The 60,948-nt window shown below is 36.6% G+C and overlaps 2 protein-coding genes across 3 annotated transcripts; one reads left to right on the top strand and one right to left on the bottom strand.

Annotated features, from left to right (window-relative positions):
* Window positions 1–4,888: 4,888 nt before the first annotated feature.
* On the top strand, window positions 4,889–38,707 carry LOC100888673. Of its 2 annotated transcripts, none has more exons than XM_011663378.2 (14): window positions 4,889–5,285; window positions 7,010–7,119; window positions 7,698–7,815; window positions 10,154–10,254; window positions 11,899–11,990; window positions 14,519–14,651; window positions 15,353–15,425; window positions 18,960–19,232; window positions 20,955–21,018; window positions 21,597–21,789; window positions 23,550–23,679; window positions 24,865–25,009; window positions 33,032–33,115; window positions 33,578–38,707. In XM_011663378.2, the coding sequence occupies exons 1-14, from the start codon at window positions 5,182–5,184 to the stop codon at window positions 33,827–33,829; spliced, it is 1,872 nt and encodes a 623-aa protein (XP_011661680.2). In that variant the 5' UTR covers window positions 4,889–5,181; the 3' UTR covers window positions 33,830–38,707. The 2 variants fall into 2 exon arrangements, with proteins under 2 accessions (XP_011661680.2, XP_003724053.2); XM_003724005.3 differs by having other exon boundaries at window positions 4,892–5,285; window positions 19,029–19,232.
* Window positions 38,708–40,914: 2,207 nt separating this feature from the next.
* Window positions 40,915–51,743, bottom strand: LOC105437120 (oncoprotein-induced transcript 3 protein-like). Its single transcript, XM_030998173.1, has 5 exons — window positions 51,568–51,743; window positions 50,189–50,374; window positions 49,015–49,232; window positions 48,421–48,520; window positions 40,915–43,147 (listed from the first exon to the last, which is right to left on the bottom strand). Exons 1-5 carry the CDS (start codon window positions 51,715–51,717, stop codon window positions 42,947–42,949), a joined length of 855 nt encoding a protein of 284 aa, XP_030854033.1. The 5' UTR covers window positions 51,718–51,743; the 3' UTR covers window positions 40,915–42,946.
* Between the last annotated feature and the right edge of the window lie 9,205 nt (window positions 51,744–60,948).

The raw sequence follows: 60,948 nt of genomic DNA, 5'->3' as shown, positions 1-60,948 counted from the left end.
CGTATTTCTTCCCTGAAAATACTAGTTTCTTCCAATCTAATTTCTGAGAGGAAGTGAATCGTCTATTTTCTTGGAGCTCAGCTAGCAACGATTTGGAAATTGATTAAAATAAATAGAATACATTCATTGATCGGAAATATGTATTTGTGGCATCCTCATGCCACATGAATTATTTGAAATGAATATGCGAAATTATTATAAAATAGTACTAGCAGCCCATCGAGAGAAACAAGGAAGTAGTTCTTACAACGTAAAAATTAATGTTCTTCTTCAATAACACACTTAAACTGAGAGATGGCGCTCTTCGTTGTTCTCTCGTAGAGTTTCTATTATCTCGCGAACAAGAATTGCGCTAATAGGAAAAGTTCACCTTATAGCCAAATCTAAACAACAATATCCTGTCTTCTGGCAAAAAGAGGTCAGGGGAGGGTAGGGAGAGGGGGGGGGGGGGGGGGTAGGGGCGCTGCCCCTATATATTTTTGAATGCTCACCTTATATATCTTGGCAGCGATGTGTTTACTTTTATTTTCTAATATAGAGATCATATTGACTTATGATGACTACACATTTTTTTTAAATTATAAGTTATGATTTTCATGTCAGAATATTAAAAACTGGAAAGCCGATGTGAATTGATGATACAAGTATCTCGAATATATATTATTATGTTTGTAACATTCTTCTAATTTCAATACAATTTTTAAATATATATATATATATATATATATATAATTCATCATTCATAAATTATCATTTTATATAAGAGGACACTTTTTTTTTTTGGTCATGAAATGTTTAAATTTGACATTTTGCTCCATGGGGGGGGGGGGGGGGGTAAGGTCATCATTTTAGGTCAGCCATTGGTATATATTTTTTTGGGGGGGGCAGGGGGGCACGCCCTTGTTTTTCAGTACATTTTAGGCGCATTTTTGGCGAATTTAGGGCTGATTTCAACATTTTTTTTTGGCGGGGGTGGGGGGGGGGGGGGGCACGTGCCTCCTGTGCCCCCTGGATCCGCCAATGAATACACCGAATGGAATAACATACCATGATATTTCAGACCATTTACCCATATTATGTCCGAATAATGAACACTTATTAAAAATCCCCAATAAAGAACATACAACACGACGTAAAGAAACAAAACGAATCTTTAAAGTTAGAGTCGAGTCAAGAAGATTGGTATGATATTTATTTTGAAAGAGATGTGAACAGGTCATATAACAAATTTATGAACAAATTTCTTTGTCATTATGATAAAATGAAGTGAATCAAATAAAAATCAAATAAAACGACCATGGATTACTCAAGGTATACTTAAACCAATATCTACTAAAATACAAAAAAAAAACTACAAATGAAAATCAAAATAAATATAAAAAGTACGCAAATTACACTATTGTAATAAAATTAAAAATAGTAAAGATAATAATCAATCACTATGACAAACAATTAATGACATCTTAGGGAATAAAAACGGTACTCCACATAATATTTAATCTAATGACAGTGGGGATCACATTCAGGACCCAAATGATGTTGCTGAGGCATTCAATAAATAGGCCTGCTACTTTATTAATATTGAACCGGATTTAGCATTCCAAAATAATCAATAAAAAGAATGATATTTTGAAATACTTAAATGATAACGTTAATCAATCCTAATTATTTTAATCTAACAAATGTTCAAGATATTTTAGAAATTGTTCGTTCATTAATTAAAATGCAATAAATCTGGAGGCTATGATGAATTATTTGTATAGTTTCCAGAAAAAATGAATTAGCCTATGTATGAACAAAAAAGGTAATATCTTTTTGTTGGAAATGAAATAAATATGAATATGAATATGAATTAAGTGTATCTTTTAGCTTCCAAAATAATCACTAAAAAGAATGATTTTTTTGTTGTAAATGCTTAAATGATAACGTTAATCAATCCTTATTTTTCAATCCAACAAATATTCAAGAGATTTTAGAAATTGTTCGTTCTTTAAAATGCAATAAATCTAGCGGCTATGATGAATTAAGTGTATCTTGATTAAAACAAATAATTCACTTTATAGCTTCCCCATTATCACATAGGCCTATCTTTAATTTATCTCTTTCCCAAGGAATTTTTTCCGACCCACTTTTTTTTTTTTTATAGATATATAGAAAGGATGATCAATCTAAAATTACAAACTACCGACCAATATGTTATTTTTATATCTAAAACATCAAATATTTCTATCGTAAAGTGCGGAGTACCACATGGCTCTATCTTAGGTCCCTTACTGTTTTTAGTATAGGCCTATGAATGATATTATTAATGCATCACCACTCCTAACATACGTTTTTTCGCAGACGATACTAACGTATTTTATTCACATAAAGACTTAAACATTCTTATTACAACCCTCAATTTAGAATTAAATAAATTATCATCTTGGTTCAAATCCAATAAAATCTCTTTAAATATCAATAAGACCAATTGCATTTATCTCAAAAACATACACTCTAAACATGAACTTCATTATAATATTTTTAAAGATGACATGCCCATGATTTAAAAAGAAGTTACATAATTCTTAAGTAGTGGTGTTTATTTTACCTGACTGCTAATAAAGCATAAATGCTTGTTAGTAAGCAACCAGAGGACCGACGGCTTTATGTCCTCTCCGAGAGACCTGGTAATAAGGATTAATGCCCTACCAAAGGGCACTAGCTCAGATGTAAACAGTGCGTCCCAGAAAAAAACGAAACCGAGAATTATCGATGTCATATCATAACTTAATCACAATTATAATTATATTATAATATTTTGTAAAACTTAGATCCTCCTCTTTCATTTGTTGCAACTCATATGATGCATATTTCACACATTAGTGAATATAAACAATTTGAAGAGAGGAAACCAAAAAGTCATTTGTACGGCGGTATCTGAATTTCAAGGAAAAAAGAAAAATAACATTTTTAAATAGTTCAATTTCTGCCGTTTCATAAATTATGAGACCTCAATCAGGAAAAATGAGCCTGGAATAAACAAGGTATGTTTGTTTAAAGTAATGCTTGCATTTCCATATTTTGATTAAACGAGTGCGTTTTCACTGGCTGTCTGCCGTAGCAACACACAGAGTTGACAAAAGACTTAACTCCGTTTCGCTGACGATGAGACGATCAGTCATGCACAAAGAAGACGAAAGACTTTTTTGGTGAATTTCAATTGTCACTCTTTATGTAAATCATTATGTCATATACTATTATTGTTATTTGAATATTTTGCATTTGATTTATCAATACATGCAGAAAGTTCTGCTAAAAAAGAAGGGAAAAGAGAGAGAGAGAGAGAGAGAAGATGGCGAATGGGTAGGGAGAGGGGAGAAGAGATAGAGAGATAGAGAGAGAGAGAGAGAGAGAGAGGGGGGGGGGGGGGCGTACAAAGTAAACGATAGGACCCTCTTCCACATTCTTCCAATTGTCGATGGTCTTGTAATTCGTATTTCATCCCTCAATAAGACGGGTGCCCCAGTGTTGGTACTGCCCCACCACGGTTTTACCAATGCTATTGTCCACTAGACTTATCTATACTGGTATCAACAGTTGGTTTTGTTACGCGGTAATTTTTTTTAAAATACGCGATCTGTTCTTTAATGTGCTGAGCAGTTGAAGATACTGTAAAGCAAACTCCCATGCACATCCCCATCATTTAATTGAGTTAGAAATCATCTCTATTTCTCTCTTCAAGATAGTTTCATAGAACTGCTTTTTTCGTGCGGACATTTCTTCTTTCGCTCTCTTTCCACCCTATTTTTTCGTGCTGACGTTTCTTATGTCGTTCTCTTTCTCAAAGGGGGAGGCGGGCGATTCGCCGCCCCCTGAATCCGGTATTGGATTAGAGCGAGAGTGAGACAGACATAGAGAGAGAAATGAGAGAGAGAGAGAGAGAGAGAGAGAGAGAGAGAGAGAGAGAGAGAGAGAGAGATGTTTTTTTTTTTGGGGGGGGGGGGGGGGGGGTTTACATCATATATCAAAAATATATCATTACCGGTATATTACACAAACTTCTATTTTTCTTGTATTATATTAGTTAGACAAGTTCAGCCGGAGCTTTCGTTTTCTTGTTTTTCGACAAATTAAGTGGGCGAAGGGATCGGAAGTCGCCGGAAGGATGACAAGCAGGCCATTTACAGGCCATCTTTCATCGTAGGCGGTCTAGTCTCTAGTCTATTTTATTTCGCTTTAGAGTGAGAAATATTCTAACTAATGCAGATGATGGAATGATTGGCCAATATGTTTAAAACTTCATAGCAGGCCTGATTACTAGGCATAATTTGCTATCGTTATAACAAAATATGTAAATTAACATTTTTGTTTAATTGCAAGCATTATTTAGGCATTTATTTAGTCTATTTGCTATGAACTATTTTACAAAATCATCTTAGTGAGCTTTTTCCCGGGCTTTTTCATATTCCAATTTTGCCATCCGATGCCACCTTCCCAACTTTGGGATAACTTCTTGTCAAAGCTCATTATTTCATGTTTAGGTGGGAGGTTGTCTTTATAGTGGCGTATTATTTTTCAAACGTTCAAACATTATGAGGCAATCAGAAACAAAATGCCAGAAAATTGTCATAAAAATTATGTCTTTCTGTGAACTGACATCTGACAGGCCTGGCTTAATGAATTTGTCAAATTATACGTTTTTATTTCTATTTAGCTTTATATTATCTCCCACAGATCACGGCCCGTGATGTGGCGCGCAGAACAATGATAGAGTTAAATTTTTTAAAAAGAAACTTTTTTTAATATACTGTATCTCTAAAGTCTAGGGCGTAGAGTCATCATCGTCAGCAAACATAATCATGGCGTAATACAAACAATTTACTTCATACGCTAAAAAGAATAAGATGACTGGATTTCCTGCCCGGCGGCCAAGATCCGTGTAATTATGAATATGACTACTGTAGTCGTCTCATTTCGACGATAGATGACAAGTTTCAGCGACTGTCAAATATAGCGCTGAAAGCTGAGCAGAGACACCACAGATTTTGACGAGGTCGAGAGAGCTAGAGCGCAAACGCGCTTGCTTGCTTTTCCACCCAGCGCCTTCCGCAATTCTGAGCCAAGTCGCTGTTCAAAAATGTATATAATTAGGAAATGAGTTCATATTTTACAGCATTTTGAGTTTAAGTGTTTAGGAGCATGTCTTCGTTTCGGAAATTTACCCAGTGGTTTCAACCTGAACCTGAAAATGTCGTTCTTAACTGGATTAGAGGAGCAAATGTCGTCTTCGGACCAGTTACGAGGTAGGCAGTCCCGTGCACGCGATTATATGTTTGTCGTAGAATATTCGGATATAAGGTTACGATTTTTCACAGTTATGTGCTATAATGAGGTTGTTTTGGACAGACGTTCGTCTTGAATTTCTCATAAAGTTTATTTAGTAAAGATATACCATTCCATGAAGAGCGTACGTAAGGTTTTGATGCTACAAATCGTTATTTTCTTTCTCAATACAACATAGATATTTTTAGATGATGATGTCATTTATATTCACTCAAACGCATACAAAGCTAGTCTCCGCACCAGGCTGTTGTAGGATCACTTTGTAACTAGAAAAGTGGTTTAATTTTATAAGTTGTTGACAATTTATCTTTCATAAAGCCTAGCTTATAGCATGGAGTAATGAAATAGATTTTGTATAAGTATACCTTTAGTTAAAGTGTTATTTGATGATGAGAGTGGTCAGTTGGTCACATATTTTCTCTTGGTACTAGTATGGTAGACTCCATCTAGACTAGATCTAGACTACATGTAGATCTAGATACTACAGAAAATTGCTAGTTGTAGACTCAAATTTGATCTGGTATTTTGAAATATCTGAATTTCAAATGCTTTGATTTGATTTTAACAAAGAAATAGCAACAAATTATGGTAACTAAGAATTTCTACGTAAAGTGAGGTTATCGCAAAATAGATGAATCTCTAGTATAGGATCTCCATGTATTCTGTAAAAATATCAATTCATCAAATCATAGTTTAGTTTGATATTATATTTTGATATTAGGTCTGAATAATCAGACCATCATGTATGCTGTACAAAGTTTAATGATCATATAGTTTCCTCTTAGAGTCTTAGCTGTTCAAAGTTTGTGCAATAAACTTCCCTAGATTATATCCAAAGTAGTGCTTACCGTAATCTACTTTGATATTAGAGGACTATATACAATGGACTATTATAATGGGGCAGATATAAACTTTGCCCTGAAACATGTAGGCCTTTGTGAAGTCATGGACTTTATCCAGTATTGTTATTAATAAAGGAACTATTTAACATTAAACAGTCAATGGAAACAGAAAAAGTGGCTACTATATACAGGTGACCTTTATAGAGAGGGGGTCCCTATTAAAGACAGGTTTGACTGTATCTGCTAAATATCCATCTAAACTGCTTGGGACATTAAAATATCCAATGACAATTAACAAAGTTTGGATTAAATATTCCTTTAGAGAATAAAATTTGTTCCGAATTTGTTCAGGATTTTCTTCCAGGTGTACTTGTGTTTACAAAATGAACATTTATTGTGTTCTCATATAAAACCCAAACGGGCAATTTTAGTTTTTTGATATTTGTTTCCCTGAATCTTTTTTACATTCAAAACTTTCCCATGAAGCAGTTTAATGATGATTTAATTGGCTGGACTACTTTCCAAAAAGATTTTATTATTCAAAGTGTTACAAATAATATATTATATTATACTTTCAATACATACAATATTTGGACTCTTTTGAGTGTTACAAATAATATATTATATTATACTTTCAATACATACGATATTTGGACTCTTTTGAGTGTTACAAATAATATATTATATATTATATATACTTTCCAATACAGGCAATATTTGGACTCTTTTGAGTGTTACAAATAATATGTTATATATTATACTTTCCAATACAGGCGATATTTGGACTCTTTTGAGTGTTACAAATAATATATTATATATTTATATTATACTTTCCTATACAGGCGATATTTGGACTCTTTTGAGAGGCACAGTGAAGGCGCCAAGCGGATAACAGATAGACAACTGGTAAAAGCTTTGAATGAACTGGGCTTCTTTCCTACAAAATCACAAGGTAATTATATCAAACTTTGTAATTTGATAGATCACTTAATTAAGAAAAAACAAACAAAACAAAAAACAAATAGACAAAAAAAAACAACAAAACATACATGTATGTAAACAGTGTAAGGGCAAGTCCAAGCCTTTTTGTCTTAACAAACATCTAAGACATACTTTATCAGATATGATGCTAGTAATAGCCATGCTGGGTCTTATCTAACATCAGACATAATATGAAGTGAAGTAACAGATTTGAACATATTTTCATCTTGAGTTCCAAAAGTTAGAGAATATCCTCTGTTTAGAACCCGAAGGGTTTTTACTCGCATACTTTAACAAAGAGTTAAGACCTAATACGGCCCTGCCCCCGACAGACGATAATGGTCAATGATGTAAAATTTGAAGCTCATGATTTGAATACACGTGTAGTATTATGACATGGAGCTATTAATTTATGAAGCAAAGTATTTGTTGGAGATCAGTATACACCATAATATCTTTTATGGAATCAATAGTTTATTTATTGAAAGTAAATTGAAATGTCAGTTTATAACCCCCATATAAATGATATGCATTTTTTGTTTGTTACAGTGTATTGTATGCTGCACACTGCTGCTGACTGTTGTCCAAGGGAAACTACAGACCGTATCACCTTTGGAGAGTTTTGTATATTTGCCTCAGAATTAGAACAACAATATGTAAAACCTAGGTAAGAAATATGAGATGAAATTCACATAATTAATACTCTTTGGTCTAAATTCACGAAAGAGGTTTAATTCAATGACCCCCAATTATTATTTTCTTATTTCTAGGGAGCCTGCTGATGAGAGAAGATTTAAAATACCAAATACCAAAACCTGTTTTGCTCTTGATGTGAGGGGTTCCATGTTGCATTCAAAATATAAGCTTAAAATATTACTTCTACAAAGAATTAGTGAATTTAAATACACTCTCAGGGAACATTAAAATGTCTTGTTGCGTAGACTAGCTTTAACTAATTGGTACACATGCAACACACTCATATAGGGCGCGGATGGAACCCAAGTAAGAATATTTTTTTCAGCTGAAAAGTGGTGGTTTTTATTTTACCTGACTGCTAAGAAAGCATACAATAAATATAATACAATAAAGTCATTTCTATAGCGCTCTTACGAACTAACTGTTGTTTCACAGCGCTTTACATAAAAAGTTATCAAAGAATCTATTGTGTTGATCATGGTCAAAGAGGAGAGTTTTTAGACATTTTCGGAAGACATCCAGCATAAATGCTTGTAAGTAAAAAAAACAGACGGCCAACGGCTTTAGGTCCTCTCCGAGGGACCTGGTAATGAGGATTAATGCCTTACCAAAGAGCACTAGCGCGTTGACTTGGTTTCGAACCCGGGTCACCGGATCACAAGACCACTGGTTTACCGACTGAGCTATCGCGCCTCATCCTCCTTCCCTTTAATCCATGTTCTAAATCATAATTTAAAGGGAGATAGTCGTCAGTTTCCAAGTGCAGAAGGTTATGAATAATTTGCTGACAACAGACTTGGTGGAAATTCCATTAATGGATGTACAAGCCTCACACACAGCAAACCCGTAGTCCCAAGAAAATACCTCTACTTTCCTCAGACTGTCTTCGGGCTAGGGAAATGTAAGATAATGACTTTAAAGGGGGATGGGCGGAAATGCAGACCATAGGCCCATTTACACATCCCAATCACCATTTTGATAAATCTTCAATTAAAAAAAAAAAATGTTTACACTACTGCAAAGTTAGCTCATACTGATTTTTTTGGTAAGTAGTGCGAATGGCCAACTTGTCGGTGCTCTGCATGCATTAGCACGGAAGCGAGGAGAGTCTTGTAAGCGAAATAAATATTTAGAGTGCAAAAATTGGGGGTTTCTATTTCAATTTTTGTCCTGTTTGCCGGCGAAACACTGGAATGTGAGAAAAATCTATGAATTTCAGTTGCAGTGTAAATGCAGCTCATTATATGTTTGTCATAAAACTAAAGGCTAATTCTGGTGATTGACAATACCTGTTATTGGGTGAACACCAGAAAGGTTTCAAATTCCCCATGAGAGCTCTCTACTATGCGTCTCTAAAGTTCAAACCTCCACCATGGACTAGAAGCATTAAAGGCATCGTTTAACAATGTTAAATCTGAGCCGCACGGCCCTACATGTTATCCGTGTCTGTGATATGGTGTAATATTGAAGCCCTAAAAAAATTGCGCTTCGAAATGAACAAGAAGTGCCTCAAAAAAGTAAAAATATCGTAGTGACCGGTTTTACCGTACTCGTTTTCCCCAACAAATTGCAGTGTTATGAACACCATTTCCTCCATCTGTTGATACCCTCAAGGAAATCCTATTTAATATCTTACTTCCACTCGTTTCCCTTATCTCTGAAAGTTATACTCTCATTTTGCATCGTCATTGGGCCTGTCTTCATCAGCTTAGGTTTGCCAAGTAACCCGCTATTTTAACTATCCCTTTGCATCTTCATCAGCCCGCAGTTGCAGTCTTGTTTCCAGAATTTGCGCCCGTCCGAGCTAGTTTGTGAGGAGCTTTAAAACCTGGTATGGGTCTGGTGAAGATGCAATTTTGAGCTTTGGGATAATACCCGAGTCTGATTTAAGTTATGCATTTTTAAAGCTTTAGGGTAGGCCTAAAACTAAGACTAGGACTGAAATTCGGTTGAGAGTTTTGATGCGACAGGCCAACTCAACCTCTAGGTTACATATCAACCGGCCGTCAGAGCACAAATCGACCGGCCCCTAAGGCATCATATCGAGCGGCCGGTAGAGGGAAACTCCCCAGACCCCCCATAGTCAGTCTTCCCCTTAGGAATGGCACAGTGTGTGTCCATTCATGAGAGGACGTGCACTGCTCTTACTTGGTGGATGAAATGCAAGTGTCTGCGAATTCAAGAAAACGGTAGATGGTAATGGTGATTGTTCTGTTGTGCCCCTTCATATTACGTTTTGGGTCAGTGTTAACATTGCAGCTTGTGTTATTTCTCATGTGTTTCAAACATTTATTCCCCCTTGTCTGCAGCGTCCTTCCTCGTTTTACCTCGCCCTCACATTCCAGATACAGACCTATCCCTCCTAGTCCTTCAAAGAAACACAGATCATCGGTTATTGCCAATTTTAATGGTAAGTTTTCCCAGTAAATGAAATTTGTGTTATTCCTGCTGATTGCTAGGAATGTGTAGTTATAATATGGACTGGCCTTGAGGGAGATACCACATAATATTTCCCAAACTAGATTCATATTGCTCCGAGTCAAAGACAATGGCAATATGGGTCTTGTGAGGGCAATATACATGTATGTGGTATCTCCTGAAAGTTAAGCCAGTCAATATTGTTATTATTATCTAAATCAGACATCTAGAGCAAATACACAACAATCTCAAAGAACTGAAAAAACTTTGTCAAACCAGCTAGCACTGTGCATCCAATGCTTGACGAAATTTTCGATACACTGCAAACAGTGTGTGCCTTACATTAATACGTCACAATAGAGTGTGCGCAAAGTGCGCAGGTTCTTGTACGCATAATAGATGCGCAATGAACATGACAAAATATGGCGCGGTGAATATGAGACTATATTTCCTGCTTTTTTAACACGTAAAGTCCATAGGCTTTTTCATGAAAGGGTAATAATGGTGTCATATTTACTGATTAGCCCTTTTAGGATTACAAACAAGTGTTATATGATTTTTTAAAACCACTGCTCAGATGTCTGACACGGGTAATAGTACACGATGGCCTGCATGTAGATCATTTTAATTCTTCCTTTTTTTGATATTCCACTCACAGGAGAAAAAATTGACAGCAGTGGATAAGAGTTATTAGTGTCTTGCGGCTTCAGTTTTCAGCTTTAGCTTCAGTTTCAGTTTATTGATTTCCATATATATACCGTAACAATATCAAACAGTTCTTTGAAAATTATAATCACACAAAAGGAAATTAGATACATTTTACAAATTTAGTCATTGATCAAGTTATTTATCAGCTTTTACAAGAAGACAAATATATTCATTTAATAGTGATATATGATGAAACCTAATAAAAAAAAGAGCTTGTAAACAATATGTTCCGTACAAAATATGATAAAGAAGATGATCAATAATTTGCCATATCATTTGAATTAAACATATAAGACTGACTAATGAAATGTAGAAAAGTGGTAGTAATTTTTGGGGTCTGATGGACTATTCTCTGGGTTGTAGGTCAGGAGGTACAGGATTTCAGTACGTACCACATAACTAATGTCCTAATAGGCTTTAATCTTTATTATGCGGCCCTCAACCCAGGAAAGTCAACATGGATACCGATAGGAAGGAAAATATTGAATGCCACAGTGCTTCATCAGAGGGCAGGGCTAGAACCTGGGCCGGTATTCAATTCAATACTTATCATAAGTAAGAAATTTACTAAGTAAAATACTTACTTATAAGCATTGTGATGTCACACGGTCAATCAAAAGTAATGCGCAATTGATGCATTGCAATAAATGCGCGCTGATATAATTGTGCACAGGTTATAATACTGCGTAAGAAAACCATATGCCTGCCAATCAAGGCCTCCAAATAATTGACTTAAGTCTGGTATGGAGTTGGCTTAGATTTAGAGTTAAATACTTTTAGTTAAGTACATTTTGTACTTAAGTATTGAATTGAATACGGGCCCAGGTTCTTATTTCCAAGCACTGAGAGCTTAATGTATTACAATGTGACATGTGCAATTTATAAGAACAGATCATCACAATTGCTTTTGTTCTTCTTTCTGATATAGTGTTCTTAGGTGGCTCATGTAACCCGACCACATGGAGAAGAGATGTAGCTATCCCACTTCTCAAACAATACAGCCTTACCTTCTACAATCCAGTAAGTATTGGTATTCCTTAGGCCATTCAAAAAAATATACATGTTTAGCGTCCCCGCCCGCTTTCTTTTTGGGGGCAGCCTCCTATTTTTTATTTTTTTATATTTTTTTGAAGAAAAAAAATGTTTAAAGAAAAAAAACATGAAAAACCGTGACTGCTAAAATGGATCTATTTCTGATCAAAAAAAAAAAAAAAATGTCGGCGGCCATCTTAAAAATAGTCTGACTGTCAGGAAAAATGTACTGAGCGGCCATTTTGAAAGAAAAAAAGAAGAAAAAAAAAGGGCCTCCTCCTTCCTATTTTTCGAAAAAACAGGACGCTAAACATGTTTTTTTTTTTATTTGGCCTTACCTCATTTTTTTGGAAAAACTATTCTTCAAATTGGCAACACCTGTATTTTTCTTTATATACTGGTATAAAAAGTTGTAATAAATAGTATTGTATCTGAAGAGAGATTGCATGGACAAAAGCTCTGTAGAAATTCATTATTTCCAGTTTTGGAAAAACATTGATATAAAACACATGTAACAGTAAATATATAATGCTGAATATATTACTCATTGCGGATGTAGTATCGAAATAATATCGCTAGTGATATTCGTTTGACTCGCAATGTGGTCAATAAGGAATATATGCTGGTTCGGCCGCTGGTTCGGCTAATGCACCAGGCCTATTGGCCGATGCATACGGTACTCAACCAATCAACGGGCCGCTGGCTCGGACCGTCTGCTGAATGGAATCGACCGTTGTTGGCTGGCAGGACGGCGAGTGTCATGGCGGCGTATTGTCCGCATCCAAAATTCGGGAATATCAATCCCGTTGTTTCTGTTGAAATTATTAGGATTGAGACGAATATTGATAGCTTCTTTCACCCTCCGTGTATACCAATGCCGTTCCTGGGAAAGGCACTGAACCCCGTCCTGCCAGCCAACAACGGGCGATTCCATTCAGCAGACGGTCCGAGCCAGTTGATTGGTTGAGTACCGTATGCGTCGGCCAATAGGCCTGGTGCATTAGCCGAACCAGCGGCCGAACCAGCGGCCTGGTGATTGGTCGATCACCGTGTGCGTCGACCAATAGGCATTGTGCATTATTGTTCCAATTATCGATCGAATTATGGACCGCTCCGCCGGTCCTCCCGTAGAGTATAAAAGACCCTTGCTTACAGTAGTTATTATCACCAGACGAAGTAAATATATTTCAAGTATTTTAGTCCACAGACTTACTGAAGAGCTCTTTAGGGTGAAGTGAATTTTATTGAGATAAAATGGATGAATGGATGATTTAAAACTTTTGAAAGATGCTAATTTAAAGGCCCACTGCACTACTTGTAGCTACTTGTGCCCTCTATATAACAAACAATGCCTAATCGGTGACCATTGGTCCCCCATGATCCTCTTTTTCTTATGTTAACTGAGAGCTGAGTTGATGAGATAACTACCTGTCCAGTGACCTTGCATGGAGGTCTAATCCCTCCTGTAAACTACGGCAGATAAGCTTTAAAGAATTTGAAAGCATGTATATCCTTTGTGAACATTTTAGGCGAAAGGAAACATTTTCTATTGCCCAAAAATGGATCTACAGTAGGTCCTGTTTCATACTGAAAACTTGTTACACTGTATCAATAACATGTGCCAAAGGTCTGTTGCAAATCTGCCAGTAGCCAACATATGCAAGGATTTCTGTAGCTTACATGTATAACAATTATCGTGTTAAATTGATAAGAAGTTTCATGAAACAGAGTGAAATGAGTCTGAATTACACAGCTATATCAAGTACACACCCATGTTGAACTAGTGCATTGAGGTCAAATGTGACCTCATTTCCTCTAGCTGTCTGACGAGTAATCTAGATGGATCTATCTATGGCACAATATGTATGCAGATTTTTAGTAGCACACTCTAGCTAGAACAATGGTTATGATCTAATTACATGTTTCATCTTCCCATTATCTTTATAGTGCTTTTTGAATCTGTTATGGTTGTGTCCATTATGTGTCATGTGTCATGCATCTATTCTGGTCAGAAATTGCATTAGATTCGTAGAGTTTGCATTTGGGTCATTCTGTGTAGTTGGAGAAATTTTTGTGACATACCAGAAGTGAGAAACCAGGCTATGTGTCCTTTATGTGTCCTTTGAACCAAATGTTTGCACAAATTGAGGTTGGATAAAAAGCATAACTAACTGTCTTTAGTTTAATAGTACGGTACTCTAGTTTCAAGGTGAATCAATATTATACACCCCAAGTTTATGTAACGGTATATGAACTTAAGCTTGAAATTATTTACCCGGTGTCCAATAATAGACACATAACAAGAGGTATAAACAGTTTTATACAATAACATAGAAGGGTAAATGGATCCAGAAAATAGCATAAATGCTAATCAACCCTGGTTTCTCTGATTGATTCCTACAAAATCTTTCAGTATGAGTAATTTTCAGCCAATTAATCTTAAAAATCAATATGCATATGGGATGAGGGCAATTCGATCATTGTGAAACTTGTTTTACTTTTATTACCTGTTACAGCAAGTAGAGAGTTGGAGTCCAGATCTGATCGAGATTGAAGATCAAGCGAAGAGGCTTGCTGATCTACTCTTGTTTGTCATTGACAACTCTACAAGAAGTATAGCATCTATGGTCGAAGCTTCGTTCCTTGCAGGTACATGGATGTTTTATCAACCCTTTCGCAAGAGTAGACATCCACAAAGAAACAGTGATTGGGGCTAATTCACTCAAACCATTGTGTATTTTCAAAGTTAAGGAAGCAATATGTAATTGTTCTTTTCAATGAAATTACTCTGTAAAAATGGTAGTATTAGTAACGATTAGAATAAACATTGAAGATGAAGCCAAAAGGTTGGATGACCTACTCCTGTCTGTTATTGACAACTCTGGTAGAAGCATGGTTTCTTGCATTTATATTTTTGAATAGTGAGCCCTTTAAAACAATAGGAAATTTATATAAGATATGCAGAAAACTGTCATTAAGCCAATTCTCCCAAGTCAGTGTATATTTCCATTGCAAAGAAGCAATGTATACTCATACTTTTTGATTAAAATGCTCCGTAAAGAATGATAATAATGATCAAAGCAGATGATCAAGCAAAGAGGCTTGCGGATCTACTCCTGTTTGTTATTGGAAACTCTGGTAGAAGCATTTAGTTTTGCCACATTTTGCCCAACTCAAACCTAATCTCTTAATCAATATCTCTGATTTTTATAAAACAATGGCTCCTTCACAGAGCTGACGGTCAGACACGCGCTTTCCATCAAGGAAGAGATGCCATTTGTCGCCATGACATCTGTCTTTAAAGCTAAAATGTAATTCAAATAAACTTTTTCTTTGTACTTTTTGTTTAGGTGCTCAGAGGCCTCTCATTTTGGTGCTAAGAGGATTGCCTTCAGTTGTTGAGAATGAGAACATATCGAAAAAGTAAGCTTGTGAAATTGATTTGTTACTGTTTTACTATTTACACCTGTCCATATGGCACTAAATTTATATAAAAAAAATGTGGTTGTAAAAGGCAAGTAGTAATAATAATAATAATTGTTCAATTTTGTATAGCGCATAATACGTTATGAAATAACATCTCTATGCGCTTCCAAAGAGCTTTGAAATTTATTACCCTAGCTTTACAGTATTTGAAATAGATCATATCAAGAAATAGTATTGTATTGCTTGAAACTTTCTAGGAAATATTTTTTAATTCAAGAGAGATCGTAAATGCACAATTCAGCTAGGGGAGCTCAAATTGAAAATGTGCGAATGTACCTTTACATGCATTAATCGCATTCATCGTGGAAAAAGCTAAGATTTGATGTTTTTCCAAATATTCTTTCAATAGTCCTTCAAAATTTATCCTCCATGCATACATCATGTATGGAGAGTCAGAAGGGTGTTACATCTATACTTTAGTACGGAGTTAACTCCTTCTGGTGCTTAACTGTATGACTTGTAGATGTTCTTATACACAATTATTCACATGCGGTTAGTGTTATTGTAAACCAATGCTACATGTATGTCACCTTGCTAAGTCCTCATTTCTTTAGTCTTATCATAATTGTGAATTTGTGATCATTGGTAAATTCTGTGGGCTATAAAAGGTAATTGGGCATGGTATTCTGAAAATCATTTTATTTTCATTTTTATTGAAATTATTTTTTAACAGAGCTTAAATTCTTTTCATTAGTGTTTTTGCAGACGTGTTTTGGGTATTCCATCGCCTCTTTGCAGTTACTAAATATTGGGGGAAGGGGCTATAAGTTTAGATTTGTTAGAACCGTTGAAATGTCTGACCCTTATGCCTCAGTCACACCTTTGCGTATTTGGCTTGCGTATCGCTGCGTATTTATGGCAAGCCGTTCTAACATTTATTTCTATATCTTGATATCAAGAAATGTTTTGCTGTTGTAAAGCACTGGTAATTCTTGATATCAAGAATTGAATGCTTGATTTAAAGAATTCAATTTCTTGATATCAAGAAGTCAATTCTTGATATCAAGAAATAGGAATAAATGTTAAAACAGCTTGACATTAATACGCAGCAATACGCAAGCCAAATACGCAAAAGTGTGACTGAGGCATAATACAGGCAGTGGAGAGCAGTGCAATAAACTCATGATTTTGTTTTTAATTGACCTTGCTTTTATGTTGAATAAACGCGTTGTTTACGTGTCGCAGCAAACCTTCCATAACTTTGGCATATGACAATGAATCTTAATGATCTTTACATTTTTGAAGAGTGGAATAATCGGTGTTATCATCAGTGTTATCAGCGAGATAATTGCACCGGACCGCACCACCTGTATATACATGTACATGTAGAGATTAAATCATATATAGAATACAGAAGCTGGGAGTCTGGATTAAAAAAAAATTAAAGAAAATGGCAATTTATAAATCATTTTGTCATGCGAATAGGTTGTGTAGGAAAATATAAATATATATATATATAGGGTGTACGCATAAGAGAAATTTTGTGAAATAAAGGGGCCATTTTCAGGGATGCCCCCAAATTGTAACAGAAAGGTTTTTTGTAACAAAGAAAGAAATCTTTTGCAAAATTGTCATACCTTTAAAAGAGGAACCTGCAACTTATATAACACAAGGCAAATTCCACAAAAATATGATACTTTTTGTGAGTTTGTAATCTATTTAAGCATTGGAATATGAATCTGTCTGCCTGAAAGGGGAATTCCAGCCTGATATTAAATTGGTTTTAATAAAAGCAGAATAATGAGAGATTACAAATTAGTGAAAGTTTTAACAATATCCGATTAAAAATGGGAAAGTTGTGAATTTTTTAAGTTGTCATCCGTGAAACACAAATTGGTAACACTGTGACGTATCTGGTACACAACATTTCATTCATTTTCATATTCTTAATTATTGGTGACGAAATAGATTTAGGACATTTTCTAAAGGGAAAATATAATTTTTTGAAGTTGTTTAGTACAGTGGAAATGGAAAGGGACCTTGCAAGATACGTCACAGAGTTGCCAATTTGTGTTTGATTGATTGCACCTAAACAAACTCATAACTTTCTTATTTTTAATCTTTTTTTTTCTCTCATTTTTCTGCTTCTATTAAAACCAAGTAAGTATTAGGGTGGACTTCCCCTTAATATCAATTGAATATTATGTAAACAGTGAAAACCATTCCTGCTAGTGAAGAAAATACCACCTTCCTGACTTAATCCATGTACATTTAAACAATTGCTCTCTTACTATTCTTTAAAAGATCTTTCCTTTGTGAAATATTTTTGTACACACCCAGTTCACTTGAACCTTTTATCACTAAACACTACTTAAATCCTAACCAATTTTATATTCTGAACTAATTAACCCTTTTTTCTAACAAGATTAAAAACAACCTTTTCTATAAATTTCCAAAACTTTATTTTGGACCATTTTTTTTAGATCCTCATATTTTTTGTTTGTATTAATAACTTAATCTGTGAACAACATTGACCTCCTAACAAATTTTCTTATCCAAACTAATTTTCCATTCTTCTACACAACCTCAATTAACACGTTAAATAAAGTTAACCTTTACCTATAAATGTCCTAACCGGGTTTTCACACAATTGAGATGTTCATATTTTGTTGGACTAAGGATATAAGATTTTAAGAAAAGTTTAAACAGCAATTTCATAGTGAAATCTTTCAAAAACACTTGGTTATAAATCAATCTTTCTTAGCTTATAGTTCTAAGGAGAACTATAGCGCCGGTTGGAGAGGATGGGTGGTAGAAGTGGCTCCAATCCTCCCCCTCTCTCACATGGTGCAACCGCAAACCTATTGTATATCTACATCACCATGCAAGCCGATACTTATAATAATAATAATAATAATAGTGGGTTCTTGTATAGCGCTCATGTCAGTCAGATTTGACCCTCCTGGTGCTCCCAGGCAGCATCTAAACAAAAATTGTCTTTAAAATAGAGTTGAGTTTCTAGAAAAAAAAGAAGAGATTGTTACTATTAATTTTCCCTGCGTGGCAGGTTATGCACAAGCAGTTGAATTTCCTTTTGTACATGTATAATTTGTTTGTATGTGCTGCACCCAGTACAAAATGTCCACAAAATCATTCTTATTATAGGATGCTTCCTTTAGGTTGAAAACGTTGTACCAAATTTGAGGTGGTTTGGACCATTGTAGCCCTTTTACGCTCTCCATCTGGAAAATAGCAGCAAATGGTCTTCTTTTTAAACCATGCAAATTCTTAGCATTAGCTTAGCTGTCATTATGTCTCTACATTTCATTAGTTTTGATCGATGTTTTTTGCTAACATGTTTTCCTTTCCCATTTCCATACTTTGATCTAATTTCTTTCAATATATCTGTTTCTTACGTTCTTTGTCACGGTGCATGGTAACTGAGTATTATTTGCTTTGCTTTTTATCCGTCGCCATGGTTACTAGAGTAGAAACACAGCACCCAAACTAACTTTCATGCCTTCACCACAGCACTACTTCCTCCTCTGCTGCCTTAACCTTTGACCCACATAATGACGATGACCCCTATGACCCCGACAGGGAACTAGCCGACATGGGGACGGCCCATGCCTTCCTCTGCGACCTAGTGGAGAGACAGTGCCTACCAATCTTTGACGATCTGGATGCCGCACTCCATTGCACAGCCAAGGTGCTGAATCAGGGAGTGCCGATATCGGACCTGGGGCTGAGCGATGGAGCTCAACCTGTGAAGTATCCAGACGTCAGGATTGGACTGAGACTAATGTAAGTGCCTCATGATAAGTGGCTGAAAAGGGGGAAGAATGTGGCGGACCTGGAAGGGGGAGGGGGAGGGGGAGGAACCAAAAGTTTATAACTAAACCAAGGGGTTCCCATCTTAGAGTTGGGATGAGCAATGGAGCTCAACCTGTGAAGTATCCAGACGTCACGATCGGACTGAGACTAATGTCAGTGACTCATGATATGTGACTGAAGAAATGGAGAAAAAAAAATGGGGTTTGAGGGGGGGGGGGGAAACAAAAGTCAAAATTGATCTTTTTGGGTTTCCTTTACTACTGATGGATTTCCTTTTCTTTTGTGCTGAGAAGAGCATTTTGTTTTTGTTAGTACCTGTAGGCGAGCAGGGACTCCTATGAGTAATGTATGATTCATGCCTTGCAATGGTGCCCTGACCTATGTTTGAACTCTGGATTTTTCCAGTTCCACACTTACTACTGGAGTGCCCTTTAAAAATCTCAAAGATATTTACATGTGTCAATTACTTGTTGACAGGAAACAGCTCAGTGAAATCAACTTTCAAGTGTTGATTACATTCTTGTAGTCTTGTAGAATGCATTCCTAATGAGTCAATTACACCCTGAAACCAACAAGAGAAATATGTTGCACCTGTTGTTATTAGATATGTAGTCAACAATGTGCACCTGTCAAAAAAATACTTTGTCTCAGTCCAAGTAAATAAAATTCTTTAGCAAGTTAATATCATTGCTTTCCAGCATTCGCTTTTTATCCTTAAAGTACAAGTCCACTCCAAATATAACTCAATTTTAATAGAAGCAGAAAAATCAGACAAACTAATCATAATAAGTTTGAGCGAAATTGGATAACTAATAAAAAAGTTATGAATTTTTGAAAAAGTATGTAAAACTAAAGATTAAAGAACAATGGAAATCACTTCACAAATTGCCAATTTAATTATCAGTTTGTGACATCATGTCCTCACTATTTATCAATTGCTTAGTTTATCAAAAGTCACATTTTTCATGATTTAACTTATAAAAAATTACTCTGTATTAGTGCATCCATACAAAAACATATTTCTATCAATCTAACTTGGATGCTGGTGTGGAAAAATAAGATGCTTAGGGGGAAAATAGGAAATTTATATTATCAATATAAAGAAAACAATTAGTGGATAGTGAGGACATGACGTCACAGACTCGTGAGTAAATTTCCAATTTGTCTTGTGAATTTTATTGTTCCATAGTTTTACAGACTTGAACAAAAATTCATAACTTTCTTATTAGATATTCGATTTTGCTCAAACGTTTTTTTGATTGGTTTGTCTGATTTGTCTGCTTCTATTGAAAGTAAGTTATTTTTGGAGTGGCCTTTAATATAGTGTCCATCCCCATTTCCATTAAAAAAAGGCATAAAGGGAGAGAAGCAATGTTTAATCAGTTTTTTTTCTTTCAGTGTAAAAAAACATACATCAAATCTAATTCAAGCACAATATGAATTATTTATTGGGGGGGGGGGGGGGGGGGAGTATATATAACGAGGATTAAAGTGCATTATCATGGATACATTTCAGAACTTTTTCCAGTGCCATAGGTTAATACTTCTGTACTTCTTTGCTAATTGTTATGCATATAATTTCCCAATGTCCATGTAAGTATTATTTCAAAGCTGAATTACCGACCAACATGTTAATTACCTGTGTCATCCATGCTTTTTTTTTAAATGTGTGGATTTTGTTTTTGTTTTCAGAAACCTGAAGGAAACTTTCAGGACATACGATCCCCAAAAGACTGGCTTCATAGCATTAACAGACGTAAGTAGGAATGTCAACTTAAAGATAAACTGCAGTTCTGGTAAAAAAAAGACAATGAATTCTTACAGAATCAAACAAAATTTACACTGAATGTTCAAGATTACAAATAAATGTCATTTGCCAAATAATTTTGGTAGAAAATGTATACTGGCTGAGTAATTAGCATAGAAAGATAAGGAAATCAGGGTAGTACCAGCCCCGACACCACGTGTGTTGTCCCATATACATCTTTCCGTGTACAGTGCTTGTTACTTTACCAAGAAAAGCCCCTAATGTGTCAGACATGAGCGCTATACAAGACTCCACTATTAGTAACCTGGAGATATTCAGGAAACAAATTGCTTTTAATCTCTGTGTAGTAAAAATAGAGTGAAATTTAATTCAACTTCGGTATTCAAAGCATTGATATCATCTCTCATTCATATATTTCTCAATTTCTGTTTTCCAGGCAGTGCTAGCTATGACGTCATTGACCCAGATTTTACTTTTCAAAGCATTTATTTATTAATTAATATAATCTTACTTATACATCTTGCAGTTTTTGAAGAAAAAAACTTCTCTAAATTTCTGTTTTGCAGGCGCTGCTAGCTATGAGGTCGTTGACCCAGAGAGACCTGTCTTTCCCAGCTTACGATCAGATCATGAGGAGTTGCAGCAAATCAGGGGACAAGCCCGAGTTTGACTACAACGAGTTCTGTTGCCTTGTGACGGAGTATCTTTTCTACCAACCTGCCCGTACTGGCCTTTCAAAGATCTTCCAATCTACATACAGTGAGTTTTTGAATAGGTTACAGCTATTAACTCATATCCTGCCATATAAGGCTGCATGCACGCTACCGTTATTATACAAATAATGAATGGTTATGAGTTCAATAGTGCGAATATTTTCATGAGTTGAAAGATTAACATTTAACTCAACGAGGCATCAGCCGAGTTGAATAGAATTAACGTTAATCGTTCAACGAATGAAAATATTCGCACTATTGAACGAATGAAAAACATTCATAATTTGTTTTATACAAAATCGAAGAAGATCTAATAGAACGTTAATCAACAAATTATGCTTTACTCCTTATATTAAAGATAAATTAAAGTTAGAGTCAAGCCTTCTCGATTACATTCAGATTGCCTTCGCGTCAGATACACGCAGGGATCGCGCACGGCAGAGAGGTACGCATATAACCAAAAATTCACGGCGCATTTAACCAAAAATGCACGCCCATACAATATAACATCTATTGAATATCATGTGACCAACAATCCTCCAATCAAATGACAAGGATCCACGTAGGTGTTGTATAAAGTGCTTTATTCACGCGAGCCAGCTACCGCTTCGCTGTTTCATGCATGTTTGCTCGCATTCGCAATAGCAGTTATTGTTCATGCCCATTGTACTGTGCTGAGTGCTTCCCACGCGCTATAGATCGTATCATCAGATTATCAGATTATCTCAAAATAAACTTGGCAAGGGGGGATTTGTTGCTTGGCACAATGGGGATTAGCCCTGTGGCTCTGGGCTGTATTTATTATGGCACGATAAGAGTTAAGGAGACGTGATGCCTCAGTTGTAGAGCAGTGGTCATGTAATCAGGATTTCCCGGGTTCGAAACCAAGTCGATGTGCTAGTGCCCTTTGGTAAGGCATTAAATCCTCATTACCAAGTCCCTTGGAGAGGACTTAAAGCCGTTGGTCCCCTGGTTGCTTACTAACAGGCATACACATGCTTTCATAGCAGTAGGTTAAAACAACCCACCATCAACTCAATGGTTTTTTGTTGCGGATCGTATAGGATAACAGCTTGGAATATGGTGGGGTTTTAGGCTTACATGTATGTCTGGAATAATGGTATAGCGTTAAGATTATGGTTAGAGCTATAGTGTAATGGGTTCAGATTGAAATTTAACTCAATGAGTTAAATTTCAATCTGAAACAACATTGACTGCATTTAGTTCTGCTTTCTTGTGTTGGAGTATATATTAATCCAACCTGCACACAGTAGCCTTTTAAAGTTCTTCCAATGTACACAAATTCTGTGGCCCGTATTATGAAGTCGGGTTTAAGTCTAGTCTAAGTCTCGCCTAACTCTCAGATTTAAACCTAGGTTTAACATTACGTTTCTGAAGTGAGGTTTAACTTAAACCTAGGTTTAAGTCTGGTCTAACTTTGTAGAAATTGTACAGATATTTAGACCAGGGGTACACCTAGTTTAAGTTGGGTCTAATTATTTTTTGAAATGGCTTATTTATTAGATATCGAGAGAAGAAGAAACCGTCAAGACCAATAACTGCAAATAATTAGATTATATTTTTTTGTACACAACAATTATATGATAGAATTGTCCATGACTACCTTAAATCCGCTGATCAAATTGCCAATTTGAGATACACAAAGATTAAGTGATCTCATATTTTGATCATTTGTAACTCTTGGGCCATTTTATTTAACGTTTTCGCCATGCTGCTTCTCGTATTTTGCTCCTTTTTTCAATAGTTTGATTGCCTTTTCACTTTAATCCCTTCATCAACCTGTAGGGTTCTTCCGTCAGTTTGGGCGGAGCGATCTCGACGATGAGGAGGAGGTGGAGATCCAACGAGATGTCTTCCTTGGGGGATCATGCAGGGATAGTCATTGGAGAGAAGAGATTGTCATCCCAATCCTCAGGTTTGTTTGAATACCATTTATTTAGTTTTTAGTTTCATTGTAATTCTCCTTACAATTTATTCATTACTACAATGTAAGTGGTGACCTTTTATCAAATGTTGTCTCTTTGCGTCAAGAGATTGACATGGACAATTTGGGGGCTTAAGTGCTCATTTGTACTGAACAGTAGACTAGAGCAAGGAACTAAATTGAGCTCATTATTCATCAATCCTTATACCGGTAGATGTAATTAAAATAAAATAGCAAATTTGGTTAAGATTCAAATCAAGTAAATAGTAGAAAATACAGGCACTTGAAGTTAACACCTTTTTGTGGTTTCAAGTTTCAAGTATATTTATTTCCACTTTATCAAAGATAACATTATTGAACATAATGAACATGGTAATAATTATAGCTAAACATACAATATAGAAACAATAGTTATAACAAAAGATACAATTATAAGTATGATATTATTGCATAAAAAACTAAATAAAGTGGGGGATCTACTGAAAAGCAAAACCTGTATTATGCAGGTCCCAGTTAATAGGTTTGTATATACATTTTTGTGATAATGTATCACATCGCAAGTTTTTGTACAATTTTGCAAGCCATGGCGCTTTCTCCATGACTCTCATGAAATATCAAAATTTGATTTTTTAGCACATGAATGTTTAAATAAGAATTCATGCTCTATTGGCTACCAGGGTAAATATGTTGATAAAAGATCAGAGATATTTGATTGGAGTGATTTTAGCCAAGGCAAAGCACCTTATGGAAGTTACAATTGGGTACCTGATACGATGCAAACATCATTGTGGTTTGGATGAAAATGGCTGGAATGCTCCCTGTGAAGCGGAGAATGTGTATTTTAGATTTAAAATTGTAAGTTTCATACAGTGAAAAGTGCAATATGTATCATTCTTTGAATCGTTACTTTAACTTAAAAGGCTCTGAAATTATATCAATTCTAAAAAATGTAAAATTCTCCCAATAAAGTGGAGAGTATGTAGTTTAAATTTAGAATTGTAAGTGTCATCCAGGTGACCGGTTTAATACACTGTATCATGCTTTGAATAGTTAGAAAGGCTCTGAAATAGATTACACACACAAAAAGGCACACTAAGAATTGGAGCAGACTTTGCCTTTTGAATGATGTTTGAGTTTATGCAAATTCTAGTTTATTTTGTTCTTTCCATCTTCCAGGAAGAATGGCTTGACCTACTTTGACCCCGTGGTGCCCAACTGGAATCTTAGATACCTCCCTCTAGAGGCCCAAGCCAAGGATAACTGTAACTACCTCTTATACGTCATCAACAATCTATCCAGGTCAGCTGCTTCCATGGTGGAGGTAAGATAGTATAGATATAATGACTGCTATGATAGGCATAGCTGTTTCTATAGGCTCACAGGGACGTTACATCCTGCCATGACCCAAAGGCCTGCTGCGGCAGGTGGTGGGCTGAGGGGTCACGGCAGGATGTAACGTCCCCTAGAGCCAGTATAGAAACAGCTATGCCTCGAATATTAAAGCAGTCGATATATCTTTTGTATACCGAATTCACAAACAAATCTAAAAAGAATTCTTACCTTTTTCTTTTATTTTTTAAAATTTTATTCATTTATTCTCCACTCATGGGATGGAATGCCCTTGTCAGCTATTAGCTGTTTTTCAAAGGGGTCCAAGCCAAGATAAAAACATAAAATCAGAATAATCAATACATGTATATAAGTATTTACATAATATAAAACTAAAATATACTAAAAGTATACTATCTACAACAACAACAATAACATCACTATGGGGGAAAGCATCTACAAAACGAGGAATGTGTCTGTTCATGGTAAAAACGGATAAGGGAATAACGAAAAAAAATTATGAATAAGAAGAAAAGAAAGAAAACAAGGGTTCTTGTATTTTTAGCTTAATATGTTAAATATAGGGTGTTAAGTCTGTCTGCTAAGAATGGTCAGGATGATGGGGTTACTATTTATGTGACGCTTACAGGCTTCAATTGATACAGTGGTGGAATTAGGGTAATTCAGCTCATTCCAAATCTTGGCCCCCGATAAGAGAGTGATCTTTTCCCGTAATTGGTCTTCGGTTGAGTGAGTCTTAATTTATGCGGACCGGACCTTGTACAATATACTGATTCATGAATACAAAGATACTGCTAAGATAAGGTGCACAAATGTTATGAACAGAGCAATACATGCTAATAGTTTGGACCATTGTATATATAAGCGATTTAATTTCAAGGTATCATATAAATTATTTGAAGGATACATATAATCAACATTCATAACGATACAAAGTGGTCTATTTTGTAATACTTGCAATTGACTTAGGTGAGTCTTTAAAGCATTTGCCCAGACTGCGCTACAATAATAAAAATGGCATTGAATAATTGATTCATAAAAAGTCAAAGCAGTGATCTGATTAATGTATGGACGCAATCTTTTCAAGAGACATATACATTTAATTACTTGTTTCTGTACATGATCAACTTAATTTTTCCATAACATATTTTGATCAATGACAACACCTAGATATTTACATGATTGGACCCTTTTAATTTCCTTATTATCTATATACATATAACAATCATCAATAATATCGTGTAATCTTTTCAAATGCTGCTGAGTGCCTATAAACATTACTTCACATTTGTTTGGGTTAACCATTAATTTATTATCTTTTAATCAGCATGATAAACTTGAAAGATCTTCATTTAGTTTGTTACAAACTTTGACTGGGTTTTTTGATGACGTAAAAATACATGTGTCGTTGGCATATAATGCTATATCACATAAGTGCACATTATGGGGCATATCATTAACAAATATTAAGAATAATAGAGGGCCCAACAACGAGCCTTGAGGTACCCCGCATGTAATTTCAATTTCAATGGTCGATACATCATTAAATACAAATGAAGTTACATTAGGAGTGGCAGTCATTGGATTTGCATTATTCCCATTATTTACAAAAGTATCATGTAAAGATACTTATACCAATTGTTGAAAATAATCATTAAAAGAGTTAGATAATTCTTGTCCACAAATAAAGCGATCATTTACTTTTATGGAAGAAACTCAGGATTCAGTTTCTTTTCGGGTATTAAATATCGCAATGTTTTCCAAATCATTTTCACATCTCGTACAGCCGATTCAATTTTGTTGAAATAAATTACGCTTCGCTCTACAAATATCAGCTGTAACACTATTGCGAGCTTGTTTATAATTATTCCAATCATCCGTTTCTTTCGATCTTTTGGCCTTTCTTTTCGAGCGTTCTCTGCAACAAATTAATTGTAAGATATTGGGTGTCATCCAAGGGGATTCTTTTTGTTTATTTCTAGTTTTTCTGAGTGGTGCATGTTTATCAACCACCTTCATTATTAATGAGAGGAAAACTGAGCAAGCTACTTCTGGATTATGCATTTCGTACATGGGATCAAAGTCAATATTATTTATATCTCTTCTAAATGCTCCGTTATCAAATATCTTCAAATTTCCCCCTGTTATATACTTATGAGTATTACTATTAAAGCACCAGGGTTTTCCAATAACACAATATATCATAAAACGATCACTTACAGATACTTCAATAACACCACTCTCACTTATTTTTTGTTCATTGTTACAAAATATAAGATCGATTGTAGTAGAGGATGCTGCAGTTACTCGTGTATGTTTATCAATAAATTGTGCACAATTGTAAGATTCCATGATATCTAGAAGCTTTCTAGTATTTCATGATACAATGTTATTTGTCACATCACAATCACTATGAACATGACAGACAATGAAAGCGGACAAAATATACAGTTCCTCAGGTAGACAAAGGGACAGCCCTTCACTGCTATTATGTAAAAATGTGTAGAACAGGTGTCACATGCATATTCACCTGTTCTACACATTTTTACATAATAGCAGTGAAGGGATGTTCCTTTGTTTTCCTGAGGAACTGTATATTTTGTCCGCTTTCATTGTCTGTCATGTTCATAGTGAATTCATGTCCCCAAGAACAAGATATGGAACCCTCATATCATCAACTGTTTGAATTACTCTCTCAAACACGTTAAACACTTCAAGATTCGAATTTGGAGTTCTATACCAACAAATGGTTTTTTGTTTCCAAATTCAATTTCAGTGACAATTAGTTCCAAATTATTACATGTATCTTTAAACAGTTCATCTTTAATGTACATCGCAACTCCACCTCCGAATCTATTCCTATCGCGTCGTATGATTGTATATCCAGGAATACAAATTTCACCTTCATCAATCTTTTCACATAAATGAGTTTCACTGAGAGTCATTATATCTTAGCATAATAACCATACACCTTATTTCGTCAGTATGTTTGATTATCGATAAACAATTTAAATGAGCTATTTTAAGTCCCTTCAGTGACTTCTATAAACTGAATCATCGTCCCCATCCATAAAGTTAAGCATTTGATTATTTCTGACCGGCATAGAAATGAAAAGTACAAAACATAAGTTAAAAACAACAAACAACTACAAAGATGAAAATCACATGTTACGAAAATGCACTAATAAATAGGGCTTTCAAAACTTTTCCAGGGAAAGGGAACGTGGCAAACAAAACAGCTCATTGTTCAGCTTCAGTCACTTTCGGTTATTGTCAGCATTTCATAATGCATTTACATCATTCTCACTTCGAATAACTTTGAAAATGGTTTGTCCATTAGTAGCAGCCACTTTGGCGATTACTCTCCCATCACTTGACCATGCTGTCTCCACATTCTTCTTCTTCTTGGCAATGTTGAGGAGACACAGATTGGCCTTTGTCAGTTGTTCCTGTATCACAATCGAAGATCCTTTGAGAACCCGCCGACGGGAAATTACCGAGTGACGAGTTCGGTACGAGACGAATTTCACGTCAATGGGGGGTGGTTGCTGCGGTGGAGGTCTTCCATCTTACGCGATTGGCCCCTTGTTCAGGTTGCCCATGCGATGCGAGCGATCTATATCATCTTCAGTGATGCTCAGCCCAAGTTGGCCCAATCAGCCCAATCAGGTCATCTGTGGATTCATTCTTCTCCTCTCGGACCCCGAAGAATTGCAGATAATTTCTTCGGGAGTATTGCTCTAGGTCGGCAGATTATCCATCATTCTGCGTTGACTGTCGTCAATGGACGAGAGGCGAGCGATCATCTTTGGCTTGGGATCTATTTTCCACCTCAACGTCCATCAAGCTACTCTCCTGCTCATCCAAGCAGTCGTATAATCTGGCGAACTCCTTTTGCACAGCCTCATGAATAGTAATGTGAATCAACTTAAACAGCTTTTTGTTTTCGTCTTGGAAGCCCGAAAACATGTCATTCATGAGCTTGTGTGTGGCGTCATCTATCCCAGGCTCCGGCTCACACGCGGCCATGTTGAAATCAGAATCAAATTATCAACTATGAGTTTAAAGTTGGTGTATAAATAAATAAATGTGTATCATATATGTCTATATTTCACAATCAGATATGTTCACGAATATGTCAACATATATGAGACACAATACAAGAAGCAGTTCATATGCAGGATAATGTGCAATTATAAGCAGTGAAGGGATATGTATCTCTCACATACTATCAAAGTCATTAATCAGAAGAATAAAGATTGGTTAAAACATCACAGAAAATCTGAGACACTGTCTGTTAATCTCCGCTGGAAAGTTGCCTGAATGTTATGATCATTCAGGAATCGCACACACTAAGCAACCAAATCACACACACACTGTATGGTATCTGCGCTCGCGCAAAGAAACTGTTTATACGTGAACCCATCGGGATCTCAGCACATTTTAAAGGGAAATCCAACCTTGATAGCAAACTTATCTAGAATAAAGCAGAAAAATCAGAGAAGCATACTGACGAAAGTTTGAATGAAATCGAACAAAAAATTAGAAAGTTACGATTTTTGGAAAGTTGCAATTACTATAGGTATGGGCTCTTCAAATTGGCTGAATTGACGATGTCTATGTGATGTAGTGACGTACATGTACAGCTTTTCCATTTGCTCCAATACACAAAAGGACTAAAATTTGAACTTTTCATAAATGAATGACTCAGGATGGTCTGTTCTTTTTAGAGGACCTGTACTCTCCATGATATATATTGAGTAGTGCCCCGAGGGTGAAGGCACTTATGAGAAAAACAGAAATAAGTAAGATTTTTGTTGGCGACAAACGGGAGAGCCAATCCTGCACTACAGTGTACGTCACAATCAACTAACGAAATTGCCGATTTGAGATTCGAACAGCCGTAATGATCTCATATTTCAAACACTCATAACTTTCTTAATATTGGTCTGATTTATTTCAAACTTTCACCATTCTGTTTCTCTAATTTTTATGTTTTCATTCAAATGAACTTATTGGAGGGGTTGGATTGCCCTTAACTATTCGTCCCGTTAACCGGGGCAATGGGCATCTTTCTCATGAACTATTGACCGTTACCCGGGGCAACTGGCATTGTTCATTTCTTTGCGGGAATAGCTAAAATCACGATTCCAATTTCGACCGATCAGATAATAATAATAATACTCAGTTCTTTTATAGCCCATAACACATTACAGGATAGCATGTCCCTATGCGCTTTAAATAGAAAGGAAAGAATTACAAGAAAAAGTCATACAAATTAGAAAATCCACTTAGAAGCAAAGAAGTACATGTAGTGTTGGACGCTGAGTTCATGGGTGTACACTTTTAACCTTGAATAAATATGTTTTAAGAGAAACCTTAAACTTGTTTAAATTATTGTGATTTCTCATGAAATCTGGAAGTGAATTCCATAAAAATGAGGAGGCGTGTGTAAAAGAATGTTCACCGTATGTTTTTGTTGAGGTGGGAGGGACAATGAATAATGATTTTGAGCTTGATCTTAAAGTACGAGTAGGCCGATATAATGATAAAAGTTCACATAAATAAGAAGTGGCAATGTCATGAAAGCATTCGTATGCAAAAACTAATAGTTTAAACAAAATACGGGAGTGGACAGGAAGCCAATGTAGATTTCGTGGTACAGGAGTAATTGATTCGTATTTCCGAGTTTGGGTCACTAATCTTGCTGCTGAATTTTGAATAGTTTGCAATTTTTGATTTGTCGCTGAGGAAGACCGAAAAGAAGACTGTTACAAAAATCAATGTGGCATAAAACAAATGCATACATGCCAACTGTTCAGATTAAAGAGGAACATTCCTCTTTTTGGGAGAAGATAATTATCATTTTAATGCAGGTGTTCCTCTTCCTGTACAAATTTGTCTGTAGTATTGAATAGGAGAGTTAGGATTGTTCCTCTTTTTTTGAAAATAGCATAATTTGTACAGATTTCTGATTTTCAAATGTTGGCATGTATGCAAATGCATGGATTAATTTTTCAGTGGTGGGCCTATCCAAAAAAGCACGTATTTTTTCAATCCTGTACAAAGCATACGAAGCAGCGCAACATTTTTGAGATACAAAATTTTTAAATGTCAACCGACAATCAAAAATCACTCCTAAGCTTCTACAAGATCTGTTTGCATGTAACAATGTCCCATCTAGATCTATAGACTGAATAGATTGCGTTTCTCGAAAACGTGAAAAAATGTGGAGGAACTCTGTTTTACTAGTGTTTAGCTTCAGGCTATTTAGCTGAGACCACTCCTTGATGGCGTGTATACAGTTTAAGATTTCAGTAGTTGGATCAAAATCATTCGATTTTTTTAAAGGACACATACAGTTGCGTATCATCCGCATAGAACATCTTTTGTATATGATACCTATCTATTATGGACTCCAGTGGAGAAATATAAAGCGTAAACAAAATAGGACCTAACACAGATCCTTGCGGAACACCTTGAGTTAAAGAGTGGGTGGATAATCGTTCATTTCCAATAATAACACGATGGCTTCGGCCCAACAGATACGATTGGAACCATTTCAGAGCCTGGTCACAAATTCCAAGTTTGTGTTCCAAACGCTTCAAGAGATTGTCGTGATCTATGGTGTCAAAAGCCGATGAAAAATCTAGTAATATGAGAATTACTTCTTCACCCTTGTCTAATGACATCAGTATATCATTTGTGACCCGAAGAAGAGCTGTTTCGACTCCATAAAACTGACGATAACCTGATTGGAATTTGGCATAAAGATCATTTTCTTTAAGATAGGCTTGCAACTGGGAAGCTGCAAGCTTTTCTAAGATCTTGGCGAAGAATCTTAGATTAGCGATTGGACGATAGTTCTTTAAATCTTCTGTATTCAATTAATTTGGGTAGGATATTGGCACACTTAAATTTATCGGGGACGCACCCAGTTACAAACGAATCATTAACAATAGTTGTCATGTTTGGAACCAATTCATCTAAGAATTTTTTAAGAAAAGGAGTTGGAATGGGGTCAAGATCGCATGTCGTTGAGGAAGATTTCATAATACAACTATGTACTTCTTCATCAGTTACTGTTCTGTAATGCCCAAAAGATGATGACCTGTATCGCTCTTCGACAAAACATAATTCAGTAGCATTGGAGGTGGAGGACTGTAGCTGATGTGTGATGTTTTCTACTTTCTCGACGAAGTACATAACAAAGTGTTCTGCTAATGAGTCACCAGCGCCATCAGTGGTTGGAATAGTTAGAGAAGTGGTAGGCCGCCTCAACTGTTCAAGTTCATGCGGGGTACATTCTCTAAGCTGATCACGATGATGCTTACTCCTTGCAGATCCCAGCTGGTCTGCTGGGCTGATGGGCTGCTTTTTGGAAATTCTCACGATCAATTTCCAATCCATTCGGAAAAGCTTTTCGTTCTAGCGCTTGGAGTTCCCGCTTGAGCTGACGGAGATCATCACAATACCATGGAGATTCAGGTCGACTTGTGATGATGCATGTAACTTCAGGGGCGTGCTTGTCAAGGAGAGAGAAAAGCGAATACTCAAACTGGTCATCCTGTTCTTAACATTGTTGGAAGAAAATGAGTTTAGTTCAGACAAAAGAATGATGAAATGCCTCAATGTTAATTTGTTGTATTTTCCTTGTTCTAATCTTCACCTTAATGGGCTTAGGTTTACAAATATTCATGGAGCATACAATGACATGATTTATTCAAAATGCTAAAGAGAGGTATATAATATATACTATTGAGGGGGGTAGGTTATCCAACATTTGCTCCAGGCTTTACTTTTTCAAAGAATAGGGTTAGGGTTAGGGTTAGGGATGCAATTGGGCTTTAGGTGAAGTTTAGGATTAGGGTTAAAGTTACATTAAGTACATTGTACAAGTACAAGCAAATTGTGTAGGGCCTCTCATGTCAGGGTATATTTCAAAACTCTATCATGCCTTTATTCTGACATTGCAATGCCTTGTTCATTCTAGGTTGCACATTACATCGGTCAAGATCGCAATGTAGTCCTATGCATACAGGATCTCACAGATGGAGTGGTGGTCGACGGAGAGGAGGTAATTATGGAAATTCTAATACTCATCTGTCTATATGCATGGTATTTCATTGTAAAGAATAAGTGTATACCTCTTGGGTTCTAACCATTAACAAAATTACTTACATTATTATGATATCACATGATTCATTACTCCAATGATTAATTACTCCAATGATTACAGATTCATGAATAGCTTGTGCCAGTTATGTAATTTTCAGAAATGGTGGAGGGGGAGGGGGGGATTCGGCCATCTCATGTAGGGTCAAAGGGCAATGGAACTTTCATTAAACTTTCTCTAAAAGTAGGTTCAATTGGAAGCATAAATGTTAAAGAAGTGGTTAAAGAAACAGAAATGAGGATTTGGAGGAGATAATCTCTTTCTCTCTGTCATAATACCATCAATACTAAAAGCACAATATCCATCATGAATACTTCCAATTAAAAATTGCCCCTCTTCTCCCCCCTCTCGACTTCCCGTTAGCTTACACCTAGGGCTGTCAAGGACTACAACAGAGGGCGCCAGTACCTGGCTGACGTGGCCAGCCGTGAGCGCGTCCCGATATTTGAGGATGTGACGGAGGCGACACATGCACTTGTGGAAAGGATCAAAAGAGACCAAGAGAAAGTGATGAGGGAGAATCCGTCTCCCTCTCACCATGCGTGTCACATCCCTGCAACCCCCCAGAACCCTGGGGATCCTAGGTCGCCCATGTCCTCCTGTCTTGGACTATGATACAAACAAGAGCCGATCGAGCAAACGCTCTCCTCTTTTCAGACTTGCCACACTCCTCCCCAGAAACCAGGGGCACATGTACATGTGGCTTAAATGCTTCTGCTGTGTCTTGGACTTGATGGACATCACCAGGGGTAATTGATGAGGAGATATAACCCCTTCCAATCAGAATACATTCATTGTAAGAACCTATGACACCACTGCAATCTATGCTACACTTGAAATCTATGCCTAAATTACCTTTCTTTCAAATATACCTGGAATTTGTAATGAATATAACGGTAATCCAGGGAATCAAAAGTGATATGTAGCAAGACATTCAGGTAGTAGAGTTTGCAGTAATGTCTCTGTACAATGTATATAGGTGAGATAGAAGCAAATTTCATCTAGGTGCGATTTCCTAGAAGTCAAACGAAGAGCAGAGACCAGAATTACACCCCTCATTGCTGATTAAAATTCTTGCCATAGTCCATTCATCAAAGCATAGGGACAATGTGGCAGTGATATGCTCTATAAAAGCATTGTATTATTATTGATATAGTAGTGAATGAAATTTATGTGAGAACCAAAGTACATTATAATTTGAATGCTTCTGTCACGAGAGCTGAAAGCTTTATGTTTTCGGGCTGTCTGTCTGTATGTCTGTCCGTCCCGCTATTCATTACTGTGGTTACTGTGATAACTTGAGAACTATTGAATGGTTGTTAACCAAACTTGGATGGAGGATGTATGAGCAGCGAAGGATGAAGAGATTAGATTTTTTGTGGAAGAGGTCAAAGTTCGAAGGTCATAGGGTTGTAAAAGTGCTAAAAAATGAAATATCTTGTTACCGCAATGGTAGGAAAAGCATTGAAGCAATTCAAACCAAACTTAAATGAAACATGTATGAGCATGCAGGGATGAACTGATTAAATATTGGGTTTAAGAGGTCAAAGGTCGCAGGTCATGAAAGTGTTACAAAGTCCAGAAAATATCTTATTACTGTGATAATTGAACAAAATTTGAACGAATGTTGCCAAACTTTGCTCATATATGTAAAACCACTCAAGAATTTAAGTGACAAGCATTTGGGTCTGTGGGGTCAGATATGTTGAAGGTCACAGGATCATTGATCAATGAATTTACATGTAGGCGGAGGGATATTAGAGCGCAGTCTTATTTATCTTGTTTATGTTTATTGTTTGTATGATGTCAACAGTGTTTGCAATTATTTTTAGAAGAGTAAATGTGATGACGTACGTTGTTGGCAAATGATTTGCACTACCAAAGAGTAGGAGGTGTTTTTAAATTTTGTATTATGTGTTTTTTGCCTATGCTTTCCCTTTTATAGTTTGAAAGCAATGAAAGTTCAAGGACTTCCTATTTTAATTGTGTCCATTTATAGCCGGAACCAAACCAAAGTCATTCAATTCATGAAATGTTGTTCAAATGATGTTGTAGAATGCTTCCCCCTTTGTCGTTATAGAACAAGTATACCATTTCTGTATAGCACTTTCCATGTAGATAGAAGTAGTCTTGTTGTACAGTCTGTAATGAAATATTACCTAGTAGCTGATATACGTGTACATAAATAGTTTTAAAAGAAATACACCGCATGAAAGTGATAGCATGCTTTTGTTTGTATTTTGAAGATGTATATGATCATACCGCCCCCCCCTTATAGACAGAAAACTTATCGTCTGCCGAGAGCCAGGAGGGCATTAACTAAATTCTTGTCCAGATAGTTAACTCTCTTCTGTCTCTCATCAGACCAACTTTCACATCTAAACTATGGATCCATACTAGACTTTGTGGCAATATATCATCACTAAGGGAAACATCTATACCTACATAAATATTGGCCGGTGATTATTTTTAACTGGTTCTTATTTTACGGTGGTTAACAAACTTTTATAGAACTTATTGTTGTGTTGCAAATTTGAAATACACACTTTGAAGATCAGGATATTATTCGTCATTTAGTAAATTCTCTTAAAAAAAAGAATATGGCAACATTGTTAGCATTTCAATCATGGATTTTAGAATGATGTATTTCTTTAGGCATGAGAGAATTTTTGTGGAAACACATTTTTTGATACTTTGAAAGATGCAATATCACTGCTCTTCACAGGTTCACATGTTCAAGTTTGAGCTTTGTTAAATTTAATTGATATGTGAGACAGAAAGACATAGATTCATTCATATCTGTAGTTTTTATATTGAAATTATGATGACAACATATTTTTGATACCCAAGGAATACGTTTTTCCATCAGGTTTACATAAATATGAACTACGATATCCTATAAATTATTCCTCTTAAATACAATTGATAATTACCAACACTTCAAATTGGTTTTCATAGTACAGTGGGGACAATGTACACAAAATAAAACCCATGTATTAAAGAGGACAGACATTACATGGGGATAATATGTAAACTCTTCATGGAGTATTTAGAAAATCACTATTCTCTTGAAAGAATTGCAATCTATTTGTCGTGGAAATTCATACATGCACATACATGTATCTAAATGATATTGTGTGATTACTACGTTTACTTTCTAATCTACTTTTCTTGTATTGTGATTTTTCTTGATGGTCAAACAGAGGGGAATTATGTATGATATAAAATTAAGGCAACTGCTTTGGTTCTTCCATTGTAGGGGAAATACGATTCCCCACGTGGTGCTATTAAATACTTAAACGATAATTATGTGTATTTGATTGACCGACTGTACATCAATATGCAATTTATGTGAAGTATATGTACATATATATGTTTACATTTTGTACAATGTTATATACCCCGGTAATGCCTTTTAAGCACTGATGATGTCATTGGATCTATATACATATACCTGATAACTTTGTAGCACCTCTTAGATAGTATTCGATCACGATGCCTAGAATTACCATTACGTATGACCTCAGATAACCTCTGACCTCTGTTTTTATAATTACCACACTCATCAAAGGTCAATTAAATATGTACATTGTAACCTCATGTTCCTGCACAATGAAGGAGTGCTATCCTTCTTGAAATAAAGAAGCAAATAAGAAATTGTGCACCAATTTCATTGTAGTGTTGTAATGAAGACACAGTTCAGATTTCCAATAGTTTTTGCATGTATAATATTATAGTCTGTTTGAACCCATGAGGGCCTTAACATGTATCATTTAACACAGGGTTAAATGCCATTGTGGCTTCAGACAATATATTCAAGAAATGTAGACCTATATGTATCTCAATAACCAAAACTACATACTACAAACCATTGCTGTCTTTACTTTTGTTCTGAGCCATTTCTAGGTTGACATTTATAGAAACCACTTCCTTATATCGGAATGAGTGTCTTGTGATATTGTGTTTATTAACAACGACACTCTTTTAATGATGACAATGATGACTTTTTATAACAATATTACTTGAACGTACACAATTTCCACTTTCATGTCTTTTGTCTGTTTTTTTAATACCTTACTCTTGTCATCTTTTTTAAATGTGGAAACATATTTTTGAGGGTTTGTGATATTATCAAATCCCTTGATGCTATTGAATTTAAATCAAATTAAATCGCAATGTCAGGTAGCCAACTCATGCTGCATTCAAATTACATTACACATTATCTAGCGAGTGAGGCGAATATGTGGAATTCTATTTCCAAACTGAAATTTCATATAAATGTTGTACAAAAGCTACTTTTGTAGACAAATTGGCTTTTTTCATTCAGTGAAAAGGCCAAAATATCTGTGAAAGAAAGCATGTACATATTTTTGGTGCAATATTTTTGTTATCTCACATTTTATAGGAAAATTGACATTATTTGAATGTACAATCAATGAAGATAATGTGGAAACTCGAATACTTTCAAATCATATTCTTTAGAAATAGATCAGTTTTCAGAAACAAATTTTCTTTCGTGCTGTTTTCAGGTAGGTCTTGCTTTGATTGAATTCACTTACAAAATCTAATTTAGAGGGATTTCAATACCCTATTGTAATGCCTAAATAAATCTTGTGTGGATTGTGTAGTAACTCATCGACATGTTCATCCATTTTAATTGATGAGGCACAAGGTGATTTGTCCTATTTTGATTTATAAAAAAAACCCTTTTCAGTCGAGTGTTTTTTATTCGATCATTTAGTTCTTGCATTTGTGAAAGTATGCTTTGATACTATTCTTATGGCATGAGAAATTGAGTTTGTATATTTTTACCCCGTTTTGCAATGATGCCAAAAATACTTTGGCAACCTTTGTTATTAGATGTAATGTAAATCTATATTTTCAAAGTAGGAATATACATTTAGAATTGCCTATATTCGACTGCTGTGTCCTCCGCACATTGTTGCCGTACACTCCTTCAAATGAAATGTCGATTTGAATATTGAAAATTATATCAATAAAGAGAAATTTATTTGTTAAGATGATTAGTATGTGTATGTATAGAAAGACATCTTCGTGTCAATCCATTACCACAAATAGTAATTATCATATTAATTAAAAAAAATATGTCAGCTGTGAAGGTGAATCTTTCAATGATTAGTCAGATAATGGCTATGTAATCATAATTTTTTTGTTTGTAACCTTTTATTTCAGGTAAACAGATTTTGGTGTTGAGGAAATAAGTGTTTTGCGTCATTCTGTTACTATGAAATTACCCAGAGTGTATACGATTCTACTATTATATGTCCATTTCACTTGAGAATTTATCGTTATTTTTTTTGAAAGTCGAGTTTATTGCCAGATGCATTGAATATGTGCAACACTCAGTATATGAAATAATGCAGTCCAAATTTATACCACGATACTTTTATATATATCTTAAAATAGTGTTGAGTGAACCTATGACAGACATGTAGTAAGTAAATAAAAAGTACACCAGATTTTGATTAAAAACGTTTTATTTGTAACCAAGCTTAATTTGTGGATGGTTTAGAGGTACTTTTAAATCCAACAACTGAGTTACCTTTTATAATAAAAACAGTATAGAGATATCGACTGCTACGAGAAGACTGGCTGTTTTTATACGCTCAAGGGAAAGTTTCATCCGCAGCTATCACCCCAAGGCGCGCCTAGGTGGGCGGCGCGCCGAGGGGTGATAGCAGGATGCAACTTTTCCGCGAGGCAGTATAGAAACAACCAGTCCTTGAATATTATAGCAGTCGATATCTCTTTTATATATCGAATTGACACAAAAATCTACCAAGAATTCCTACCTTATTCTTTTCTTGAGTAAAGATTGGATAAAACATCACAGAAAATCTGAGACACTGTCTGTTTATCTTTGCTGGAAAAAAGACTGAAAGTTTCAATAATTTGGGAATCGCAGACAAAAAGCACTGTATGGTGTCCGCGCTCGCACAAACAAAATTATAACACGTAAACCAATGGGGATTGCAGTATGAGGGCACTTTTCAAAAGACTATTGACTGGTAGGCGGGGCATGGCTAAAATCAACTCCAATTTCGACCAATCAGATTGCTAGATTTCTAAAGTGAGGTATATAATTGCAAGTGACATAGCGCCTCTATAGCACTTTGAGATGCCATCCAAGCAGTGACAGTGTGAGTTTAGTGAATGCGTATGGTTTCAGAATAGATATGTCTTCAAACTCTGTTTGAATTGTTCTCTTGTTGATGATGATTTCAATTGAGGAAGGAGCCTGTTCTAGAGCTTGAAAGCATCTAGTATATTCAGGATATTATTGACTGGTTGAATGAAGGTCACTGACGATGCTAAACGATCGAATGCGCCGTGAATGAGAACGTCTCACAAGACACTGCCTGTTCTATCTGTCTCTGTCCGTCTTTCTTCTGTCCAAAGAACGAACCATCAAAGTGAATAGCCTGATGAAGCTTATCATACCAAAACATTCACATATACACTCGGCTTTGCAACACGTTTCATTTATGGAAAGTAAAAAGTTCATTCTCTAAAAAAAAAAAAATCTGTAAGAAATACTTTGCCAAACATATGGAACACTCATATGAAAACAGCTCAATATTTAAACAAAAAATAAAACTGACCTTTTATTCTGAGTATCGTTAAAATTACCTTCCAAACCTTTTTGCCCCCCTCCAATTTTAAATTATTTTATACATGTTTTTGTAGGGTTTTGTCTTTATATTGTGTTTATCCTTGTATTTTGTGATATTTTTAACTCATATATGCTCAATAATATAAATAATATAAATCATAATATTCGGGGAACTTTTTATACAAAGCCAACATGGGCTTTTCCTTAGTTTTCCAATTTCATTTTAAACTATTGTAATAACTGACCATTCCTTGTATGTATATATACTTGTATGTTTATTTGCATTTGCTGTGTTTTTATGAAAATGAAATAAATAAACAAACTTGATATATATATATATATATATTACATAAAATATGGGTAGATGGGGCCAATGATTAATAAAGGACAGTGCTACATTTTAATTTTACCTACTTTATCCAGAACCACGGACAGACAGATATCACTTTAAAACTGAATATTTCGCAGAACTCTCCATGTATTCTAATACATGAAGCAGCTATGTTACAGAAGAAATGAACAATTATTATACTGGTGTGTTATTTCTTGATCAATATGTGCGTAATTACTTTGTAGTTTGAAAACGGAGTATTGTACTGCACGAACTGATCGGTCATTAATCTTAAACTTTCTCTCTCATCACACTCCTATCTACATAGTTTTCATCATTTTCGTCTGACGTTTCCGTAAAAAGGTGAAAGTATTAGAGACAGAAAACAGACAAAAAGGTCGGAAGGAGAGTGAAAATGCGTTTGAAAAATTAAGGAGGTAGAAAGTGGCAATGTCTGTGTATCTTTGTGTTCGCGTGTGCGGGTGTTTGAGTGTATGTGTGATAGAGAGAGGGAGAGAGAGAGAGAAGGTGAGAGAGAGAGAGAGAGAGAGGGATAGAGGGAGAGAAAGCAATTTGCAGTAAAAGATGTGTAGAAGGAAACATATGGAAATGATGGTTGAGAGAGAAAGGGGAGGAGCTTGAGAAAGAAGTATATCAAGAGAGAGAAAGAGGGACAGGGGGAAGGGGTGGGGGAGTCTGCTACAAGTACATAAATTAACAAAGACATGCGACAGATTAATGCAGAATATTATTTAATGAGCCAATAACTACGCCTTAGTACATACTTTGAGAGGAAACTTGAAGTAAGGTGGACAAGGTATTTTATAATTGGTTTAAAGTAACCAAGAAATCAGGTAAGGAATGTAAAGTAATAAATACATTTAAATATGTATTAAGTAAAATGAATGGTGAAACATTTAGTTATGCAATAAGTGAAGATTTTTTAGAAAATATAGCCAATCGAAAGAAGAAAAACACACCTCTCAACATGAAGGTCTTGTTCTTGAAAGGAGGCCAAATTAAATCATGACCTAACTTACTCTCTAGATACAGCATTGGAAATCCATTAAGAGTAGTTGAATTCACTCTCAATAGAGTACTACAAACCACTACATTGGAGTAGATTCCTTTATAATTTGGAGTGGATTCAACTCTTAATGCAGTGATCGCTGATATGACTCGTAAAAGAATGGATTTCCACTCCTCTGTTTAAAATGGAGTAGTCCCCTGATGAAGGGAGCACAAAGAATATATTTCACCATTGTGTATACATTATTTACTGTGTGACAAAACGAATTCATGCATTTAGACTTTAAGGTATAGGCAAAAGGATGACTTATTGCACGATAGCTGTTTTTTATGTCAATGATTTGGTTTTAACAATAGTACGGTACGAAGAGATTTCCAATCCGAAAATCAGCGTAGGTTTTCAACTCATGTAGGAAAGTGCTTATCAATAGCCAGAAATACGACGCTTAAATTGTAAAAACTAAGGTTTCTCAACAAGAATAATTCGATGTTGACTAAAATGATAATGAAGTACAAACCACTGATATGGTGAAAGTAAGTTTAAGACACGAGCTCAACGAGACATAATTATAAGATACATTTAATCACTAGAAGAATGGAAGACATCTTTCTTCTTGAATAATCTTAGAATACATTACATTTATTTTATCATATTTATTTTCTTTTCGATCTCAACGAAAGTTGACGGAAAAGATAAACTTGAGGCCAGATAATGGTCAGAAAAATAGAACCCATCATATTGCACCGAAGTAAACACATATCAAAAGGCGAATCATTTTACCTTCAATTTCAATTTCTATAGCGGTATAGCCTATCTGAAAGATCTACATGCAGCACGAGCTCAAAGACTTTCGAGAAATCAACCCAGAGCAATTTCAATAGCCCTGAGCGTCACCTTAGAGTGTGCGAACATCACAATGACGTTATTACAAAATCTGAACGTGATCTTGAAAGGCGATCTTGAGTTAATTTCTCGAAAGTCTTTGCGATCGAGTTATACTTAACAGAAGCAAAACAAAACAAGAAAGAAAAATTGTGACATTTATAGTCCTACGCACTGCTAATACCAAAAAAAGAGCAAATTAATTATTTATCTTCTGTGATAAGAAGCAACAATTTAGAGAGATTATGCCATTATTAAAATGGAACAAAACGCAACTAAATACGTGAGTAAAACATTACGAATATGAAATGAAAGAAGAAAAAGAAGAAAAATCTAAGTTTGAGAAGACCTTGCTAGAATTATATGGGATAGCTTAAAACACATACTCATACAGGTGTATATGCATTCATTTTAGGCTCCCTACTTCAAGCTAAATTAGATTCAATTCTATATTGCTGTTTGGCTATCACACAAAATCAAAGTTTTGTGTGCAAAAAAATAATGAAACAAGCACATGTCCCCGTCTTAAATTTCTCATTGACTACAACATTACGGATATTAAATGAAAAAAAAAGGAGAACTTATGTCTAGAAATTTATGGGAAAGCATAGAACACAAACTCATACAGGTATATATGCATTGGTTTTAAGCTTCATATTTCTAATTAAAGGTTTCTTAGATACTTTTGTTTGGCTATCACACAAAATCTAAGTTTTACGGGCAAAAAGAAGAAGAAATAATGAATTGAAATAGGGGATCGATAACTGAAGAAGGGGATATATAATCACTCAAAGCAGATTCCTCCAAACATTTGACCGAAAAACCTGGGTCATCTGATCATGCCGAAGCGAATCATTACAAATCATAAACGCTATCAAGCAACATAGCCCTTTGGGAGCGGGAGGCATCAGAGAGCGGTCCGTTCGTGATGGTGTGGAGTTTGGACTGGAAGCCTGTATTCTTCAGACTACGACGAGATCGTGATATGCACCCCTGAGCGCAGCGGGAGCCCGAGTCGTTGTTGTCACAGATCAGGATTGAGCAGTGGACGTAAACCTGTTTCGAAAAAGAAGAGTAAGTTAAAGGGTGAAAATTAAATTCAAAGCATCTTTATGACAAAACAGATGGTTTAACGCTAATCATAAGTTGTCGTAATTCAAAATAAAGTCCCACATTTCGAATGTAGAGCCCACCGAACACTACATGTCTCCAAGCGCTATACAGATAAACTATTACCCCGCTCATTGGATTAAATGCTTGCGCGTACACACCTTGTGCACAATCTCCACTCCCTGGGGAGCATTCAAGCCAGGCGTTACAATGACGGTCACATCCTACCGGGTACCCATTTAACACCTGGGTGGAGAGTAGCAAGTGCAGGTTAATATCTTACCAAAGGATATTAGTGCTGTGTCGGCCTCGAACCCTCGACCTTCACATCTCCAGTCAAGCGACTTAATACACTCGGCCACGACACTCCCTCGAAATAGCATTTGATATAAATTTTCTTGTAAAATATTTCATGGAATATGATCTAAAAAGTCATTAGATTAATAAAATCTAAATTTCAAAGGATTTCAAGACTTCTTGGGAAGGGACCAGCTAAATCGACTCAGTATCGCAGTGACGTCAGTAGTAGGATTGTCTACGATTTGAAGTTGATTCGGCTTTTATTCTAACTACAAGATTTAAGTGCACTAGAATTCTGATTTGTCAGTATTCTTTCATTATTTAGAACCTATATCAAGGAAGATGGTGTTTAATTAGATTGTAATATCCAATATGATTGCCATTTCTTTGAAAATGTGATCACAGGAGGATCTTATATATAGTATGCGGTGGTTTTGGAGTATTTTTGTTGTCGTTTTTTGTTTCGGTATTGTTTTGCTCATTTTTTTCCTTCTATAAGACTACGATGATCTTATAGTTTTTGCGGTGGTTCTCAGGCTAGGATTGTTTATCATGCAGGAGGCCTACTCAACCGAAAGCTTTATACCTTAATATTTACACCGACAAGACCGACACCGGACCAACTACAGACCGAACGAAAATATTAAATTACTTCTATGGTCAAGAATCAGTCGGTTTTGGAGTCGGTTTAAAGATGGTTTGTCGGTGTGACTGAAGTATCAGCCTCTTGTATGGTATATTGTGCCACCAAAGGCATGCAATATATATACAGGTCCCTGGTTACTTTGAGCTACGTGCTGTTCCAATGACCGCCTCTACGTGAATGCGGGGACGGTTGACAAATTTAGTTTTATTACAGGATTCCCCATACCAACCAGACAGTTATTTTTCATGCAGAAATACCTCACTCGAACATGGAACCACCGGAATGTTGTGCTATGTGATTTTAAGTTGCGGCCGATCCATTATTGAGACTATTGCAATGTCTACGCCAAAATGGTTGAACAAAAATATGTCGATACAGATCCATCTACCAGATCTTTATCACCTTTATCAAGTAGAATTGTCAGGATTTGTTTTACAATGGCGACCAGCTATGTTGGTTCTATATGATACTCTCGAGAACGCGGTCTTACATAATGGTAATAACTCGATACGATACTGTGCGAATTGTAACCCCCACCAAGCACTTAGCACATAAACACTTGAGAGAAATTAAATCATCATAACCATGATAAACCTAGTCATAGCCCTCCCCGAGTCTCCGAGTTAATAACACAGATAAACTGATACCAGTGAAAACCCAATTTTCCAATGCACAATTAATACTTAACTGCGATATATTAATCAAGACCCTGAAGGAATTTTAGAATGCAACGGTAATTCAAGTCAATAATTTGTTTGCACCATGATTTTGCATTTAGTAATCGTGTGATGTCTCTCACAACTGGCCTTTGACATACTGTGCCAGTTGCTGACGCACTCCTACGCCAGCTTAGAATAAAGCCACAGCTGCCTATGAGGTGTCATTTCGATTGCGTTATTACCTGCGCTCCTGTGCTAATTAACCGAGCCTGTGGTTAAGTCAAGTAGCATTGCTTCCGTTTGCACTCACTGTCTACACTCACTGTCTGCACCGTTCAGGGCCTATCTCACTGAGCGGCGAATGCTTGCGAACGTAGCGAATTTGGGGTTTCGCCAGAGTTTGTAAAATGTTGTAAAAGGTTGCAAGAAAGATCGCAAACAGTTTTCTTTGTTGTAAACAGTTTTTCTTGTCGCATTTTCCCGCAAACAGTTGCAGGCGTTTGCAAAACAGTCGTTAGCGTTTGCAAAACAGTCGTAAGCCTGTGCAAACGGTTGTTAAACGGTTTTGCTCTTTGTTTTCGTCAGTTCTCTGTGTTTCGCCAAAGCTAGCGACCACGTTACCATATGGTTCCTTTATAAAAATCGACCCATTGAGTACCAGTAGTTAGCAAAAGGTCTCAAAGTCAAACGTTCATAAATAGTGGCAAAGGATTGGCAAATAGTTGCTAATCTTCCCAAAAGTTGTCGCTAACATTTGTTTACAGTCGCTAATAGTCGCCAACTGCCTTTCGCAAACACTTTCGGAGACATTCGCTTAAATGTTGCTAATTGTCGCTAAACGTCACTTAATGTCGCTGATTTTCGCCAACATTCGTCAGAAAAGTTGGCGAATCCAAATTCGCAACGTTCGCAAGCATTCGCTGCTCAGTGAGAAAGGCACTTTCGGAGCAACTTTAGAATGCCCCACCAGACTTTCATAAGTTACCCAACGCTCTATAAATGAAGCTAAATCTGAAGAATTAAGTTTCTTAAGTAACACTAAACCTAACCCAATCCAATTGAATCCCCATTGAATGTCCCCATTGAATCCCAATTGGATACCAATTGGCAATTTAAAGTACATGAAAATTGAAACAATGGGTACCTATTGAAACCAACTGGCAATTGGTCCCCATTGAAACAAACTGGCAATTGGTCCACACATTGAAACAAATGGACAATTTGGATGTGCATTGTCATAATTTGCTGATACGTGTAAAGTAATAATGAATATATGCATGAGATACATAGATCTGTTAGTTTCTATTGGCTTCTATAGAACCTATTGGATTTTATTGGTCCTATTGGTTTCTATTGGTCCTATTGGTTTCTATTTGTCCTATTGGTTTCTATTGTTCCCATTGGGTTATATTGGTCTTATTGGTCCTATTGGTTTTTATTGGTTTCTATTGGTCATATGGCTTTCTATTGGTCATATTGGTTTCTATTGGTCCTATTGGTTTCTATTGGTCCCATTGGATTATATTGGTCTTATTGGTCCTATTAGTTTCTATTGGTTTCTATTGGTCCTATTGGTTTATATTGGTCCAATTGGCCCCCATTAGACTTTAATGGGATTTCAATTGGACCAATCGGCCCCATTATACTTTAAAAGGTTTTCAATTGGACCAATTGAAGTCCAAAATAGGGCCAATTTGTCCAATTGAAACCAATTGAGGTCCAATTAAAGTCTAATGTGGCCTAGGCCAATTAGGCCAAACTGGACCAATTGAAACCGACTGAAATTCTATTAAAGTCCCATTGAAACCTGTTAAAACCTTTTGAGACCAATTGAAGATCAATTGGTGTTCAATTGGATTTTCGTCTTGGGAATCCTAATCCTAACCCTAACCCTTAGTCTAACCCTAGGTCTTCGACGTTTATGTACGTTAACCGTACTGGTGGGGGGGGGGGGGTACATACGGAAAAAGTTTCAGGCCGAAATTCCACTAAAGTGGATCTGTGCGTGTCTTTCTTTGCTCAGCGCGCACAGGTACGTCTCATGAATGATTCACGACCCTCGCGCCAACTGCCCACACACAGCCACGCAAAGGCGAGTGTGCGGACCAGTCCATTAGCGAATATGGGTAGATTAAGCTCAATGTACAGAGGGATAACACATAGTTGTAATGTGTGCACTGAAGATGCATTGGGTAGAGTTGGGAATTTTCTCCATAAAACAGATCCATGAGTCATGACACTGGTTCAATGGATCACTCAGTCACAGCGCATTGCCAGCCAGTGCAATACAGATACCCAAACGTAACAATGGCAATGAAACCCCCTGTGCATTGCTGCGAGCTCAGTCCTAATCATGGCGTGATATGACATCATAACTCTCTATGCTAATGAGCTTGGAGTGTCGCCAAATGTGATTGGATGGAAAAGATTAATCTTCTTACTTTTTCAAGGTTTCCGACCAATCCATTTTTAGACCAATCAGCTTGATTCTGATATATGACAGAAAGGGATAAATTCCGCACTGATAAATGAAAACGCTGTATGCGTAGGGTAATCCGTCGCTGGGATACAGAGTCTCAAACACGGGGTTATCAATTACGTTTCCTGCTTTGAATTGTGCAAGTTCGTGCGTTGCTGTGGAAGGGTTGGTGTCAAAATTCACTTGAAATTCTTTCTTTCCAGGCCTCTTCCGACGCAAATACCTAAATTATTTTCTCATATTCTGGAAAATACAAGAAAAAATATAGACAATAGAATACCGTTCGCGCCAGCCTTGTATTTTGCAGCATTGCAAAGTTACACCAATATCTTTGACATAAGAATGTTTTTTTTAAAGCCTGTGCCCATTGGTTATAATACATGCGCGCGAGCATGCGTTCGAGACTCGCCAAAAGAAACCACTTTTCCATATATGTGTACAGTTAAGTTTCACCGTTTGTTTCAGAATCACCGTTTGTCACTCTCACATGCTGCATCAGGGTCATTATACTAAGGAATTTTAGATTTGCACGTCGACAGCTTTGACTGCAACGTGTGACGTCATTTTAAGGCACTGCGCATGCGTTACGTCGTCTCAGTCGGCGATCGAGAATGCGTCAACCTTGATTTTCCTAAATCTAGTACATACATACATATTGATATTTATATAGCGCCTTTACATGCTCAAGGTACTAGTATTCCGCGTGCGCATAAAATATACTGTTCCTCAGGTAGACAAAGGAACATCCCTTCCCTGCTGTTATGTAAAAATGTGTAGAACAGGTGTCACAGGCATATTCACCTGTTCTACACATTTTTACATAATAGCAGTGAAGGGATGTTCTTTTGTTGAGGGTACAATAAGGAACTGTATATTTTGTCCTCTTTCTTTGTCCGTGATGTTCATAGTGTTACTTCATGCATGCATGTATATCGTCGAGTGCAATCTAAAAGATTTCTAATTGTAGTCAACATGGGCAGTTAAGTACGTTGACACGCATGATCAGTCGGCGTTCGTCGTGTTCTCGTCCACTCAATCTAAAAGTCCCTATTAACTAACACAGTACTACGTCAGTAAAATGACACACCAGGTGCAACGGGTACGAGGGTTACAAAGGGCTATTGTTGACACTCACCTCGTCGTTATCGCCAATGAAGGTGAAAGCATCGATACTGAATCCTTTGAAAGTTGGGGAGGCCAAATTGTAAATGACTGTTGTGCTATCCACGGCACATCTACAAAACACAAACACATGTAACGAAATAAATTTGCTTTTATGATGATATACGTTGTGCATTTTGGAACGTTACCCTAATTGGCGGACTAGACCGTAATTCGGTTGAGAATTTCGATGCGAACCCTCCCACCCAACTTCTAGGATATATATCAACCGGCCTGTCGGCCATCAGAGCACAAATCGACTGGCCCTCAATGCATCATATCGAGCGGCCCGTAGGGAGAAGCTCCCCAGACCCCCCATAGTTAGTCCGCCCCTTATGAATGGCACAGTGTATGTCCATTCATGCGAGGAGGTGCACTGCTCTTACTTGGTGGATGAAATGCAAAAGTCTGCGACCTCCACCCTCCAATAAAAACACCAAAAAATAACAACAAAACAAACACAAAAAAGGGTGGAAAAAAGCTTAGCCTCAATCGGTATATTTCAACCAAGAATCAACAGGATCAGATAAAAAACTGAGTAAGCAAATGTAGAAAAAAAATAATCCACCCATTCTTGATGATATCATAGCGGTGATCGTCGCCTGGGTCCGGCGAGCTCGTTGCCCAACACGACTCGATGAGAAGCGTGAGGTTCGTGACAGACGTCAGGCGGACGCCGAAGTATAGCGGTGTGCCGAGCGTAACTTCGCCGGAATCGTTGGTAGGTTGGTAGAAGCCCGAGTTTGTATACCGGTCTAGGTTTAGCGAGAAATCACCATACCCTTTCTAGAAAATGAGTACACAATTGAGAGAGAGAGAGAGATTTCAAATTATATGTGTGTCTAAGAAAGAAATTGGTAATTGGGACACAACAATTTACCAGCAAAGTTTGATCGAGTCATATAAACTAATATAATTATAAATATGACAGAAATACTACAATAACAATTTTCATGTGACATACATGAGAATTCGCAATTTATTTCCAACCTTTATCAAAACTAAACCCTCAATGAAAGGTTGATAATAAATTATAAAGTGGTTTCATTTGCCTATGGTCCAATGCGATTTCTCCGGGCCAAACATTTATTATTACCCCAGTATTTAATATCCATTTATTAAACCTAGATCTAAAGTGACAAAGTTAATGTGGCCTTAAAAGCTCGTTTAAGTATGTAAGCACTCAGCAAGAGTCGAAATAATGATAATGATAATATTGACAATAATAATATTGATAGTATAAAAGTGAAAATAATCATAGTAATAATAAAAAAAGTATCGGTGTCTTCTTATAGAGTACCGAAGTGCTAATGCCATATCCAGCCGTTGTCGAAGTGACTGGTTCTAAACAACAGAGGCTGCACATGAGGTTAACCGCAAAAGCAACGGGATGGAGTAAGGGCGAATTCAGTGTTTGCGGATGGTGCGATCACTCGACTATTGTTTAGCACAACACTTGTTTGGAACCAGCAACCTTTACAACTTGGCCAGTATGACGTCACACTTCGGTAATTCTATTAAGCGCAAATGTCCTCACGCTGTCGTGCACCTGGCTCTGAAACATGATTACACTATTCTTGCCGAACGACATAAGTGCCGAGCTGGGATTAGAACCCTCAACCCTCGGATTTATAGCCAAGTGAATGAACTACTATTTCACGACATCTCCACAAAGTTTAACATAGAAAGTTGCTTGTATCAGGATTCGCTTTACCTAAGCTACAAAGTAATTGAATCCTTACCTTTTCGGAGACATAAAGGTTTTCTTCAGGCAAGAAAGACTCTTCCAACACTTGTGTCCTCTCCAGGTAGCAAGTGACAGGGATATGAAGATAGTGTTCTCTGGTAATGAGCTCATTAGTTCCATTTTCAGGGCGAGGCTTGTAATACGTCACCATGTTGGTAAATATTATGTAGTTGTCGTCTTGCTGCGGGTATTGATGGGGGGGGGGGGTAGGGCATATTAAAGGAAAATGTTAATAGAGAAACTGTTATGATGGAGGTAACAAGTTAAAGTGTACCGTTTGAGCTGTTCTATCGATGATTGTTGACAATTAACAAAATACAGTCCGAATAAAGACAAAGAATATAACTTTTTGTTCGTCTTTGGCCTTTATTGCCACCCATACATCGGTGGTGTATTCCAGGCTTTACGTATAAATCGCCTCAGAAAATTCGGGCCTTTGGGCTGAGAATATGAGTCTCGGACCCAAATAGATGCATCTAAAAAAAAATGGTTTTCCCCACATCTATGATCATAACCACTTAGTGTAATTCATCTAGCCACTATCATAATGATACAGATGTTAGAATTGTGATCCTCTAGACGATCCTAACCTAATAATTACCGTTTGTGAAGGTGATGGGAAAAACTATCACTTCCGAGGCGATCTGGATGTAGCTATCTTTCCGAAACGAAGCTGAGGAAAGATAGCGTATACATTCAGATCGCCGAGGAAGTGATAGTTTGCCATCGCCTGAAACCAAAAGGTGATTTTTTGGTTTCCACATCGGAAACATTTCACTTCTTCCGTCATTTTAGAGCAACAAGTGATCAATTAACAGCTAGCAAACGGTGTACAATACGTACTGTACAGTACATACAGTATGGTGGTGTGACCATAGTTCGCGCGTGAACAAGGTTCGCGTACTAACACTAAAAGCGCTTAAAGAGGAGAACAATACGCAACATATACATTTAAAGAGCGTTGCACTGTGTAGATAGTACTACGATATAGACAGTGCAACGCACTTTCACTGAAGATAGTAGTACTATCTACACAGTGTAACGAACTTTTCATCTCCCATCAATGATGTGCGAACTATCTTTCATCACGTGATTTATTTTTGACCAATCGTAGAGCAAGATTCTTAGTATGTGGAATATAATTAAAAATATACGTCTATTACCAATGGAGGGGGGGGGGGGGGGGGGGGGTAAGCGGACACTTTTTTTTTTGTCTCGGAATTTGAACCCCCAACCCCCCCCCCCCCCCCTGCGTACGCCCCTGATTAACACGACCACTGAAAAATGGACCAGCGATTCATGAGAGTAATTGGAAACTAATCAAGTAGTATTTGTGTGATGTATCAATGGTAAATATACACTTCTTGACCATACCTCTTGCGTAGTACCACATCTATCGTACATGGTGGTGATCGCAACATGCTGACTGTCGTGGTCGTATCCAACACAAGACTCGTCTTCGAAATGGACATCGCGAGCGTCGTCGCTGATCTCGAGAAGGGATCTGTCCATAATGAGCGTCATTGACACGCTGTCACAAGTCAGGTCTGACTCTGCAAGAAGATTTCAAATGGATATTTGCCCACAATCAAACTATGAACTAAGTGTTCTCGCAATGTATGGATCTATCATGGCGAAGTTGCATTTTGAATGCGTTAATTACATTTCACTTTTTTCTCAAATCTTCCACATTCGTATTTTATGTATTATGTGTTTCTTCATTTTTTCTCTCCGGAATGGAAATACAAAAATGAATTGTAGGTGAATCCAAAGTAAACTAGAATTTAATTCGTCACGAAGACGAATAAGGTGGTCTGTCTTTGTCTTATGACAGATTTGAGAATGGGACAAGTTATATGGACATGTAAACAATGATGATCATGATGAACATGGTGATGATCATGATAGTAAAGGTGATGATGATGATGATAATGTTAATGTTATATAACGATAAAAACGATAATGTTAATGATGATGATGACCATGAGCATGAACCTGACAACTGATTAAAAAAAATGAGGAAATATTTAGATAGCAAATAGTCTTAGCTACAACATACTAACATTTGGGAGAAAACTGTTAAATAATAACCGAGATACTGGTCAAAACACCTTGTCATGCAGATTCATGTTTTGAAAAAAGTGACCTCCCATAGACATAACACGCAAATATGACAAATTATGCATTGTCGCCTTTAATCGAATATTTAACTATGATGACGTCATCGAAATGAAAAATGAATGGCATATTTTTGATAGAGAATTATCTCAGCTACAACATATCAAAATCTGAAAGGAAATCGATCACAGATAAGTGAGATAATCTCAATTGAACAAAGACAAAAATGACGTCATCAACAAAATACATTTGTTTGAGTTTAGATGCCAATATGATGACTTTGTTTCACTTTGTACGAGTCAGGGTGGTATGAAATCATATCTCCAACTCATGCTTTCTCCAACCATGATATAAAAATTGGGGGTCAATGGACTATCTGAAGAGCTATTTCGATTTTTAAAATGGCATGTTTTTGATCAAATTTGCACTATATTGCCCATAGCAGTACGCGCGGATTTTGAAATTTGACGCACGCTCACGGCCTTATGAAATATGAAGAGTGACTGAAATTAATGTAAATTGTCAATTACGTTAAGAGGAATCCAAATCATGTAAACATTTTGAATTTGACCTTTTCCGCGCGCTGTGAGCGCGCACACCGCGCGCGGGGACACTTACGGACGGAAAATTTTGAAATGCTTAAAATGACCTGATTCGTACTCTCGTTTAATAGTTTAGTGATTTTGAGCAATTTTAAATTTTGACGCGCACATACGCGCGCGTCATGAACTTTATGTGACCTTTGATGACATGACCTGTTGACCCTTGACCTAAAGTATATGTGATATGAATATGAATGACCTTTGCTGATGCATCATGAAGATATGATGGATAACGTGATTTCACAAAATGGCGCCTGGATGACGTCACGATAACCTAATGACCTTAAAAATGTTTCTGTCACGTCTCATGATAATGACCTATTACTGTGCCAAAATTGAATCAAATTGACATAACCAATCTTACGTTATCCGACACACAAAAAAGTGAAGAAATAAATAAAAATAAAGAAATAATAACTAGAAATTTAATTCGTCATGGGGACGAATTAGGTGGTCTGTTTTCAATTTTCATGATCATGCTCATCTTTAATTCAATGATCCAATATAATGATGTTAATGCAAAATGATGTATTAAGATATGAATTGATGATGAAGTATCGATAAACTGATTAACTGATAGATTGAACTGATGTGAAATGAACTGAATTGATGAGCTAAACTGATGAACTGATGAACTGTGACCTGAACTGAAGTTAATAACTTAACCGATAAGCAAAATATTGAGAAATGATTATGATCAAAATCATGATCATAATGAACTTTAATTAAACAAGACCGGAATGTAGAATGCATATTTCAGAAAAAGTCACCTCCTATAGATATGCCACGTAAATTAAGAAAATTCTGACATGTCGCATTTAAACGAAGTTTTCACTATGATGACGTCATCAAAATGAAAAATGGTGAGATATAGATAAAGAGAAGGAGAGCAGGAGACGGGTTATAGTCATGTAAACATACATGAGCTGGACAGAGGGGTGAAAGAGGAATCAGAATGCACTTGGAAGGAGAGAGTATAGTATAAGAAAACATTTTAGGGGTGAAATAAGAATACTAAGGGCAAAGGAAAGAGCTAGAGAAAATTAAGGAATATCACAAGACATATTAGAGGGAGAACGGGAGCCAGAGCCGGAAAAGGGAGAGGGCGATAGGGATGAGAGACTAGAGAAAGAGAGAGGCAGAGACAGATGGAAACAGAGCAAGTGAAGAAGAGTGAGGCAGAGCAAGAGAGGGAGACAGAGAGAGGGAGAAGGTGAAAGAGTAGAGAGAAAGAGAGATAGTAGTCGAAAAAGATGATAACATCAAATAAGAAACGAAAGCAAAAATATATATATTTTTTAAATCGACCCACCAGGAATCGAACCTTGGTCACCGGAATGGAAGTAAAGTGCGTTACCGATATACCAAAACATTTCTATTCAATCTTTCATTATTGCAAGGAGTTTTTTCCAGATCGGCTAAAGAAAGCTTAAACACCAGTCTTTAAATGTGGTGACAAGTGTGAATTTACAAACTATAGACCAATTTCTGTACTGTCAGTCTTCTCTAAATTATTCGAGCGCATTGTTTATAAAAGAACTATTGAATTACTTGACAAACATTCTATTGTCAATAAACATCAATATGGTTTTCGTAGGGATTATTCAACATGTATGGCTCTAACCAGTCTTTCTAGTAAAGTCATAGATGCATTTGAAGCAAATGAATTTGCAATTTGAGTTTTAATAGATCTGTCAAAGGCCTTTGACACAATTAATCACAATATTTTACTATCTATATTCGTTATGGAATACGCGGTGTAGCTCATAAATGGTTCACCAGCTTTCTTAACAATCGATTACAATGTACTAAGCATCAATCCCCTAATTTTGGAGTTTAGGACAGTAACATGCGGAATTCCACATGGTAGCCTGCTTGGGCCACTGTTATTTATATTATATGTGAATGATATTTATAAATCTGCTAATGTATTGTCTTTTATACCGTATGCAGAAGACACAAACATATTTGAAAGAGATTCAAACTTGAAGTCTCTTATGGACACAGTAAATCCAGGTCTTATATTTATATATATATATATATATATGTAAATGGTTCAAATCTAATAAATTATCTGTAAATGTAAATAAATGTAAGTATATGATTTTTCACAATGGAACAAATGCAGATTTAAATGATCTCAACATTGTTCTTGATAATGTCATATTGCCAAGGGAAGATAAAGTCAAATTTCTTGGCGTTTATTTAGATAGTTCCTTGTAATGGAAATACCATATTTACGAAGTTGAAAGTAAGGTGTCCATGGACCTTGTGGCAGATTAGCCCTGTGCTAAATAAGTTATCCAATAAAGTCTTCTACTACTACTACTACTACATTGGCATTATATCCAGACTCAAACATTTATTGCCAATCACATTCTACGTATGTTAAATTGTGCTCTTATACTGTAATCTTGTTTGGGCGAATTCCTGGAAGTACATAATTCAAGACCTTACATTATTGCAGAAGAAGATTATTCGTATAATATCCGGAATGCACTATCGCTCCCATATTGGTCTCGTGTTTAAACAAATTATTTTCTTGAGATTCAGTGATATCAACTTGGATCAACAGGATATTTTCATGTATAAAAGCATGAACAACATCTTCCCATCACAATTTAGTGATCTTATCAATTTTCAATGCAACTCGGAAACTCATACGTATAATACGAGAAGCGCTGCCAACACTCATGTCCCTAAACATAGAGCCCGAAGATTTCAATTTGATATTCGATACTCTGGGCAAAAATTGTGGAACACCTAACCATCTATCCTACAGAAGTACCTCTCCTCGCAGACCTTTCCCCGTAAGGCAAGAATGTATTTTAATTGCTCGATATTAATACCCTCTCTTGTATTTATGTGTGAAAATGACTTCTTTTCGAAATCAATAACAAGTTGTATGACCAATGATTTATTTATTTTCATCACTTACGTAAATGCATCAACTGTTGCTAGGTACCATCTGTATATATTCCCCAGGACAGTGCTGTCGGATGAAGCTGCTGTTTGTTGGTTGAGTTTACTCATTTGTAATGCTATGTACCCGCTATCTATTTTAGAATTGTAGTACTTTGTTATTGTTATGATGTAATCGCAGACACATGCACACCCCAATTGAGTTAACTTTCTCTCTTTAAGTGAACATGCCTCCCTATACTTAATTCTCTTCTAATTTGTTTTCCTTTCCTTTTTTTTAAAAAATATTTCATCTCAAAGTTCTGTTATACAAGCTATGCTTTTCGGGTTTTCGCTTCCTTCCGTATCTGAATTATTTACTGTATACTCTGTTTAAATCATTGTCACATATACAATTTATATCTACATTGTGTTATATATTGTAATGTTGAGTAGGAAATAAATGTTAATAAATACAATAATACAAACTACAAAGTTTAAAATGTGTAGCATATTGACCATTATGGAAGATAGATTCAGACAATATGACTAATGACCTCGTACAATGAGCAGTTGCATCTTTGACCCTAATTGACATAATGAAGAGTGCATTTTCACAATTTTATCTTATTCCATGAAATGCTCTACCCGTCATGTTCTACTGATATTGTGCTGCGCAGAGATTAAATCGGTTTATTTTGGGTTATTACAAGAAGTGGGTTATTGATGTAGACCAAAGCTCATGTTCCCTAGCAAGCTCATTTTATGTACTTAATTACCAGAGAAAAAAACAATCACTCAGTGAGAGTCTGACAGTAAAGTTTAGACAGTAAATGGGTTTCACTCAATTGAAGATTTGGTCATAATCCCATCATCTGATCAAAAAACTAAAAGCATCGTTTTTGTAGCCCATGGTCTCAGCTATAACATACCAAAATTTGGGATGAAATAGAGCACGAATAAGCGAGATAGTGCTCAAAGATTAATGCCATGTAGATTCACGATGTGAACGAAATTCACCTTCCATAGACAATACACGCAAATGAAGAAAATTCTGACATGTCGCCTTCAATTGAAATTTTCACCATGATGACGTTATCAAAATGAAAAACAATGGACACTGATCTTGTAGAGAATTGTCTCAGCTACAACATATCTAAGTTTGGAAGTAAATTATTTAAAATTTACAGAGATACAATCAATTTTCCATATATATGATGACGTCATCATATGCAAATTCGTTTTTTGAGTTCCAAGGCCATTATGATGATGTCACGATATATATAATGGCCAAATGAGACCTAAAATCATATTTCCAACTCATATTCTATCCAAATATGAGAAAAAATTGGGGGTTTTGTGGACTTCCTAAAGAGCTATAATGGATTTTGTATAGGCATGTTTTTGCCCATATATGCTATGTATTACAAGATCACGCGCGTACGGACATGTATTTTAAACGGACGCTAATTCCGTCAATAATGGTCATGAAAAGCTAAACATGGTATCAAATTGTTCGGAAAAAAATAAGGAATACCCTCGTCAAAAGGACGTACTAGAAAATTATGCTTCGTTTGGCCGCTACGAACGAAAACGCGCAAAAATGCGTGTTTTGCGTGATTTTTATGAAATGCTTAAAATGGCCTGAAACGTATCCAAAATGAATTTGAAGCGATTTGGAGCATTTTGAAATTTGCGCGCGCACGGACGCGCGGACGTACGCGCACGCGCGCAGTTTTTGACCTGAAATTGACCGGACTGATATTGACCTTGATCATGGTAAATATGAATGAGAAATGACTTTCAGTTATGAAGTTATGATCATTTGAGATTTTCCAAAAAAAACACAAAATGGCGCCTGGATGACGTCATGAAGACTTGATGACCTTGAAAAGGTTACTGTCACGTCTCATGACAATGACCTATGACTGTGCCAAAATTGAAAGAAATTGGACGGTTCAATTTTGAGTTATCGTGCACACAAAAAAGTGGAAGAAATAAAAATAAAGAAATAAAGAAAGAAAATTCTGACGAAAACAATAGGTAGTCTATCGAAGACAGACCACCTAATAAAGAAGAAAGAAAATTCTGACGAAATCAATAGGTGGTCTGTTGATAACAGACCACCTAAGTAGTGTTTAGTTCATGTGATAAAAAACAATAAATAGGTAATTGGTATTTTTAATGTTAGAAAAGTCGTACACAACATTATTTGTCTGCTGAATGGTGTGATTTCCAGTAAAGATTTGATGAACAGTGCTAATAAAACCTGTGAAGGCAAGGGGTCCATACCATCACGGTTATTCAACCGCTTATTCAACCGTTTGTTTTGTGCTAGGAGATCTGAAGGTATTGAGAAGTAAATACTACAAGGAGCAGTCAAAGGAAAACGGGGTAGAGGTCGTCCACCAATATCTTGGACTGATGATATTAACAAAGTGTCTAGATAATGGCCCGGTCCCACTGGCCGATGGACACAACACGTATGCATAAAGGACACAGCGGACGAGCAAAATTTCGCGGGTGGCTCCATCCGTTTTCATCCGCTCCAGAAATGGACAAAATTTGCGAAAACAGAACGGAAAATAACGGACGTGGGTAGTATGTAGCGGGGATGTTAAACGGATGTTCATCGGAAGCCTAGCGGATGAAAGCGGATGGAAGTGGATGACAGCTTTGAATACTTTATATACGAGATGCATACGCTTACATCCTTTCTATTTCCGTGCTACTAACGATGTATAGACGTTCCGTGTACCTTATCTTTCCTCCCTCTTTCCGTTTTCAGCTGCAGCGGATGTGAGTTGCGAGGATGCCTAGAGGATGCAGAGAGGATACAGCGGACGTTTAACGGATGATAACGGACATAAAACGTTTGTTGCTCGTATTTGTCGCGGATTTACATCGTACACGGCGGAAGTTCATCCGTTCTAAAAGTTTTGTGAAGCTCAAAACTTTTTGCGCGGATGAAATCACAGTGGACGGATGCTCGATGGATAGAGCGTATGAAACACGTATGCAATGAGTACACAACGGATGCATAGCGTTTTCCAACGGATGGCAAGATTTTTTTACGCTTTACATCCTCTTTGCATCCGTAAGTGCAGTGGGACCGGGCCTTAATGGCCCGGTCCCACTGGCCGACGGACACAAAACGTATGCATAAAGCACACAGCGGACGAGCGAAATTTTTGGGGTGGCTCCATCCGTTTTCATCCGCTCCAGAAATGGACAAAATTTGCGAAAATTTGCGAAAACAGAACGGAAAATAACGGACGTGGGTAGTATGTAGCGGGGATGTTAAACGGATGTTCATCGGAAGCCTAGCGGATGAAAGCGGATGGAAGTGGATGACAGCTTTGAATACTTTATATACGAGATGCATACGCTTACATCCTTTCTATTTCCGTGCTACTAACGATGTATAGACGTTCCATGTACCTTATCTTTCCCCCCTCTTTCCGTTTCCAGCTGCAGCGGATGTGAGTTGCGAGGATGCCCAGAGGATGCAGAAAGGATACAGCGGACGTTTAACGGATGATAACGGACATAGAACGTTTGTTGCTCGTATTTGTCGCGGATTTACATCGTACACGGCGGAAGTTCATCCGTTCTAAAAGTTTTGTGCAGCTCAAAACATTTTGCGCGGATGAAATCACAGTGGACGGATACTCGACGGATAGAGCGTATGAAACACGTATGCAATGAGTACACAACGGATGCATAGCGTTTTCCAACGGATGGCAAGATTTTTTTACGTTTTACGTCCGCTTTGCATCCGTAAGTGCAGTGGGACCGGGCCTTTAGGAATGAAAGGTGCATCACAAATGGCAGGTGAAAGACACTATGTACATGACTGACAAAGAAAACGGACAAAATATACAGTTCCTCAGGTAGACAAAGGAACATCCCTTCACTACTATAATGTAAAAATGTGTCACATGCATATTCACCTGTTCTACACATTTTTACATAATAGCAGTGAAGGGATGTTCCTTTGTCTACCTGAGGAACTGTATATTTTGTCCGCTTTCTTTGTCAGTCATGTTCATGGTGAGAGTTGCATGGCGTGCTCTCGTGAAGGCCACAGCAGCGCTTTACAGCGCCACCTGAAGTTGATGATGATGATGTTTTGTGCTGCTCATTTTGCAATTCACTTTCAGCGCGATGTCACTCTCACAAGGTGCGTTAAATGCCGAACCTCTCTCTGACGCAGTCATGCATCACTAATTTCACGCGCGTGTGCAACAAGTAGTTTGCAAGCACAAAACCGTGTCGAAATGCATGGCAGAGGGTCTGAGCAAAGAGCCTATATAGAGTAGTCAATAGGCCCTGTACTGTACTGCTTGTGACTTAATTGACACAATCAGAGACTGATTTTGGCTCTGCTCAAGACTTTATGTTATTGTGTATAAGTGTCGTATGAGAGTATGTGCCTCCGGTGCACACGAGGCGTTATTTCATTTGTGAAATTCAATAGCATTCAGGGCAGGCATAAAAATGAACAGAACAGGTCCGGGCATCCTTTTTTGAGACACAACGCCCTGGGGCAAGGTGCGGTAGTCTGGCACAAGGTTTTGTCCGAAATTCGACTTTCGACGGAAAACTGGCGTAACAACCTACACAAACAAATCAATACGTACAGAGAATATAATAATATAATAATGTATGAATTTATTACGCGCACCTATCTGAAACCTTCGGACAAGGCGCGACCATAATAGATATGCCAGCTATATTAAAAAATAGCTAAATAGAGAATCTACAGGTTATTCTGATGTACTGCTCATTCAGTGGCTGCAAAATTATAACAAATATGGTATCATTCATAATGTTGTCATGGAGGAATAACACAAAAACATCAGCTTAGATAGATGTATGTCAAAACCTTAATGACAACGAGAAACTATAATTCTATAATTTCAGAAGAAGACTTCTGATATTCAAACAAATTCCAGAAATGGATGTGCTGCATTCTAATTCGATTCGGATCATTTAGTTTAATTAAGTTCGACTTCATTTCAATATTTGGTTGAGCTAGAACAAAGTATAACATGAAGCTGAATCTCTCAAACTAAACGTGACTTTAGGAAAAGAGTACAATAATTGTGAGAAAGGTATCAAAATAGCACTA

Source organism: Strongylocentrotus purpuratus, unplaced genomic scaffold, assembly GCF_000002235.5.
Source record: "Strongylocentrotus purpuratus isolate Spur 01 unplaced genomic scaffold, Spur_5.0 spur5_scaffold_4, whole genome shotgun sequence".
Classification (NCBI taxonomy): domain Eukaryota; kingdom Metazoa; phylum Echinodermata; class Echinoidea; order Camarodonta; family Strongylocentrotidae; genus Strongylocentrotus; species Strongylocentrotus purpuratus.
Note: the sequence above shows the minus strand (reverse complement) of the source record. Positions and strands in the feature narration are given on the sequence as shown.

Bases quoted from the DNA above. Each gene is read 5' to 3' on its own strand.
- LOC100888673 (XM_011663378.2), top strand. From the start codon at position 5,182: ATGTCTTCGTTTCGGAAATTTACCCAGTGGTTTCAACCTGAACCTGAA. The intron at 7,120-7,697 runs GTAATTATATCA...TGTTTGTTACAG, and splicing joins CTTTCCTACAAAATCACAAG to TGTATTGTATGCTGCACACT. The intron at 15,426-18,959 runs GTAAGCTTGTGA...CCTTCACCACAG, and splicing joins AATGAGAACATATCGAAAAA to CACTACTTCCTCCTCTGCTG.
- LOC105437120 (XM_030998173.1), bottom strand. From the start codon at position 51,717: ATGACGCTCATTATGGACAGATCCCTTCTCGAGATCAGCGACGACGCT. The intron at 48,521-49,014 runs GTGGATTATTTT...TGTGTTTTGTAG, and splicing joins TATGATATCATCAAGAATGG to ATGTGCCGTGGATAGCACAA. The intron at 43,148-48,420 runs GTGAGTGTCAAC...TTTTCGAAACAG, and splicing joins TCATTGGCGATAACGACGAG to GTTTACGTCCACTGCTCAAT.